A 60,948-nucleotide genomic window follows, 5' to 3' on the forward strand; every position below is an offset into this window, starting at 1 on the left:
TAATCAAGGGGGAAGCGCTAAACCCGGAGGATTATACAGCGCCTGGGGGGGGGGGATGTGGAAGGCATTCAGGCTTAATTCGGGGAACTGGAGCACAGATCCAATTCCCTAAATCAAGAGCCCCTCACCAACATCAAGGAACCTTCCTTGAGGGGAGAAAACTTAGAGAAGTCATAGGGATACTAGGAAGTTTTTTCAGTCCCGGGTCGTTAGGATGTGGAACAAACTGGAGAGTAAAGTAGTAGAGACGGGATGCATACATTGCTGTAAGAAGAGGTACGATAAGGTTCTTGGAGCCGGGAGAGAGTGAACCTAGTAGCGATTTAGCGAAGAAGCGGGGCCAGGAGCTGTGAATCGACCCCTACAACCACATATAGGCGAGCACTTAGGCAACAGATTCGAGGAACACTGTACCAAGATCAATACAGAATCATACATGGATAAAAATTTTACCATTGCTTAAACTTACAAACATAATCAACAGTATTACGTTAAGGTTTACTTCGTGTAACTATGATATTACACTAGATAACGCTTATCACTAACACGTATCCTGTTCGTGGTACTGGTGTTGATAAGCAAGGTTGCTGTTGCCTGATGCGGCCATGTACGAGGCTGCTGCGTCAGCTGTCTCCAAGCTGAGTCATGGCCGCCGTCACCATCACCACCACCATTACCATCATTCCACCAGCTTCTAGAAGCTCTTTTGTTTATATTTTCCGTGAATATGTGAACCGTAGAACGTTTTTCTTTCATTTATTTTACTCTCAAACTTCATATATATGGCTTACTTCGGCATTCACTATTATTGTTACTCCAAACTTGCACAAAATCTCAAATTGTCATAAATAATAAAGAAAAAAGATTGCCATCCGTAACTTTCAAGTAAACTAACAAAAATATAAAATTGTTCGGTAGTTATACGTTAATTTTAAGATTACATACAATGCTTAGCATAACCAGGGGGCTTTATATAGTGGTTTATTATTATTATTATTATTATTATTATTATTATTATTATTATTATAAAAAGGAAGCGCTAAACCACAAGGGTTATACAACGAATATATATATATATATATATATATATATATATATATATATATATATATATATATATATATATATATATATATATATATATATATATATATATATATATATATATATATATATATATAGTGGTTTAAACATGTCAATTGCATAATGTACTTTATAAAAACAAAGTTGTTATCGTTACTCATGGGCCGCTCAAGGGAGGTTCCTTGACGCTGGTGAGGGGCTCTTGATCTAGGGAATTGGATCTGTGCTCCAGCTCCTAGCCTGAATACCTTCCATTCCCCCCTCCACAGGCGCTGTATAATCGTACGGGTTTAGCGCTCCCCATGATTATAATAATGTTACTCATTTTTATGAGTATTGGAAGCCATACTTGATGCTTTTACGTCATTCATAGCCTTGCTTCTTAAAGATAAATCTGAAAGATGTTACTTCTTATGACGTCTGGTTGCCAGATTTCTCCACACACTTGCTTTATCCGGCTAATTTAGGCTAAATCCGTAACTGGGATATTGGTTTCCATGTGGTAACTGGAAATAAGTCACTCTGTCTGACTTTTTTGGGTTATCCCAGGTTCTTTACACATATGCTGCTATGTATGATAATTCTATGTAACTGTGTGTATATCTGAATAAACTTACTTACTTACTTACACTTCAAAGACGTCATTACGTCACTTCTGGTGTAGCGTCTTTTTGACGTCTGGCTGTGTAATCCTTTGTGCCAAGTTCCTTTCACACACTGGCTTTATTCAGCTCAATTGCGATGTTGAATTCTGTGCGATAACTGGAGAATACCTCTACTGATCAGCTTTATTTATTTATTTATTTATTTATTTATTTATTTATTACAATTTGTGCACACATACAGAGCTTCAAACCTTCAGTGTTCATGCACGTTGCTTAGGTTCTCATTACAGTTCCTGATCATCTTAAGGTGTTGAACTAAATCTCCTGGTCCTCTTCAAGGTGTTATTATTATTGAAAAAGCCTGAAGTTACACATCAGCTCCACTAATGGGAGGCAATCACGTTCGATCTAAGGGAAGAGAAGACAGGTCTAATTCCTTGGATCATGAACCCTCCCCTTCACCAGCATCAAGGTCAATTATGCACTGACCTATTTTATTCAATACCAACATCTGAACTTTGCAGATATATTGTTATTCCAAGACATAAATGGCGTTTTTAAAATCTGAATACTATGGAGTCATTCCTTTATTGGTTAGCAGTTTCTACTCAGTTATTTCCTCTTATAAAACGCCTGATTATTATTATTATTATTATTATTATTATTATTATTATTATTATTATTATTATTATTATTATTATTATTATTATAACTAAACACTAAACCCATAAGGGTCATGCAGGGCTGCAACGAAACGCCTGAAATATGCCAGATTGTGGTAGGAATATAATTGTAGTCAGGTACAGTACTTGTATTACATACTAACTTAAATTAAACACTTGTAACACTCATGCTGCGGGAAGCAATGATCACAGTATTAGTTATTTCTTAATAACTAGTAACTTGGTCTTCTCGGACCTCCTAAACTGAAAAGGAAATATTGCAGGAATAAAAAAAACTACTACGGTACGTAATGGGAGAGTAAAGAAACTATGGTTGGAATAATTCACAAATAACCCACACTTAGGGAGGAAACTCTACGTTATGGTTTTTCCTGTGCCATTATAAAGTCAGTGGACATAGGGACATTTTATTTTGAAAACTTAGTTTTATATGTTTATTTTGGGCCCCATAGCCATCCTGTGGGCAGTAGTCAAAGGGTAGGTGCTAGGACCTACTGTATGTACGGTGCGTGAGAAACAGTTTTATACGGGTAAGATACATGTTAGGTCAGGTAAGCTGAACTACATCGAATGTGATCTTCACAAGCAGTCATTGTGTTGCGACACTTGGCAAACAAGCAACACAAAAATGATGGTAAAGAAAAGCCACATTGCAGAACAAAGGACAACATTTCGCTCTATGTAGAGCTTTATCATAACTTGATAAAACTCTATACAGCGAAGTGTTGTCCCAGTTTAAAAGCTTGCTCTACAACACTTGTCTTTTCTTCACTATTATCAACAGTACGCCATATAAATCCACAAAAAACTACAATATACTATATTCGTCTTTAATGCTTTCCATATTTTCCGTCTTGCGTATACAAAGCAACAAACACCTTTTTCTGGTCTAGTTCCTGTCTCAGTAACTACTTCCGTCCTGAGTGAAACTCAGAGGGAATTTCTCGTTTTGTTATATTTCGTTCGACGGTCTTGGCATTTTCTATTTTTATCAGATGCGCATCTTTTAAATATTTTGTACGAAGAATGAGGTTCAATGCCAGAGTTGGGAGCATCCTCCTGGCTGAAGACATTAAAAATAGCCGGCAGGAATTTACTAGTCGAAATATTTTGTTAGTTTTTAGGCAAGTACCAACAGCCTGGTTGGGCAGAAATTAAAATGCGAACGGAGGATCGATCTTCCACTAATCATTGTATCGAATAACCCACGCGGGTTTAATGATCACATACCTGTACGTTACCAGTAGCCGGCTTCGGGAGGTCAATGTACCAGCGGCCCTGTCCTATACCAAGCCTCCCGGTTGCTAGTCTGATCAACCAGGCTGTTGGTGCAATCCGCACGCAGACCATGCTAAAATATAATATAAATTATAATTTTGCTAGATTTAAGGCTTATCGACTGCTTGAGGGCCATTTAAGGCTATACTTAACCTAGAAACTAATATCATTGATACTTTAATCCTCAAGGACCCAATGGAAATAATTCAAGGACTAATATAAATAATTCAAGAATTATTGGAAATAATTCAAGGACTTTAATGGAAATACATACTTTGACTTTTTTGGGGATTATCCTAGGTAATCTACACATATGTTACCATTTATGATAAATGTGGACCTGTACCTAAATAAACTTGCTAAAGTAAATTATAAACATTTCTTAGTGTTGTCAGGAACTGGAACAATCTGGAGAATGATGTAGTGGAGGCAGGATCCATGCATAGCCTCAAGAAGAGAAACGATAAAACTCATGGAGCAGGGAGTGGACCTAGTAGCGACCAGCGAATAGGCTGGGCCAGAATCTGTGACTCGACCCCTGCAACCATAAATGAGTAGAAATAGGTGTGCACAACCTGGAAACCTCTGCCACGTACAGGCGAGGGACTGCCAACTTTCTTATGTTGGATGTTTGCTGAATTTATTGAGTTTTTAGTGGGGAAATCGATTAAGCTTTCACTTGTGCACAAACTGAGAACGCTGGAGACAACAGTATGGAGGGCTGTTGGGATATCATTGTTGACTGTCTTGATGGTATTGATGGCAACTGTCGTTGTGGTGGCTGGTATGTTGCTCGTGTATTGGCTGACACCAGGGAACAAGAGATAGGAGAAAAGGAAACGGTCGAGAGAAAAAGTGGGTTAAGGGGGAGAGAGGAGGATGTGGGAGAATGAAAGGGAGATAAGTAAGAGGAGGATGTGGGAAAGGTGAAAGAAAAAGCGTTAGCGGAAGTAAGTTTTTATCCAGGAAGAGGGTGAAAGGCATGAACAAACTACAGAAAGGGATGAACGGAGTGAAACACTAGCGAAAAGGAGTGAACCGAAGAGGATCTAATGAGTAAATCACTCTTCCTCCCTCACCCATCCTCTTCTACGTCCTAAAAACTAATACACCACACCAGTAATATCAACAGTATAAAAATACATTAATATAAAAAAAAATAAAGCACATTTGGTATATATTCAAGAGACAAAGCGACTGCATGAGGCTTCTCCCTTCCTGGCATGGGCTCAGCCTGCTAGCAAGTGTTCCTTTGTTCTGTTCTGGGTGACGTACGCTCTTCAACCGGAAAGTACAAAGAACAAGTACCATTGTATCTCAGGGAGGTACAGGGGTGGAGTTGCCAAGGCGTAAATCCTTGGGAATGTAAGACACATGTGCAGAGGCAACGGTTTTTATCATATATCGTAGTGTAGACTTGCAGGTGCCGCGCAGCTATAGTTCAACACCTCCACTTTAGTTTTCCTTTATTTAAGTAAGAATTAAGTTAAATCCAAATGGCGTACTGCTGACGTTATTGAGGAAAAGATACACGTTGCGAGAAAACATTAAATGGGACAAATTCATTACCTGCTGAAGCTCTAATAATGAAGCATGACTTGATAAAGCTCCACAGAGCGAATATGATTTGATAAAGCTACGTATAAAGCGAAACATAAGTAGATAAATATAAACACATGAGAAAACTTCACTTCTTGGTATATATGACGTGTGAGAGGTGGAGGTTGGCTGGTTGATGGCGTTCAAAGCCTACCGACTACACGAGGGTCATTTGTCATTTAAAGGTGGAGTAACCTTTTCACCACTGTTCAAGAATACTTGAATTCCTAAAATAGGGATTAAAATAAAGTCTCAGTATATACACACTGAGAGAAATACATCTGTCAGTGTACATATCCTTTAAGAGGTGTAAACCGTATGCAGCAAACCCCCCAATAAATTATTTTATTTTTAATGCAACTCACGGCTGTGGTTCTCCAAAATAAGATAAGAGTTGTTGGGATATTTAAGCCGGAGAAGAGTTATCTATCCAGGATAGATTCCAGGTAGATAAATAACCCAAGAAAGTCAGTGCGTCATCTAGGACTATCTGTCTTATTTCCATCGGGATCCTTTAATCTTGTCCCCCAGGTTGTGACCAACACTACTCCACTAACACCCAGGTACCTACTTACTGCTAGGTGAACAGGGACAACAGGTGTAAGGAAACATGCCCATCATCTCCACCCATGCCGGTGACTGAACCACGAGCACTCGCTGTAAAGGGAGTGCATCACTAACTGAGCCACTGGACACATGCTAATACATATAATTTTTAACCTTTATAAATTTAAAACTTAAGTAATTTTAATTTTCTGAAATTGGAGTGTATAGGGCATTCGTCTCTCAGCCCTTGAGTAGAGAGGACGTGCGCTGCTGCTACCCCCTGGTGTTGATTAGTGGCAGTTATATTTTCACAGCATGGCGCAGGCAAGCCGGAGACGCATAAACACAGTCTGTGTTGAGCTTATCCGTGGGGCTGGGACAGGAACTTCTATGGACCTGATACTACCTGCAATCATACGAGATACATATGGTATTGCTGACGAGGAGATATATGGAGTAGCGCTGAATGGCACGACGAGGATCTTTGTCAAGTTTAATTTGGCAAGTGTGTATGAGGCGGTAGTCGACAAGTACCAGGAGGTTACTTTGACAGTTAACTCCGCTGTGACCGTGCGACTTCACGACGTTTCTCGCCATTACACATGGGTTAAGATTAGAAATGTGCCATTCGAGGCGGATGATTCTGACATCCGTCTTGCGATGGGCAAATATGGTACAGTACATATGGCCACTGTTGGGAAGTGGGCCACTGGGCCATACGCAGGGAAACTCGAAGGAACGTATTCTGTGAAGATGACGTTACGTTACCCTATTCCGTCGTACGTAGTGCTGCCAGAATTTCGTACCCAGGTGTTTGTGACATACGCTGGGCAACGCCGGACCTGTCGGTTATGTGGGTCATATGATCACCTAGCGGCTCTGTGTGAAAGGAGGCGTGGCAACATGGAACAAAGGCAACGACATACAGCAATAGAGAAGAGTGAGGATTTGCCTTATGTGACTCTGCCTACACAAGGTGGGTCCTGGAGTGAGGAGGTCGAGAGAGCGGAGGAGATGGAGTCAGCAGGTGTGACGAGGGGGGGGGACACCCCTTCATTGAACGCAGCTCAGGTGTTGGAAGAGGACACCCCGACTGCGAGTGCTAGCGATGTGGAAGACTCATTAGCCATGGCTTTAAATGTGTTATTGGCTGACAAGAGTCTTGGGAAGGTTGGGAGTCCAGATCTAGTTCTTGGGTCTGTTGTGGATCCGGGCGTGGAACAGGATCTGAGGTCTGCGCAGTGTGATAAGAATCTTTTGATGCAAGCTGTGGAGGTGGAGGTCCACCGGGACAATGTATCAGACGACATGATGGAAGCAGAGGGAGCATCACGGAAGCGCGCTGCTGCACTATCTGACTCCGAGGACGTGATCACGCCTGCTCAGCGCACTGGCAAAAAGTCCTGGGCGGATGTTACGCAGAGAGGAAACAGCGGCCCTACGGGGCAGGAGTTGGTTAAGAGCGTTTCTAAAGGGGGGGAGAGGGACCGAGGTGTCACGAAACGATCTGGTGGCAAGACAGTACCAGGGTCAAGAAGGAAAACCACTCTGTAAGCTTCAAGTGCATGACATTGAACATTAATGGATTGAGATCAGAGAGAAAGTGTGTATGGTTTAGTGAATATTTGGTGCGTAATAGTGTTGACGTGGTGTTCGTGCAGGAACACAACTACAGACCAGGTTATGAGTTGAAGGTAAATGGGTATAATGTGTATGTGGAGCATGCGATAAGGTTGAAAGGAGGAGTTGCCATCCTGGTAAGGGAAACTAGCCCGTTCGTAGTGAGGCATTGTGAGGGGGGGGAGGGGAGGGTGATTCGTGTAGATGGGTGGTGGGGTAGGGTACAGATGAGTTTGGTGTGTGTGTATGGTCCAGCAGAGGGAGATGTGCGTATTAAGAATAAATTTGTGAAGGATGTCTTAGTATATTATTTGCGTGCTTTGCCGGGTGTAGCTGTAATTGGTGGTGATTGGAATTGTGTGATAAGGCGTAAGGATGTGGAACCTAGAGGGGCAGGGTATTGTTTGGGGATTTTGGGGGAATTATTAAATGGAGTGGGGTTAATGGACGTTGGACGGGGTGGGGTTGTAGAACATACTTTTGTTAGACGTGGATATGCAGCAAGACTGGATCGATTGTATGTGCCCCGAACAGTAATAGTGAGCAGAGTGCGTGTGGTGGACGCGGTTTTTTCGGATCACAGAGGAGTAATGGTGGACCTAGAATGGGAGGGATTGCCTAGAAGGGGTCAAGGTTATTGGAAGTTAAATGTGAGGCTTTTGCAGGGTGAGGAATGTTGTCAGTCTTTTGCGCAATTGTGGGAACGGTTGGTGGATGAGGCGCCGGGGGATGATGAACTGGTAAATTGGTGGGATTCGGTGGCTAAAAATCGTATCAGAGAATATTATATTTGTCGTGGGAGGGAAGATAATCGGTTAAAGTATGGGTTTCAAAGATATCTTGAAGGGCAGCTGCGGGACTGTTATGCAAGAGGAGGAGCAAGCTATCCAGTGCAGGACATTGAGGGTTTAAAGGAGAGTATTAGGGTATTGCAAAACGAGCGTTTTGATGGTGTGCGAATTATGGGAGGATTGGAAGAAGTGCTATGGGGTGACCGGCCGTCGGCTTGCGTGTTAAGAGGCCAGAGAAAGAGGAGAGTGACGATGGAGATGATGGGGTTAAACGTACATGTAGGGATGGAAGGGTATAGAGCGGGTCAAGCATTGGTAACGACAGAGGGTATGAGTGGATATGTAGACGCTTGGTTTAAGTCATATACGCAAAGTGTGGGCTTCCGTGAGGTGGCATTGAGGGAAATGGGAGAGTATGTGCAGTGTGAGCTTGATGGTCAAGATCGGGTGACATTAGGTGGGCCGATTACGGAGTGTGAGATTTGGCAGGCGTTGTCAGGAGTAAGTTTGGGAAAAGCGCCGGGTATAGACGGACTGCCAAATGATTTCTACGTAAAGAATTGGGGGGTTCTGAGGTTTTTTTTAGTAAGGCTGTTTAACATACTTAAGGCGGCTGAGGTAATGGGAGAGCAGCAACGGACGGCCGTTGTGGTGTTGGTGCCGAAAGGGGAGCAGTCAACGGTAATGGATTATCGGGCACTTTCGCTTATGTGTGGAGATTATAAGTTGTTTGCGAGAATATTAGGGAACAGAATCAAGAGGGTAATAGGCAAGGTAATTGATAAGGGGCAATATGGGGTGCCAGGAAGGTCGATGTATGAAGGGCATGGCATGATTCGAGAATTTATAGAGAAACAGGGGGAGTTGGGTGATGGAGGTGTATTGGCGTTAGATTGGAAGGCTGCTTATGATAGTGTAGAAAGGGAAGCGTTATGGAGGTTTATGCGTTGGCAAGGTTTTGGGGAAGAAATAATATCTTGGGCAAAATTATTGTATCAGGGGGCATCGATGAGGGTGCAGGTTAATGGGAGGCTGGGAGTTAAAATACAGATGCGACGGGGACTGCGCCAAGGCTGCCCACTATCACAAATATTGTTTGCGTGTATACAGGATCCATTTTATAGGGCCATTCGGAGGTGTGTTGCGGGAGGTGGGGAGGGTACTGACCGGGGGGAGGGGGGGCTGGTATCGTAGGTTATGTGGATGACACGACTGTTTTGGTGAGAGGTAATGGGGATTTGCTTAGGGTGGGTAAGGTGGTGGATGTGTTTGGGGAGGCTTCAGGTATGAAAATTAATGTTGAGAAGACTAAGTTTCTAGACTTAAGGGATAGTACAAATGGGGATGAGGTGGTAGGGGGTGGGTGGAAGGTGGTGGATCAACTAATGATATGTGGGATAATTTATGTGAGAAATACACGGGTGGCTCAAGAGGTGAATTCGGTGAGAATAGTGAATGGAGTATTGAAAAGACTTGGTGGTTTGAGGGCGGCGCAACTAACGCTGCATCAAAGAGTAATAGTGACGAACGTGCTATTGTACAGCAAGATATGGCATGTCGTTGTCATGTACCCGCTGATGAGACGTGAGGTGAAGCGTTTACAACATGGGGTTTTTAGGTTTATATGGGGATCGGGCTGCGAATGGTTAAGTAGAGCGGTGTTAACACTTCCGGTCAGTCGAGGAGGGCTGGGACTTTTACCTCTGGAAAAAAGGATGATGAGCGTGTACCTAAAACGAAGTTATATAAGGGAGGGGTGCGGGAGGGGAGGTGGACTTGTGCGAGTACGTAAGGATATGCAACGGTGGTGGGGGGGTAGGGATTTAATAGTTGGTGAGGCCATGTTGAGGTTATTAATGACAGTGAGGGATCCGTCGTGTGTTAAATTGCGGGTCCTCGAAGGAGTGGAAGGTAGGTCAGTGGTGGCTGCTGTTGAAGGGGCATACCCTATGTATGCGTGGAACGAAATATGGACGCGTCTAAAACAATTACGTGTAAAACCGGGTGTTCGGGAGGTAATGTTTAGATTTTTACATGGGATTTTGCCGTCTGGGGTTGTCCTATTCAATAGGAGGATAAGGGAGGGAGGGGAATGTAGAGCGTGTGGAAGCATGGAGACAATTTTGCATGCGGTATATTTTTGTGACTGTATAGAAGTGGTGCGGGTCTGGTTAGGAAAGGTGTTCAGGTTAGTGGGTGGGGGAGGATTGCAGGTGTTGCGGGCTTTAAGTTTGGATATAGGAGGGGTGAGTAAGATGGTGGAGAATGCAGTGGCGTATTTGGTCACGGATTTTATATATACGTCATGGGCCATGAGGGAGGTGGGCGTGGATGAGAGGATAAAGGTGTTAGCTGCGACATTTTACAGAACTAAGTGTCGTAATAGGGAAATTTATGTAGGGAATTGGGAGAATGCGTTTACTGAGGGCTATCGGAGTTTTAGGTTGAGGGATTTATGGGATTTAAGTGCAATGTAAGGGGTCGCGGCGGGCTGGCTTCCCGATGAGGACAGTGTGAAAGGGTTTAGTGCGGAAGAGAATGAATATAGTACTGAGACATAAGTGCCTTTGACTGTATGATGAGCGGGTTGTGTGTTGTGAACGATACACGTTCTACAATTTAATTATTAATTATGCTAATGACAAAGGACGACAGACGTCGTAATGTGATGGAATATTATATATCTGCAACGAAATTATTGGTATGTGTGTAATGAAATGACAAAATGGGTGCACTGTGTGAATGCGAAATATATATATACACATGAAGTATTGCGTGTGGTAGGAAGCTTCAGTATTTATCGACGTGTGAAGGTGATGCACTGTTATGTTTTGTGATAACAGACTTACATCTTAGTAGTGGTTTTAATGATATGGGTGAAATATTTTTAGAAAGCTTGACTTATCCTGTTTTCTTAATACATATTGTTTTTTCATGGGAGCTCAATAGAGCCCGTAGGTTTAGGTTACCATTGAATTGATATATATTATAGGGTAATTGATGGATGACATAGGATTAGGTATTTGTGTTTTCACTGGTTGTGTTGTAAAGTGTATGTAACATATGTATATATTTATACCTTCCTGGAGAAGGTGATATGTTTGGGTGTTTAGTAGATATACGTTGTACATGAATCATGTAGAATTGAATTTTATATTATCTCAATACATTGAGTGATACTGAACGTATCATGTTGTTCAATATGGAATAATGAAAGTATTTCATACAATATACAGTTACATATAAAGATTGTTACGTGTCAGGTGGCTTGACACGCAAGAAGGGGGGGGGGGTAGTGTTTTCAGAATGTAAGGTGTACATTCCGTGGCAGGATGTACAATCAGGAATTAGATGTACTTGCCAAGGAGTCTTTAGGTTAGATTTAGTGTTCCAGACATAATGTCATTACTTCAAGGATTGGAATGGTCATTGTTTACTGTACAGATTTGTCTTTCAGATGTAATATGTTAATTGGAAAGTACATGTACTATGCAGAATTTTTCATCACTGTTTTCACTATGTAATTTGTCGTTTATTTTTATGTACTATGTATGTCTTTTCAATAAAATATAAAAAAAAAAAAATTTTTAACCTTTATAAATTTAAAACTTAAGTAATTTTAATTTTCTGAAATTGGAGTGTATGGTAAAAATTAACATATATCAGCCAAAAGAAACTGTATAAACAATATAATGTAGGCTGTACGACGTTCAGTTTACGGTGTGTCTACACGTTACATTGGTAGTGGGAGGAAGCAGCAAACTGAGTATGATTCTGGCAATCCTGTTACATCAGCCCGGAGTCATGTGTTTCAACAAGGTCATACGGGATATATTTGTGCTGGATCACATGAGCATTGTGTGACGTCATAGCTCTTACATTCAGCCATCGGTCATTGAAGGCTGACATTATATGTTTAGTTTTCTTTCTGTTTTTTAACACACACACACACACACACATATATATATATATATATATATATATAGTTATATATATATATATATATATATATATATATATATATATATATATATATATATATATATATATATATATATATATATATATATATATATATATATATATATATATATAAGGGGTCACAACTTGAAGCTGAAAACTCAGATGAGTCACAGGGATGTTAGGAAGTATTTCTTCAGTCACAGAGTTATCAGAAAGTAGAATAGTCTGGAGAGTGATGTAGTGGAGGCAGGATCCATACATAGCTTTAAGAAGGGATACGATAAAGCTCATGAGCAGGGAGAAAGTAGACCTAGTAGCGACCAGCGAAGAGGCGGGGCCAGGAGCTATGGATCGACCCCTTCAATCACAAATAGGTGAGTACACACTGTACACACTCACACAGTTGTGGATGGAGAGGCGACTAGAGACAGAATACAACTTAAAAGGCAAGAAACGACAGATATCATTCAAGTGAACATCACACCCAACATATCGCCAGAGATGGATATTTATCAAATAGCATATGTAGCATATGCGAGGAGAGCTAATTTCACAACTGCCTTCACAAACCTCAAATAAGACTACACGATATAATAAGCCCCTTATGGAGTATGCAGCACCAGCATGGAGCCCTCACCTGATCAAACATGTACGAATACTAGAAAAGGTCTAAAGGTTTGTAAAACGACTAGTCCCAGAGCTGAGGGGCAATAGAGTTATGAAGACTAAAAAAAGTGAACCTAACGACTTTGAAAGAAAGAAGGACTAAGGAAAATATGATTATGACATACAAGACACTCAGAGGCATGACATACCAGACAGAAACAGACTTTCTTGTAATGAGAGGTATAGGCGAGGGCATAGCTGGAAACTAAAGGCACAGGGATGTTAGAAAATAATTGTTCAGTCTCAGGGCAGTAAATAAATGGAAAGAGATAGACGATGAAATGGTAAAGGCAAACTCAATACATAGTTTCAAGAGTAGGTATGATAGGGCCAATGAGGCCAGGAACTAATAATGCCAGTGATTATGGTTTAAGAGGCGGGGCCAGGAGCTGAGAATCGACCCCAGCATACACAACTCGACTAGTACAACTGGGTGAGTACGCAGCACTGTCCAGGAGGTTCGCTGAAAACCCACTGTTCCAGAAAAACTGGACGAGTTTGGGAGGGTGTGTAAAATTAGAAACTAAAATGACCAGAAAAAAGAGCAAAGCAATAAGACACACAAAAAATAGCCAATGAAAAACTAGATATCAGATAGGAAGGAGGAAGTATACCTGGGGGGGGGGGGGAGAAGAAGGTTTCCCATAGATCGGTTGGCAGCGCACTCAGCTTACACATTGAAGGCCGTGGTTCGATCCCCGGTGCGGGCGGAAACATTAGGACGTATTTCCTTAAGACACCTGCTATCCCAGTTCATCTAGCAGTAAAATAGGTACCTGGGTGCTAGCCGAGTCGTGTGGGTCGCATCCTGGGGGCAAAATTGACCTAATTTGCCCGAAATGCTATACATAACTAGAGGCTTTTTATATAGTAGTATGTCATTCAAGTAAGGTGTACACGTACTTGAAAAAATAAAGATTATTATTATAAGAGAATGTATTGAAACATTTAGGAGTGGGCGTCTCGGCACATTGGTGGGTACTGTTAAGACAATGTGAACCATAGAATAGATGAAGAAGGAAGGTAAACGGGGTGTTGAGGTGTCTGTGGAAAGAAAGAAGTCTATGGAAGCAAGAATATTACAGAGGTCCTAGATGCACTAGAAGACAAAAAGAATGCAGATGTAGTATATACAGACTTTGGAAAAGCCTTCGACAAGTGTAACCATGGCGTAATAGCGCACAAAATGCGTGCTAAAGGAATAACAGGAAAAGTTGGTAGATGGATCTATAATTTTCTCACAAACAGAACACAAAGAGTAGCAGTCAAGAGTAAAGTCTGAGGCGGCTACGGTGAAAAGCTCTGTTCCACAAGGCACAGTACTCGCTCAAATCTTATTTCTCATCCTCATATCTGACATAGACAAGGATGTCAGCCACAGCACCGTGTCTTCCTTTGCAGATGACACCCGAATCTGCATGACAGTGTCTTCCATTGCACACACTGCAAGGCTCCAGGCGGACATCAACCAAATCTTTCAATGGGCTGCAGAAAACAATATGAAGTTCAACGATGAGAAATTTCAATTACTCCGATATGGTAAACATGAGGAAATTAAAACTTCATCAGAGTACAAAACAAATTCCTTCCACAAAATAGAGCGAAAAACCAACGCCAAAGACCTGGGAGCGATCATGTCGGAGGATCTCACCTTCAAGGGCCATAACATTGTATCAATCGCATCTGCTAGAAAAATGACAGGATGGATAATGAGAACCTTCAAAACTAGGGATGCCAAGCCCATGATGACACTCTTCAGGTCGCTTGTTCTATCTAGGCTGGAATATTGCTGCACACTAACAGCACCTTTCAAGGCAGGTGAAATTGCCGACCTAGAAAATGTACAGAGAACCTTCACGGCGCGCATAACGGAGATAAAACACCTCAACTACTGGGAGTGCTTGAGGTTCCTGAACCTGTATTCCCTGGAACGCAGGCGGGAGAGATACATGATTATATACACCTGGAAAATCCTAGAGGGACTAGTACCGAACTTGCACACGAAAATCACTAACAACGAAAGCAAAAGACTCGGCAGACGATGCAATATCCCCCAATGAAAAGCAGGGGTGTCACTAGCACGTTAAGAGACAATACAATAAGTGTCAGGGGCCCGAGACTGTTCAACTGCCTCCCAGCATACATAAGGGGGATTACCAGTAGACCCCTGGCTGTCTTCAAGCAGGCACTGGACAAGCACCTAAAGTCGGTACCTGACCAGCCGGGCTGTGGCTCGTACGTTGGATTGCGTGCAGCCAGCAGTAACAGCCTGGTTGATCAGGCTCTGATCCACCAGGAGGCCTGGTCACAGACCGGGCCGCGGGGGCGTTGAACCCCGGAACTCTCTCCAGGTAAACTCCAGGTATACCATGGGCGGGGATAGAAACCGTGATCAGACTCTCTGATCGCGGGTTCTATCCCCACCCGTGGTATGGTTTGTTTGCAATAGTGTCATTACGATTTCGCGAGTCATTACAGAGTATAGTGGTACTAACTTTTTTATATAGGCGTGAGGCATGAGGTATAAACGTTGTAGCGAGGAGGAGACCGGTGGAAATAGAAATTTTGCTTGAGAGCAACATTAATGGAGGGATTCAAGGAAATCAGACAGACTTGAGTCCTGGTGGTGAAGACTGGCTTCACTCTGGAGGGGCGAGGCTGTTACAATTTGCAGGATCATTTAAATTCAGATGTCTTCCCAAGCTACAGGTGTAGCATGAATAATGATGAATATTTTTTTGTTTTGAATCAGCCTACCTTACTGGGAAACGGCACTGTATACAAATAAAAAAATAGACACGTGTGCAATATCTGGGTATCTTGATTTGTAGACGTTTTGCCGACCAGTGACTTTATCAATACAATAGATCCCTCAGCCTTGGGCTGAGAGACTGATCACATCTGTATATAGTTCTACATTCTTCACATTATGTCCTTGTATTGATGAAGCCACTGGTTGGCGAAACGTCTACAAATCAAGATACCCAGATGTTGCACATGTGTCAGCCTGGGCTAAATCTGAGGACGAGAGGCATAGCAACTATACAGTTAAAGGTCAGGGGAGCACCATATTGATCTGTAGGTAGTTTCGTTGGCACTCAGCCAGGAAGGGAGTGCCATGTCACCACCAAGTAGCCAATATGTGAGTGCCACGTCACCCCAAGGTAGCCAATACGCGGGTGCCACGTCACAAAGAGGCAGCCAGTATGCATGAAATGTCGTGTGCCGACAAGTTGCAGAACTAGCTTGTATTGGTACGATTCGCTCTTGAGCAGAGCTTTCTTGAGCTAAATACAACTAGAGTGAAATGTCCCAATAAAAACTAGTCTTGCACTGTTTTCATCGTTATTCTGGTAGCCAATAAGAGAGTGACACGTCACCACTTAGCATCAAATAAATAATTGAGCCAATAAGCCATTGCCACGTCACTACCAGGAAGAAACATGAGAAATGCGCATTACCCGGGCGTCGCCATCTACACTAGTCAATATGTCATCCTTCTCGCAGTTACCCCTCTCCCCACCCTATGTTACTCACTTATGAAGAAATGTTTAAATTAAAAAAGTCACATGGAATAAAATGTTTCTCATAAAACATATATTATGTGCACTTAATCTAGCTTCCCAGGATGGAAATACGTCACTGACCTTTTTTGGGTTATTCTAGTTAATTTACTATGTATGATAATTGTACTGATGTGTACTTGTATCAAAATAAACTTTATTTGACTTTCTTTAGGGTTTTCCTAGGTAATTTACACATATGTACTAAGTATGATAATAGTATTAATGTGTACCTGAACCTAAATCAACTTACTAATCTCCTCTTTCAACTTCAACACAGTCTGAAATAAAAAAAAAAGAAAGCTAGTCGCTTTGTGGCCCTTGGTACTTTTTTTGACTAATGGTTTCACAGGGTATGATGATACCAACAAGATGTGGGAAAACAAACATATGTACAGTTATGACACTTATAATATGAAATATTTCGCCACGAGTGGCTTTTCAAGGTTGACGAAACCACTCGAATCGAGACGTTTCCTTTAATAAATGTCACAACTGTATGTATGTGTCTCCTTCCTTTCCCCTGACAAGTTTATTCCTTAACCTTAATGTGCATTTTCTTTAAGGGTCTCAAGATCCTTTAATATAAGGGTCTCAAGATCCTTTAATATAAGGGTCTCAAGATCCTTTAATATAAGGGCCTCAAGATCCTTTAATATAAGGGTCTCAAGATCCTTTAATATAAGGGTCTCAAGATCCTTTAATATAAGTCTCAAGATCCTTTTGAAACGAAGCTGTAACTTGCTGCCAGGTATTTGTGGGTCTTCTGTGCTTCCCTGAAGCTACTGGCCCCAACTTAATTTTTAAAAAATCCTAATAGTTATAGTCACAACCAGAATTTTGAGAGGGGTGGAGGGGTAAGCCAGCGGAAGGCCTTGATCAGATGACTAAAAGCTCCAGTTGCGGGTCCTACGACTAAGACCAGAGTCAAGAAACACTTGTCCTGTTTCCTGACAAGCCTTACCCAGAGTTTAGTACAATTATCATACTTAGTAACATACGTGTAAATTACCTAGAATAACTAAAAAAAATCAGAAAAAGTTATATATGGGGTGTTAACTCCGTTGTAACCTTTGTTACTGTACAATATTTTCTCTGCTCTGTGTCATTATGTATGAAAATTTAAACATACAGGGGTGAGCTGATGGGAAGAACCATCAGTGTACATATGTTGGGATTAGATTAGATTTAGATTTTGCCACCGAAGTGGCTAGTTTATTGTGCACCCCATATCCATCCTGTGGACGGTAGCGCGAGAGCATATGGATACACAAAAGGCCTAGGAACTAGGCCCCAAAGGGTTAACAGGAATACATATGGATTTATATCTACATATCTATAGTTCACTTATCTGTTACAAGCAAATTTAGGAAATTTGCTTAGTATATCTGGTATCTTATTTTCATTAATAAGATATCTTGACATGTCACATAGGTTATTATACTGTCTGTCTCTGTATTCCTCAATGAGTGGACAATTAAGCACATAGTGTTCAAGAGTGACCATATGCCTGTTCACATAATTTACATTTAGTTTGATCATCATCTGTGTGTCTCCCAAACTGCCAGAAGTACTTGTAACCAAGCCTAAGCCTGGCCACTACAACATCAGTCAGTCTGTTCACATTGCAAGTTGCTCCATAAACATACTTATCTACGTTCATGTTATCATAGTGGGTTATAGATCTACTCAGGCTTCTAACTGCATTCCTATAACAATCATTTTCATTATTTACTTCTCTCCTAATATTATTCCTAATGCTAGACACAGTTATACCAAAGTTATATTCTACATTCTCTTTCTGGGTACTCTTCTTGGCTAACATATCAACTTTATCATGAAGGAGTAATCCAATGTGTGATGGGATCCATAGCAATTGTACATTAATTCCTTTGTCCCTAATTTTTGAGTATCTATACCTGGCTTCCCCAATGAGCATGTTGTTGGAGTCATTATATGAGTCAAGAGCCTTCAATGATGACATAGAATCAGTAATGATGACAGAGTCAAGCTCAGTGTCATAGGTTAGCTTTAGCGCCATTAGGATTGCAAACAATTCAGTTTGCAGTGTAGACGCCCAGTTGTTAATTCTTATGCCTAACTCAACAAATTTATTATCGTTCTTAACTAGGGAGGTGGCAACAAGAGCAGATGCAGCCCTGCCAGAAGACTCCTGTTTAGATCCATCAGTGTATATAACTTGTGATAACTTATTACTACCAGCTAGGTGAGAAATTTCTTCTTGAGCAGTTGCTCTAACAAGAGATTTAAGGAAGGGATTACTAGCAATGAGCTTCTTGGGAGGGACTTGTAGGTATGTGATATTAAATGAACACATCTTCCATGGAGGGGTGAAATGCTCTTGTTGCCTACAGTGATACAGTTCATGCAGGTTATAAAACTTAATGCAATTGCACGTTTTCACAATCCATTTAGATCTGTGTGTATTTACCTCTAGACACTTGGTAAGATTCACTGTGACAGTGTCTGGTTCGTTTCTCAACTTTCTAATACCGAGTACAGTGTTAATTTCAACAATCCTATCACTGATACTAGAAATACCAAGCTCCTTCCTCATGTTAAGAACTTTTGTAGATCTGGGACAGCCAAGAATAATCCTGAGAGCTTCATTTTGCATTAACTCCAAGGGTCGGAGAGAACTTTCTCTAGCTAATATCAACATGGGAGCAGCATAATCAATTAAGGACCTAACATAGGCTATGTACATCATTCTCACGATTCTCACATTAGCACCATAGTTGGGATTGTAGCCAGCAACAGCTTTGAGAGCATTTAGCCTAGCTTTACATTTCTTGTTTAGTTGTGGTATAGTGGATTTGTTAAAGGGTACATCTACACCAAGATATCTGTAAGTTTTAACGTAGCTAATGATTTCACCCTGCAAATAGATGGGTGGGGGATGTCGTTTGCTTGTTAATATCTTTGTTTTAGAGGAAGATATTATGAGGCCTAGTCGATTACAAATTGCTTGAACTTCATTAAGAATGGTATTCATCTTTTTATGCCCTGTTGTATGGATCATGATATCATCAGCATAGCTTATAGCTATATGTTTAGGTGAGGCAGGTAGAGCATTTAGGAGAGCATTAATCAGAATATTAAATAGCATGGGACTAAGAACTCCTCCCTGCGGTGTACCTAAAGACATTTCTTTAGAATCACTTCTGAAGCCTTGGTAAAGGACAGAGGATACTCTATTTGACAGGTATCCTATTATCCAGCAGAGTAAGCTACCACCAATATTCATTTTGGCTAGTTCATGTAGTATAACGGTTCTGTTCGCAATATCAAATGCAGATTTTAGATCAAGAAAAGTGGTAAAACTAGTAGAGGTGTGTGCAGTGAGAAAGGTGGAAATACAGTTCTGCACACTTTTACCTTTCATGAACCCATAGAGGTAGGGGGAAAGTTGATGTCTGATTCTGTAGTACAGTCTGTTAAGCATCATTCTTTCAAAAGTTTTACAAAGACAACTAGTTAAGGAGATCGGCCTAAATGTATCAGGCTGTTGGGGCTTAGGGATAGGCACAATGAGACTATTGGTCCAGGAAGTATGAAGAACGCCCTCAATGTAACTGAGATTATACAGTGCCAACAGAGGGTTATCAGGCACGTGCCTTAGAGTTCTGAGAATATCATAGGTTATACCATCCTCTCCAGGAGCAGTTGATCGACCTTTGATTAATGCATTATCTAATTCATACTCGGTAAAGAGGCAATCACTCTCATCAATATTTTGGCTCATAAAATTAATCAGTTTCAACATTTCTTCAGAAGTACTAACCAGAACACAGAGACAACTTTATTAACCACTTGGATCAATGGTATAAGAATTACGAGCCCATTGGCACACAAAAATTTAATGATGATTTAATTACCACTATTGAGAGTGTTCTCACAGATCAAGTGGGCAGGAATAGGAAACAAAGACCCTCCACTATAAATAACAATAAAAACCAATGTAAATACTATAATGATCCACAGCTGCGCAATCTAACACATGCAGCTAGGAGGATTGGTAAAGCATACCGTGAATGTAGAACCCCAGACCTGCTCAGAACGTTCCAAGCTGCACTAACAAATGCAAGGAATAGAAAGGAAGAACTTAGGCAACAGGAATGGGAACAGTTTGTTAGTGGATTAAATAGGTCCACCCCTTTGAGTTTGGCTTGGAAAGGTATAAACATATGTTGGGAGAGAGAATGCTTTGTGACTAAAGTATTTTTTTTTTTTTTTTTTATCTCTTATACATTTATTAGAGCATTAAGGATATCATTGACAACATGTATAAACACAATCCAGCCATCTAAAAGGCTGACTATAATACAAGAAAAGTCTGAACATGATGGCACACATCCACCAAAGAAACCAACCCACACCCTAACCCTCATATACCCCATGATAACAATCAATATCGTGCACGGTGGTGGATTTAAAACACTACCGCTGACTCTTCACCCCCCCCCCACACGCCTAGTAACTGTGTCTGCCGTCACCACTCATAACCTCCATCAGTCATTAAATTTAATAAAACATTAAGGTACAATAACAAAGGAATATGAGAACCCCTTATCGTCTCCGCCACAGAAAAATAAAAATGTTACATTTTCTAATTACATACTGCTGATTCATCTTTGTGCTTACAAAATATCCCCTATCCCCTATGCTTTTTATCTCTTTACTCCATAGCTAAAAACCAGATTATACATTTCATCAATCAAATTATATTACAATAAGCATAATAATATCAAAACTTATCATCCGACTAATAGGTGTACATTATTATCATCCTGAGTTCCATGAAATTTACATAAGAATTAATACATATATTGACAATCCTCACAATCCTTCCCGTCTTCTAAATACAGTGTACATATATCCAATGACATTTCGTTATGATCTAATCATATTTACTTTACACTTCCCCTTTTCCCTAGTGCAAGATAAAAGCCACTTGCACTAGTCACAACACCTTACATTTGTTCACTTAAAACGTATAAAAAAGAACTAACATAAATGAATTATAACAATATATAGATAGTAATTATTTGACAAAGTGAAGAATACCAACTAATATGGTTAACAGTACACTAGAAATTGTAACTCACTCACTAATACATATTCCCATTTTTTATGTAGTATGTTCAACAAGATATATATATTTATTAACAATGTTCCAGAGCAATATCAGACTTACTCTGTCATAGGATGGCTTTAGCGGCATCTTCTGGCTTCTGGTACTCCACAATGCCGAAGCCAAAGGAATATCCAGTCTTTAAGTCCTTCATAATGCGGCAGTTTTTTATGGGTCCTACTACAACAAATATCTTGTAAAACTCTTGGTCCGTAAGTGTCTGTGGAAGGTAATTAATGATGAGATTTGTCCGTGTCTCCCCATCAGGAAGCGCTGAACTGGTAGAGGTCTCGTAACTCATTGTGCACTTTCTTATTTTTTCAAGCCTAACCTAAATAAACAAAAACATTGAGCTGTCTGGGTGGTGGGATGCCGGGTAGACGCGCGTGGGGCACACGCGACTCAAGTATTTACACAAATTTCAGCATCTAGTGGTACACTCTGTAATTATTATTTTACTACATGTAAACCAAATTCTGTAAACTCAGCATTGTAATCCTTATAGAGAATAAACTTTGAATTGAATAGACTATTAGGTGCATTGGAGGGTTGGTTGTGTGTACCCAAATAAAGTTACAGGAAAAACAGCCACAGAAAGAAAAATTAGGTTAGATTAAGTTAGGTTAAATTAGGTTTGGATAGGCTAAGTTGGGTTTGCCGACGCTGTATGTAACTACAAGCAAATGTGTGTTTTTTTTCAGTATACGTTCTTGTGCAACACTTGGCTATCTTTGCTTGAAGACGATTCGCCAAACAGTTAATTTTTCTGTTTAACAGAGATGTTATACGGAAACAGAAGATGAGGTAACCAGTCCTTCAATCCTGTAGAACTATATACTATATATATATATATATATATATATATATATATATATATATATATATATATATATATATATATATATATATATACACATACATACAAAAAGGTAGGCAATCAGTCCCTCAGTCTAGAAACTGGTGTTCATTATCTTTTTTCATCTACTGTCTTCGTATATCATCTCAATATCATATCTTTGTAGATGAATGGTCCAGAGAACCGACATGTTGACAAATTAGACACATGTGCAACTCTTGGGTATCTTTATTGAGGAAACGTTTCGCCACACAGTGGCTTCATCAGTCCTTACAAAGGAGAATCTTGAAGAACAGGAGGAGAATGAGGTAATCAGTCCCTCAACTTTGAGTCGATTGATGGACTGACCACATCGACTCAAGGTTGAGGGACTGATTACCTCATTCTCCTTCTGTTCTTCAAGATTCTCCTTTTTATGGACTGATGAAGCCACTGTGTGGCGAAACGTTTCCTTAATAAAGATACCCAAGAGTTGCACATGTGTCTAATTTATCAATATTGAACTTAAAAAGTCACTCATTGGCGAATCATTTTCATTAGACACCTAGGTGTTGCACACGTGTCTAATTCCTAATCTTCTTGGTATTATATACCATTTTTGTAACGAGGGGCAGTTTCCTCCGGAAGCAACTCCAGGTATCACTATACACAGGGAGAAAATGCTGTGCGACTAAAGTATCTACATAATTTAAGCCTGATGACTGCTGTCAAGACTAAATTTGGAATGTGAACTGACAAGTTTCCTTGGACAAGGGAGGCACAAGAGGGCAGTGGTTTAGAAATGAATAATTTTCCATGGTGCAGGAAATTTTGCTGTTGCTTAGTTTGGTAATGCTCTTTTACATTATTCATTTATACGTCAGGTTCAATTTTTACAGGAACATCAAGTTTTTACCGCATGTTAAATATATTGGTGTATGTGAGCTTCCTAGGATGATTCTTTTCGATTCGTTCAGCATTTTTATTAATTCTTTAAGCATTCTCTCAGAATTCTGAGCAGGTACTAGTGCCCCCTTCAAAATTTTTATTTCTTTGGATGTCATAGTGTGTAGTTTACATGTGATAAAATATTGTGAATAAAAAGCCACTAGCATGCATGAGCATTTCGGGCAGACAAGTAGCGATCTAATTTAGTATGCAAGATAAATAATAATAATCTTTATAAATCTGACATTTTCACCATACTAAGGTGAAACCTTACCACAACCTTAAGTTATCCTTGTAATGCCGAGTATTTGATTACAATAAATTCAAGGAGAGAGCCATCAAGACCAAGATTACACAATTGTGCCAAGACTCAACGTGCAATTACGATTAGAAGACAAAATGGTGACAGGTACAATAATACAAGACACTTAGAGGAAAACAAACTTCAGTGACGCTACTGGTAGATGGTAGTTTGTTCATTTGTCCAACCAGTGCTTCCCTATATTGCTTCTAATTCTAAATCTAACTTGAATCCGTTACTGTGAGTCTTATCCTGGTCAGATATTTTCAGCATATTAATTACGTTTTTTTCTGCTTGTATACTTCAGTCCTATCCTTCCTCTAATTCTACGCTGTTCCAAAAATTAAATGCTTTCAGTGTACCTGGAAAGCAATAGTGAAGGTATCTTATTTACTGAATTAACTATGTCAACTTGGCGTTTTTCGTGACATTTATATTTATTGTGTAATATGGAGACCAAAACTGAGTTGCATAATCAAAATAAGGTTTTGTAGTATTTACAGTTTTTGTTATTAAGCCAAGACGCCTATTAGTTTTATTGCAAACATTATACCTCAAGTTTACCTGGAGAGAGTTCCGGGGGTCAACGCCCCCGCGGCCCGGTCTGTGATCAGGCCTCCTGGTGGATCAGAGCCTGATCAACCAGGCTGTTACTGCTGGCTGCACGCAATCCAACGTACGAGCCACAGCTCTGCTGGTAAGGTTATAGCTTTAGACTTTGTTAAATAAAACTCCAGATCTTTTTCACATTTGGTTTGATTAAGATGTATATTATTTAGTTTGTAGGTGTCCTGGTATTTTCATTTCCAAGGATTAGACTCTGACAGTTAACATTAAATTGTACCTGCCGCTTTTCCGACCACAACATGTAAGTTTATTCAGGTATACATAAATAGTTACATAGATTATCATACATAGCAGCATGTGTGGAGAACCTGGGATAACCCAAAAAAAGTCAGTGACTTATTTCCATTGGGGTCCTTTTAATACTTTATTATACTAGAAAGGAGATAATATCTTATTATTTTACTATAAAGGAGATATACTAGGAATAAGGTAAAATGAGTTATTTATATTTACATGTGTGTTAGCTAAAGAAATAAAAAATCATTCTCTTCCCTTTCTGTCGCTACATTCATTAGGTACCTTGAGTATTTCCAGATCAGCCTGTCGTCCTCATATATGATTAAAGCTCCTGTCATATGCTTCTCCCTGACTTAAATTAGCAAAAAGACAAGACCAAACTTCTTGCTTCCTCTCATTTTCTTTATCTCTCAACTTCATAATGGCTGAGGACTGACCAAAATCTTTAGCTTCAATTTCCAGTTTGTGAATTATTTATAAATTGTTACAACCGTGGCATATTTTACTTTTATTTTTAAGGTTTAACTGAAGAACATGATTATCTACTTTTATACTTGTTCTGCTAACAAGATGTGAAATATAAGAGCCACTGGTAACAAAAAACAGCCAATAATTTAGACATTACACAACCAAGAAGTATGGAGAATTTGGAAAAGCGTGAAGATATAAGTAATGGCGCCTCGTAAATATTTTGTTCTCATTTTTTTGGTAATCTTACTTCCTGAATGTCTCACGAAATGCTTAAACTAAAGAAGGAGAAGGAGATGCAAAAGGCAAAGAATAGGAAGTTTGAGGAATCTATTAATCAACTGGAGAAGAGATACCTAGCTACCTTGAAGACCTTCAGGAGCCTTACTGTGAGTTGGTTACATTTTATAAAACCTCTCAAGGGAGGGTTCTTGATGCTGGTGAGGGGCTCTTGATCTAGGGAATTGGATGTGCTCTGGTTCCCTGAATTGAGCCTGAGTGCCTTCCACCCCCTCCCCCACGCGCTATATAATCCTACGGGTTTAGCTCTCCCCCATAATAATACATTTTATAATAATAATAACAATGAAATTGTTCACCTTCGTGTCCGAACCAAAATGCGGAATATTTGTGGTTAATATGGACATGTCCTTTATAGATATCACGGATTTTTTATTTTATAGAATCATGGTATCTATAACCAGGCACGAACTGTTATTTCCTACAATATTACCAAAAATAATACATTTATTTGGGACATGCAGCATGTCAGGTGCCAATCAATGGTTAGTATTTCAGCCCCACGTTAACTATATTATGGCACTTGTAACAATAGTCAAATGATGACTGTTGATGGAGTCTTGAATAGTTTAAATTTGACTTTTACATGAGCCATGTGCTGTGGCTGCCAGTTTTCTATGCGCGCGGAACCTTTTCTTTTATCGTGAATCACGAAATATTAACATGAAAGCCTGAGCTTGCTACCATCTGCAGCTCATAAGACTGCCATCCCCACGAGCCCCTTTGAGGCGGGGAATGTGGCTAGGCCTGGGGACACTTGGTCCCAAAGATGAGGAGGTACTGTACCTCCTCCCATGGGAGACTTTAGTCTCGAGACACTCCCCAGATAGGGAGCGAAGGCCGGGTCACCACTACTTGGAAAAGACCCGGGCCGGGAGAATACCGGCGAATAAAAAAAAAAAAAATTAACATGAGTTATTTAGTTTAATATGTTTATTATCATGATTGAAAGCAAATCACAGAACAGGTGAGTGCTAAAACTCACAGGCCAGCTGGTACAGTGGTCAGTATAGTTGCCTCTGGAGTTTCACCACTCGCCTGCCATGGATTCCAGCCCCAACCGTTATATATATTTTTTATCGTTTTTTATCTTATATTTATGGTTCTAACATTGTGACCCAATCCAACCAGAAACAGGCTGCAAACCCTATGTGAAAGTGTGAAAGCAGAGCACAAATTAGATTTGGATCCATCGTCCCTAGGTATAATTGGACCCAGCCTCTGCCCTTCACCTTTCACCAAATACCTAAATAGTGGGTAAGAGTTGGTCATCTGTAGTGGTTTGCAACTTAGAAGAGAGGACACAAAGATCCCAGGGGAAACAAGCTACTTTTTTTTTTTTTAGGATATCCAGGGATTTTAACCGTTTGGGGCTAACAGTCCAATAGTGTTCTCTAACAGAAATTGGATGCTCTTAATCATTTACTGTATGCACTTTCATTAAATTGTCCACTTGTGGCATAAATCACTTGGTTTTTTGGGGTTATCGTAGGTAATTTACACTGTATAATAATTATACTTACATGTACCTCTGCCTAAATAAACTTACTTAGTTTAAGTAATTCCCTCCCTGCAGTTTGTGTCATTTTAGTTTATAAACTCATAAATATTCCTTCACAGGACCAGGTGCAACTTAGGGAAAAGCATCACAGGTCTTCACCAAAAGATGTTTCTCTTCCCAAAAGACTGCCTAAGACAGTAAGTTTAATTACATGTACTTTGTTTTGCTGATCACAACCTGTCATAAATGTTATGGAAGATTTGTATCAAACTTAATACAGTACAGTAACTATTTCTACCTCGTTACCTTACATAATAACCAGAGAAAAATTCTGTACACCATGTATACTGCTTGCTTACCTTGATTGAATACCTTGCCCGGTGGCCTGGTGGCTAAAGCTCCTGCTTCACACACTGAGGGCCCGGGTTCGATTCCCGGCGGGTGGAAACATTTCGACACATTTCCTTACACCTGTTGTCCTGTTCACCTAGCAGCAAATAGGTACCTGGGTGTTGGTCGACTGGTGTGGGTCGCATCCTGGGGGACAAGATTAAGGACCCCAATGGAAATAAGTTAGACAGTCCTCGATGACGCACTGACTTTCTTGGGTTATCCTGGGTGGCTAACCCCCCGGGGTTAAAAATCCGAACGAAATCTTATCTTATCTCTGTGGTCCTAAGTGGCTAAAAGTGAATATGTCACACCTCATTTACATCAGTACCACAAAATGTAGCTTTTAAATTTCATACAGTCCACATTTTATTAAGGTCTTCCAACATCTTGTCAAATCATGTGCCTCATGTCTCTCCTAGATAAAAAAAAAATCCTGGCTCATGTGGTATCTATTTACCCATGTTTCATTAAAGTAATGCTTCTCTTCATGTATCACCTTTGCCAATAAAAAAAATAAGTGTTAAATGCAAGTTGCCACATGCTATAACTGAGGACATAATACAGTGGAATCCCGGTTTTTTTCTTTAATCCATTCCAGAAGGTCGACCGAAAACTGATTGGTACGAATATTGAAGTAATATTTCCCATAAGAAATAATGTAAATCCAATTAATCCGTTCCATACACCCAAAAATATTAACAAAAAATACATTTTATAGAGAATAACTATAGTTTTACATACAGAAATCGATAAATGAACATTTAAATCACTTTTACCTTTATTGAAGACTCTTGTTGGCATATGGAAGATGACGAGGAGGGGAGAGAGAGGAGAGGTTATCTCTACCGCCATCACTACCACCCTCTACCACAATCACGACCATCCTCTACCACCATCACAACCACTACCACCTTTTCCCACCATAACAACCACCCTGTACCACCATCACTACCACCTTCTACCACCATAGCTACCACCCTCTACCACCATAGCTACCACCCTCTACCACCATAGCTACCACCCTCTACCACCATAGCTACCACCCTCTACCACCATAGCTACCACCCTCTACCACCATAGCTACCACCCTCTACCACCATAGCTACCACCCTCTACCACCATAGCTACAACCCTCTACCACCATAGCTACCACCCTCTACCACCATAGCTACCACCCTCTACCACCATAGCTACAACCCTCTACCACCATAGCTACCACCCTCTACCACCATAGCTACCACCCTCTACCACCATCACTACCAACCTCTACCACCATCACTACCAACCTCTACCACCATCACTACCAACCTCTACCACCATCATTACCACCCTCTACCACCATCACAACCACTACCACCCTCTACGAGTAACAAAGGCAGACTGAGTCACGAACATATGAGCTGCTGCGTCCTGTGAGCAGGCGGACGTGTCTGGTACGGACGATTTCCGAGTGGATGTACGAAAATGGGGGGAAAATTTTGCCAAAAAAAAGTGGTCGAAAACTGAATTGTATGTTAACCAGACCAGACGAAAACTGGGGTTCCACTGTACTCAAATTATTGCCAGATCTATTAGAAGCACAAAAATAATACTATACATTTGTTACAAAATTTGGTGACATGTATTACAAACTTTGTGGAAAGCTCCTGTTTATGCAGAACAGAAAGTGCATCAAATACAGTAGAAAACTCTTGTAGACAGTATAGAAGTTTAGACTTCAGGAAATAAATTATGTAAATACAGTAAGTTTATAGAAACATAGGAGTGTTGTGTTTTTTTTCCACCAGGCACTAAGATACAATTTGTTAACATTCAATATGTCATAAAAAGGTAAGTTTTATTTATGTTTCAGTTGTCTCTTGGTTTCTGTTTTCAGTTTTTATTGTTCTTCAGTCCTGTAAAAAAATGCTTAAAAGCACAGAAGGAAGCCACTAATTATGCAATGTATTATGGAGAACAAAGCCAACCTAACAAAGCCACTGATATCAGACTGGTTTATTTCCTTTTGGTCGTTTAATCCTCTCCCTAGGATGCAACTGCACAACAGTTGGCTAACAGAAAGATACTGTCAGCTTAATTTTGGGTGAACAGGGGCAATAGGTGTAAAGAAGCATGCCTGGTAGTTCCACTCTTCTGGAGACCAACCCCCACTCCCTCGGTTGTGAGCTGAGACCTGGAGTATACTTGGAGGGTGTTCTGGGGGTCAGCACCCTTGTACCCTAGTCCATGACCAGGTCTTGCGGTGGATCAGGGCCTGACCACAACCAGTTGAGCCATGGGCATAATGTCACTGATACCTTATATAACCCCCATGGCCAGTTGAAGGCTCTCTTATAGAATATGGCAAACAACTCTTCATGTTATCTTGGCATTTATATCAGCAAAGTACAAGAGGGCCCGGCTTTACAGCGCTTTGCTTTGCAGAGCTTCACTTTACAGCATTTTGCTAGTGGAGTGGTTTTTTAGTTATAGCCATTCTTCATTAATTCAGTAATCGTAATGACACGATTGCAAACAAACCATACCCCCGGCCGGGATTGAACCCGCGGTCATAGAGTCTCAAAACTTGGTGGGAAATGGCCGATGTGTTAATAAAAAATAAATATAGTGCCTTTCCTTTTTTCCTATGTTTTTATATCATTTCCCTCCCCCCTTTCTTTCTTTTTACTTAATCACTGGAACATCTGTTCTGCATTTTTTAGTTTCTCAGCAAAAACAATTACAGTACAGACAGGCCCCGCTTATACAGCACCTTAGATTCCAGGCTACTGCTGTAAAGTGAAAATTGCTGTAAAATGAAGCATAGCCTTTTTTTCACTTTCAAATGAATATAAAAAGCCTGATAACATGTTTGCACTATCATATACTAAGTAAGCAATAGAGTTAGGCCTAAAAAATGCACATACGTACAGTACACATATTACTTAAAATATTTTCATCCTTAGCTTATAGTGAGTGGTGAATATATTTCTTGAAAGAAGTCTGAATTAATGAACCATACCCCCGGCCGGGATTGAACCCGCGGTCATAGTCTCAAAACTCCAGCCCGTCGCGTTAGCCACTAGACCAGCTAGCCACAATAAGATTCATCCAACTAGGTATATTTCTACACCATAGGAAGGTTAGCACAGGCACCACTGTGACCACAAATGCAAGTTTTTACAGACGAATCTCCACGGCCACGCTAGCTGGAGATTTGTCTGTAAAAACTTGCATTTGTGGTCACAGTGGTGCCTGTGCTAACCTTCCTATGGTGTAGAAATATACCTAGTTGGATGAATCTTATTGTGGCTAGCTGGTCTAGTGGCTAACGCGACGGGCTGGAGTTTTGAGACTATGACCGCGGGTTCAATCCCGGCCGGGGGTATGGTTCATTAATTCAGACTTCTTTCAAGAAATATATTCACCACTCACTATAAGCTAAGGATGAAAATATTTTAAGTAATATGTGTACTGTACGTATGTGCATTTTTTAGGCCTAACTCTATTGCTTACTTAGTATTTGATAGTGCAAACATGTTATCAGGCTTTTTATATTCATTTGAAAGTGAAAAAAAGGCTATGCTTCATTTTACAGCAATTTTCACTTTACAGCAGTAGCCTGGAATCTAAGGTGCTGTATAAGCGGGGCCTGTCTGTACTGTAATTGCTTTTGCTGAGAAACTAAAAAATGCAGAACAGATGTTCCAGTGATTAAGTAAAAAGAAAGAAAGGGGGGAGGGAAATGATATAAAAACATAGGAAAAAAGGAAAGGCACTATATTTATTTTTTATTAACACATCGGCCATTTCCCACCAAGGCAAGGTGATCAAAAAAAGAAGAAATGCTTTCACCATCATTCATTGCATCACTGTCTTGCTAGAGGAATGCCAACACTACAGTTAAAAAAAAAACTGCAACATATCACCCCTCCTTCAGATTGCAGGCACTGTACTTCCCGAATCCAGGACTTAAGTCTGGCTCTCCGGCTTCCCTGAATCCCTTCATAAAATTATTTATTTATTATTAGTTATCTTTCAACAGCAGTGAATTTCTGCACGAGCCTTATTTTGTCTTTTTTGAGCATGGTGTATGTAGTACAGTGACAGGGCTAGTACTAAAATTAGTCAGAATACTGTTTCTGGAGCTGTGGTACAGTATTTGCAATTAATTAACTGCAAATTGCAAGTGAAACTTGTAAATTAACAAGAATTAAAGATGGACCAAAACACATCCAGCTTCCATGATTCTTTTAGTGTAATGTGTTTGTGTAAAAGTGCTTACAGAACTATATGTACCAATTGTTTCAGCATGATCTGTGCAAGAGAAGTGACATCACTGCTGCTCAGTCATCCAGTAATGATGAGTATATATATATATATATATATATTTTTTTTTTTTTTCAAGTTGGCCGTCTCCCACCGAGGCAGGGTGACCCAAAAAAAGAAAGAAAATCCCCAAAAAGAAAATACTTTCATCATCATTCAACACTTTCACCACACTCGCACATTATCACTGTTTTTGCAGAGGTGCTCAGAATACAACAGTCTAGAAGCATACACATATAAAGATACACAACATATCCCTCCAAACTGCCAATATCCCAAACCCCTCCTTTAAAGTGCAGGCATTGTATTTCCCATTTCCAGGACTCAAGTCCGACTATATGAAAATAACTGGTTTCCCTGAATCCCTTCACTAAATATTACCCTGCTCACACTCCAACAGATCGTCAGGTCCCAAGTACCATTCATCTCCATTCACTCCTATCTAACACGCTCACGCACGCTTGCTGGAAGTCCAAGCCCCTTACCCACAAAACCTCCTTTACCCCCTCTCTCCAACCCTTTCGAGGACGACCCCTACCCCGCCTTCCTTCCCCTATAGATTTATATGCTTTCCATGTCATTCTACTTTGATCCATTCTCTCTAAATGACCAAACCACCTCAACAACCCCTCTTCTGCCCTCTGACTAATACTTTTATTAACTCCACACCTTTTCCTAATTTCCACACTCCGAATTTTCTGCATAATATTTACACCACACATTGCCCTTAAACAGGACATCTCCACTGCCTCCAACCGTCTCCTCGCTGCTGCATTTACCACCCAAGCTTCACACCCATATAAGAGTGTTGGTACTACTATACTTTCATACATTCCCTTCTTTGCCTCCATAGATAACGTTTTTTGACTCCACATATACCTCAACGCACCACTCACCTTTTTTCCCTCATCAATTCTATGATTAACCTCATCCTTCATAAATCCATCCGCCGACACGTCAACTCCCAAGTATCTGAAAACATTCACTTCTTCCATACTCCTCCTCCCCAATTTGATATCCAATTTTTCTTTAACTAAATCATTTGACACCCTCATCACCTTACTCTTTTCTATGTTCACTTTCAACTTTCTACCTTTACACACATTCCCAAACTCATCCACTAACCTTTGCAATTTTTCTTTAGAATCTCCCATAAGCACAGTATCATCAGCAAAAAGTAACTGTGTCAATTCCCATTTTGAATTTGATTCCCCATAATTTAATCCCACCCCTCTCCCAAACACCCTAGCATTTACTTCCTTTACAACCCCATCTATAAATATATTAAACAACCATGGTGACATTACACATCCCTGTCTAAGACCTACTTTTACCGGGAAGTAGTCTCCCTATCTTCTACACACCCTAACCTGAGCCTCACTATCCTCATAAAAACTCTTTACAGCATTTAATAACTTACCACCTATTCCATATACTTGCAACATCTGCCACATTGCTCCTCTATCCACTCTATCATATGCCTTTTCTAAATCCATAAATGCAATAAAAACTTCCCTATCTTTATCTAAATACTGTTCACATATATGCTTCAATGTAAACACCTGATCTACACATCCCCTACCCACTCTAAAACCTCCTTGCTCATCCGCAATCCTACATTCTGTCTTACCTCTAATTCTTTCAATTATAACCCTACCGTACACTTTTCCTGGTATACTCAGTAAGCTTATTCCTCTATAATTTTTACAGTCTCTTTTTGTCCCCTTTCCCTTTATATAAAGGGACTATACATGCTCTCTGCCAATCCCTAGGTACCTTCCCCTCTTTCATACATTTATTAAACAAAAGTACCAACCACTCCAACACTATATCCCCCCCTGCTTTTAACATTTCTGTCATGATCCCATCAGTTCCAGCTGCTTTACCCCCTTTCATTTTACGTAATGCCTCACGTACCTCCCCCACACTTACATTCTGCTCTTCTTCACTCCTAAAAGATGGTATACCTCCCTGACCAGTGCATGAAATTACTGCCTCTGTTTCTTCCTTAACATTTAAAAGTTCCTCAAAATATTCTCGCCATCTACCCAATACCTCCATCTCCCCATCTACTAACTCCCCTACTCTGTTTTTAACTGACAAATCCATATTTTCCCTAGGCTTTCTTAACTTGTTTAACTCACTCCAAAATTTTTTCTTATTTTCATTAAAATTTCTTGACAGTGCCTCTCCCACTCTATCATCTGCTCTCCTTTTGCACTCTCTCACCACTCTCTTTACCTTTCTTTTACTCTCCATATACTCTGCTCTTCTTATAACACTTCTGCTTTGTAAAAACCTCTCATAAGCTACCTTTTTCTCTTTTATCACACCCTTTACTTCATCATTCCACCAATCACTCCTCTTTCCTCCTGCCCCCACCCTCCTATAACCACAAACTTCTGCCCCACATTCTAATACTGCATTTTTAAAACTATTCCATCCCTCTTCAACCCCCCCACTACTCATCTTTGCACTAGCCCACCTTTCTGCCAATAGTCGCTTATATCTCACCCGAACTTCCTCCTCCCTTAGTTTATACACTTTCACCTCCCTCTTACTTGTTGTTGCCACCTTCCTCTTTTCCCATCTACCTCTTACTCTAACTGTAGCTACAACTAAATAATGATCCGATATATCAGTTGCCCCTCTATAAACATGTACATCCTGGAGCCTACCCATCAACCTTTTATCCACCAATACATAATCTAATAAACTACTTTCATTACGTGCTACATCATACCTTGTATATTTATTTATCCTCTTTTTCATAAAATATGTATTACTTATTACCAAATTTCTTTCTACACATAGCTCAATTAAAGGCTCCCCATTTACATTTACCCCTGGCACCCCAAATTTACCTACTACTCCTTCCATAACATTTTTACCCACTTTAGCATTGAAATCCCCAACCACCATTACTCTCACACTTGATTCAAAACTCCCCACGCATTCACTCAACATTTCCCAAAATCTCTCTCTCTCCTCTACACTTCTCTCTTCTCCAGGTGCATACACGCTTATTATAACCCACTTTTCACATCCAATCTTTATTTTACTCCACATAATCCTTGAATTAATACATTTATAGTCCCTCTTTTCCTGCCATAGCTTATCCTTCAACATTATTGCTACTCCTTCTTTAGCTCTAACTCTATTTGAAACCCCTGACCTAATCCCATTTATTCCTCTCCACTGAAACTCTCCCACCCCCTTCAGCTTTGTTTCACTTAAAGCCAGGACATCCAGCTTCTTCTCATTCATAACATCCACAATCATCTCTTTCTTATCATCTGCACAACATCCACGCACATTCAGACTTCCCACTTTGACAATTTTCTTCTTCTTATCTTTTTAGTAATCTTTACAGGAAAAGGGGTTACTAGCCCATTGTTCCCGGCATTTCAGTTGACTTTTACAACACGCATGGCTTACGGAGGAAAGATTCTTATTCCACTTCCCCATGGATATAAAAGGAAAATTAATAAGACCAAGAACTATTAAGATAAAATCAAAGAAAACTCAGATGAGTGTGTATAAATAAATGTGTACATGTATTTGTAGTGTGACCTAAGTGTAAGTAGAAGTAGCAAGACATGCCTGTAATCTTGCATATTTATGAGACAGACAAAAGACATCAGCAATCCTACCATCATGTAAAACAATCACAGGCTTCGTTTTACACTCACTTGGCAGGACGGTAGTACCTCCCTGGGTGGTTGCTGTCTACCAACCTACTACCATAATATATATATATATATACATGTATATATATATATATATATTTACATATATATATATATATATATATATATATAATATATATATATATATGAATCATAGAATTGATGAGGGAAAAAGAGTGAGTGGTGCACTTAGGAGTCTGTGGAGACAAAGAACTTTGTCCTTGGAGGCAAAGAGGGGAATGTATGAGAGTATAGTTTTACCAACGCTCTTATATGGGTGTGAAGCGTGGGTGATGAATGTTGCAGCGAGGAGAAGGCTGGAGTCAGTGGAGATGTCATGTCTGAGGGCAATGTGTGGTGTGAATATAATGCAGAGAATTCGTAGTTTGGAAGTTAGGAGGAGGTGCGGGATTACCAAAACTGTTGTCCAGAGGGCTGAGGAAGGGTTGTTGAGGTGGTTCGGACATGTAGAGAGAATGGAGCGAAACAGAATGACTTCAAGAGTGTATCAGTCTGTAGTGGAAGGAAGGCGGGGTAGGGGTCGGCCTAGGAAGGGTTGGAGGGAGGGGGTAAAGGAGGTTTTGTGTGCGAGGGGCTTGGACTTCCAGCAGGCATGCTTGAGCGTGTTTGATAGGAGTGAATGGAGACAAATGGTTTTTAATACTTGACGTGCTGTTGGAGTGTGAGCAAAGTAACATTTATGAAGGGATTCAGGGAAACCGGCAGGCCGGACTTGAGTCCTGGAGATGGGAAGTACAGTGCCTGCACTCTGAAGGAGGGGTGTTAATGTTGCAGTTTAAAAACTGTAGTGTAAAGCACCCTTCTGGCAAGACAGTGATGGAGTGAATGATGGTGAAAGTTTTTCTTTTTCGGGCCACCCTGCCTTGGTGGGAATCGGCCAGTGTGATAATAACAAAAAAAAAAAAATAAAAAAAAAAAAAAAAAAAATATATAATATATATATATATATATATATATATATTTTATATATATATATATATATATATATATATATATATATATATATATATATATATATATATATATATATATATATATATATATATATATATATATATATATATATATATATATATATATATATATATATATATATATATATATATATATAATATATATATATATATATATATATATATATATATATATATATATATATATATATATATATATATATATATATATATATATATATATATATATATATATATATATATATATATATATATATATATATATATATATATATATATATATATATATATATATATATATATATATATATATATATATATATATATATATATATATATATATATATATATATATATATATATATATATATATATATGTAGGGGAGTTAGTAGATGGGGAGATGGAGGTATTGGGTAGATGGCGAGAATATTTTGAGGAACTTTTAAATGTTAAGGAAGAAACAGAGGCAGTAATTTCATGCACTGGTCAGGGAGGTATACCATCTTTTAGGAGTGAAGAAGAGCAGAATGTAAGTGTGGGGGAGGTACGTGAGGCATTACGTAAAGTGAAAGGGGGTAAAGCAGCTGGAACTGATGGGATCATGACAGAAATGTTAAAAGCAGGGGGGGATATAGTGTTGGAGTGGTTGGTACTTTTGTTTAATAAATGTATGAAAGAGGGGAAGGTACCTAGGGATTGGCAGAGAGCATGTATAGTCCCTTTATATAAAGGGAAAGGGGACAAAAGAGACTGTAAAAATTATAGAGGAATAAGCTTACTGAGTATACCAGGAAAAGTGTACGGTAGGGTTATAATTGAAAGAATTAGAGGTAAGACAGAATGTAGGATTGCGGATGAGCAAGGAGGTTTTAGAGTGGGTAGGGGATGTGTAGATCAGGTGTTTACATTGAAGCATATATGTGAACAGTATTTAGATAAAGATAGGGAAGTTTTTATTGCATTTATGGATTTAGAAAAGGCATATGATAGAGTGGATAGAGGAGCAATGTGGCAGATGTTGCAAGTATATGGAATAGGTGGTAAGTTATTAAATGCTGTAAAGAGTTTTTATGAGGATAGTGAGGCTCAGGTTAGGGTGTGTAGAAGAGAGGGAGACTACTTCCCGGTAAAAGTAGGTCTTAGACAGGGATGTGTAATGTCACCATGGTTGTTTAATATATTTATAGATGGGGTTGTAAAGGAAGTAAATGCTAGGGTGTTTGGGAGAGGGGTGGGATTAAATTATGGGGAATCAAATTCAAAATGGGAATTGACACAGTTACTTTTTGCTGATGATACTGTGCTTATGGGAGATTCTAAAGAAAAATTGCAAAGGTTAGTGGATGAGTTTGGGAATGTGTGTAAAGGTAGAAAGTTGAAAGTGAACATAGAAAAGAGTAAGGTGATGAGGGTGTCAAATGATTTAGATAAAGAAAAATTGGATATCAAATTGGGGAGGAGGAGTATGGAAGAAGTGAATGTTTTCAGATACTTGGGAGTTGACGTGTCGGCGGATGGATTTATGAAGGATGAGGTTAATCATAGAATTGATGAGGGAAAAAAGGTGAGTGGTGCGTTGAGGTATATGTGGAGTCAAAAAACGTTATCTATGGAGGCAAAGAAGGGAATGTATGAAAGTATAGTAGTACCAACACTCTTATATGGGTGTGAAGCTTGGGTGGTAAATGCAGCAGCGAGGAGACGGTTGGAGGCAGCGGAGATGTCCTGTTTAAGGGCAATGTGTGGTGTAAATATTATGCAGAAAATTCGGAGTGTGGAAATTAGGAGAAGGTGTGGAGTTAATAAAAGTATTAGTCAGAGGGCAGAAGAGGGGTTGTTGAGGTGGTTTGGTCATTTAGAGAGAATGGATCACAGTAGAATGACATGGAAAGCATATAAATCTATAGGGGAAGGAAGGCGGGGTAGGGGTCGTCCTCAAAAGGGTTGGAGAGAGGGGGTAAAGGAGGTTTTGTGGGTAAGGGGCTTGGACTTCCAGCAAGCGTGCGTGAGCGTGTTAGATAGGAGTGAATGGAGACGAATGGTACTTGGGACCTGACGATCTGTTGGAGTGTGAGCAGGGTAATATTTAGTGAAGGGATTCGGGGAAACCGGTTATTTTCATATAGTCGGACTTGAGTCCTGGAAATGGGAAGTACAATGCCTGCACTTTAAAGGAGGGGTTTGGGATATTGGCAGTTTGGAGGGATATGTTGTGTATCTTTATATGTTTATGCTTCTAGACTGTTGTATTCTGAGCACCTCTGCAAAAACAGTGATAATGTGCGAGTGTGGTGAAAGTGTTGAATGATGATGAAAGTATTTTCTTTTTGGGGATTTTCTTTCTTTTTTGGGTCACCCTGCCTCGGTGGGAGACGGCCGACTTGTTGAAAAAAAAAAAAAAAAAAAAAAAAAAAAATATATATATATATATTATATATATATATACATTATATATATATATTATATATATATATACAATATATATACAATATATACAGTAAGTGTCAGGGGCCCGAGACTGTTCAACTGCCTCCCAGCACACATAAGGGGGATTACCAACAGACCCCTGGCAGTCTTCAAGCTGGCACTGGACAAGCACCTAAAGTCAGTTCCTGATCAGCCGGGCTGTGGCTCGTACGTTGGTTTGCGTGCAGCCAGCAGCAACAGCCTGGTTGATCAGGCGCTGATCCACCAGGAGGCCTGGTCACAGACCGGGCCGCGGGGGCATTGACCCCCGAAACTCTCTCCAGGTAAACTCCAGGTAATATATATATATATATATATATATATATATATATATATATATATATATATATATATATTATTTAGTAAATGTATGGAAGAGGGTAAGGTACTTAGGGATTGGCAGAGAGTATGCATAGTTCCTTTGTATAAAGGCAAAGGGGACAAAAGAGAGTGCAAAAATTATGGGGGGATAAGTCTGTTGAGTATACCTGGTAAAGTGTATGGTAGAGTTATTATTGAAAGAATTAAGAGTAAGACGGAGAATAGGATAGCAGATGAACAAGGAGGCTTTAGGAAAGGTAGGGGGTGTGTGGACCAGGTGTTTACAGTGAAACATATAAGTGAACAGTATTTTAGATAAGGCTAAAGAGGTCTTTGTGGCATTTATGGATTTGGAAAAGGCGTATGACAGGGTGGATAGGGGGGCAATGTGGCAGATGTTGCAGGTGTATGGTGTAGGAGATAGGTTACTGAAAGCAGTGAAGAGTTTTTACGAGGATAGTGAGGTTCAAGTTAGAGTATGTAGGAAAGAGGGAAATTATTTCCCAGTAAAAGTAGGCCTTAGACAAGGATGTGTGATGTCACTGTGGTTGTTTAATATATTTATAGATGGGGTTGTAAGAGAAGTAAATGTGAGGGTCTTGGCAAGAGGCGTGGAGTTAAAAGATAAAGAATCACACATAAAGTGGGAGTTGTCACAGTTGCTCATTGCTGATGACACTGTGCTCTTGGGAGATTCTGAAGAGAAGTTGCAGAGATTGGTGGATGAATTTGGTAGGGTGTGCAAAAGAAGAAAATTAAAAGTGAATACAGGAAAGAGTAAGGTTATGAGGATAACAAAAAGATTAGGTGATGAAAGATTGGATATCAGATTGGAGGGAGAGTATGGAGGAGGTGAATGTATTCAGATATTTGGGAGTGGACGTGTCAGCGGATGGGTCTGTGAAAGATGAGGTGAATCGTGGAATTGATGAAGGGAAAAGGGTGAGTGGTGCACTTAGGAGTCTGTGGAGACAAAGAACTTTGTCCTTGGAGGCAAAGAGGGGAATGTATGAGAGTATAGTTTTACCAACGCTCTTATATGGGTGTGAAGCATGGGTAATTAATGTTGCAGCGAGGAGAAGGCTGGAGGCAGTGGAGATGTCATGTCTGAGGGCAATGTGTGGTATGAATATAATGCAGAGAATTCATAGTTTGGAAGTTAGGAGGAGGTGCGGGATTACCAAAACTGTTTTCCAGAGGGCTGAGGAAGGGTTGTTGAGGTGGTTCGGACATGTAGAGAGAATGGAGCGAAACAGAGTGACTTCAAGAGTGTATCAGTCTGTAGTGGAAGGAAGGCGGGGTAGGGGTCGGCCTAGGAAAGGTTGGAGGGAGGGGGTGAAGGAGGTTTTGTGTGCGAGGGGCTTGGACTTCCAGCAGGCATGCGTGAGCATGTTTGATAGGAGTGAATGGAGACAAATGGTTTTTAATACTTGACGTGCTGTTGGAGTGTGAGCAAAGTAACATTTATGAAGGGGTTCAGGGAAACCGGCAGGCCGAACTTGAGTCCTGGAGATGGGAAGTACAGTGCCTGCACTCTGAAGGAGGGGTGTTAATGTTGCAGTTTAAAAACTGTAGTGTAAAGCACCCTTCTGGCAAGACAGTGATGGAGTGAATAATGGTGAAAGGTTTTCTTTTTCAGGCCACCCTGCCTTGGTGGAAATCGGCCAGTGTGATAATAATAATAATAATAAAAAAAATGCATACATAGACATTCATGTGCTTGCATATACATGTACATACATATATTTGCAACATACTCACTTCTTGAGTTTCCTCATAGGTCCCTTATTGAATATGATAAGTTCCTGGAGAAACTGGACCTGGATGCTTTGAAGATAAGGCAGGATGCTAGTCATATTCAGCTTGTTCACCAACAGAAGGCTGACCTACTTGAAAAGCTGGAAGCTGTGAACAGTAGCATCAAGCAGCTGGAAGAAGATAAAGAAAAGTCTTTGCAGCAGGCAAAAAAGTCCAAGGAGAAGGAAATGAAAAGCAAAGAAAAGCTCAATGCTAGAAGGAAAAAAGTGAGCATGTATTGGTACAGTATAGAAATTCTCACTATTCATGGATTGTATCAGTAAATCTCCCTGTTTGTAATTCACTAGATTTCATTGTAAAATATTTTTTACTTAGTTGCATTTCATGAATAGCTTCATTTAATTATTTGTGATTTTTTTTGGAGGGAAAGGAGTAAGTTCATCCTAGGTAGTAGGTTGTTAGAGAGCAACCACCCAGGGAGGTACTACCATCCTGCCAAGTGAGTGTAAAACGAAAGCCTGTAATTGTTTTACATGATGGTAGGATTGCTTATGTCTTTTGTCTGTCTCATAAATACGCAAGATTACAGGTATGTCTTGCTACTTCTACTTGGACTTAGGTCACACTACACATACGTGTACAAGCATATATATACACACCCCTCTGGGTATTCTTCTATTTTCTTTCTAGTTCTTGTTCTTGTTTATTTCCTCTTATCTCCATGGGGAAGTGGAACAGAATTTTTCCTCTGTAAGCCATGCGTGTTGTAAGAGGCGATTAAAATGCCGGGAGCAAGGGGCTAGTAACCCCTTCTCCCATATAAATTACTAAATTTAAAAGAGAAACTTTCGTTTTTCTTTTTGGGCCACCCTGCCTTGGTGGGATATGGCCGGTGTGTTGAAAGAAGAAGAAAGACACACACACACACACACACACACACACACACACACACACACACACACACACACACACACACACACACACACACACACACACACACACACACACACACACACACACACACACACACACACACACACACACACACACACACACACACACACACACACACACACACACACACACACACACACACACACACACACACACACACACACACACACACACACACACACACACACACACACACACACACACACACACACACACACACACACACACACACACACACACACACACACACACACACACACACACACACACACACACACACACACACACACACACACACACACACACACACACACACACACACACACACACACCTACCTACCTACCTACCTACCTACCTCTACCTACCTACCTACCTACCTCTACCTACCTACCTCTACCTACCTCTACCTACCTACCTCTACCTACCTACCTACCTACCTACCTCTACCTACCTACCTACCTACCTACCTACCTCTACCTACCTACCTACCTACCTACCTCTGGGTTTTCTTCTGTTTTCTTACTAGTTATTGTTCTTGTTATTTCCTCTTATATCCATTTATTTATCCATTTATTGCATTTATGGATTTAGAAAAGGCATATGATAGAGGGGATAGAGTAAGTAAGTAAGTAAGTAAGTTTATTCAGGTATACACAAATACAGTTACATAGAATTATCATACATAGCAGCATATGTGTAGAGAACCTAGGATAACCCAAAAAAGTCAGACAGAGTGACTTATTTCCATGTGGCAGATGTTGCAAGTATATGGATTAGGTGGTAAGTTATTAAATGCTGTAAAGAGTTTTTACGAGGATAGTGAGGCTCAGATTAGGGTGTGTAGAAGAGAGGGAGACTACTTCCCGGTAAAAGTAGGTCTTAGACAGGGATGTGTAATGTCACCATGGTTGTTTAATATATTTATAGATGGGGTTGTAAAGGAAGTAAATGCTAGGGTGTTCGGGAGAGGGGTGGGATTAAATTTTGGGGAATCAAATTCAAAATGGGAATTGACACAGTTACTTTTTGCTGATGATACTGTGCTTATGGGAGATTCTAAAGAAAAATTGTGAAGGTTAGTGGATGAGTTTGGGAATGTGTGTAAAGGTAGAAAGTTGAAAGTGAACATAGAAAAGAGTAAGGTGATGAGGGTATCAAATGATTTAGATAAAGAAAAATTGGATATCAAATTGGGGAGGAGAAGTATGGAAGAAGTGAATGTTTTCAGATACTTGGGAGTTGACGTGTCGGCTGATGGATTTATGAAGGATGAGGTTAATCATAGAATTGATGAGGGGGAAAAAGGTGAGTGGTGCGTTGAGGTATATGTGGAGTCAAAAAACGTTATCTATGGAGGCAAAGAAGGGAATGTATGAAAGTATAGTAGTACCAACACTCTTATATGGGTGTGAAGCTTTGGTGGTAAATGTAGCAGCGAGGAGATGGTTGGAGGCAGTGGAGATGTCATGTTTAAGGGCAATGTGTGGTGTAAATATTATGCAGGAAATTCGGAGTGTGGAAATTAGGAAAAGGTGTGGAGTTAATAAAAGTATTAGTCAGAGGGCAGAAGAGGGGTTGTTGAGGTGGTTTGGTCATTTAGAGAGAATGGATCAAAGTAGAATGACATGGAAAGCATATAAATCTATAGGGGAAGGAAGGTGGGGTAGGGGTCATCCTCGAAAGGGTTGGAGAGAGGGGGTAAAGGAGGTTTTGTGGGTAAGGGGCTTGGACTTCCAGCAAGCGTGCGTGAGCGTGTTAGATAGGAGTGAATGGAGACGAATGGTACTTGGGACCTGACGATCTGTTGGAGTGTAAGCAGGGTAATATTTAGTGAAGGGATTCAGGGAAACCGGTTGTTTTCATATAGTCGGACTTGAGTCCTGGAAATGGGAAATACAATGCCTGCACAGGAGGGGTTTGGGATATTGGCAGTTTGGAGGGATATGTTGTGTATCTTTATATGTGTATGCTTCTAAACTGTTGTATTCTGAGCACCTCTGCAAAAACAGTGATAATGTGTGAGTGTGGTGAAAGTGTTGAATGATGATGAAAGTATTTTCTTTTTGGGGATTTTCTTTCTTTTTTGGGTCACCCTGCCTTGGTGGGAGACGGCCGACTTGTTGAAAAAAAAAAAAAATCCATGGGAAAGTGGAACAGAATTCTTCCTCTGTAAGCCATGCGTGTTGTAAGAAGCGACTAAACTGCCAGGAGCAGGGGGATAGTAACCCCTTCTCCTGTGTATATTACTAAATGTAAAAGGAGAAACTTTTTTCTTTTGGGCCACCCCGACTCAGTAGGATACAGTCAGTGTGTTAAGAGAAGAAAGAGTAAGTTCATGAGCCAGAATTTCATTAAAAATTTACTGAGTTTGCAACACACAAATCTCAAACAAACTAGTGTACTCCATCAGTATAAAGTGGGTACCTGGGTGTAGGTTGATTGGTGTGGGTCGCATCCTGGGACAAAACTGACCTAATTTGCCCGAAATCCGCAGCATAACAAGCAGCTTTCTATATGGTAGTATGTCATTGATGTCAGCTAGGCCTGTATACCATGTACATATACTTGTAGTAAATAAAGATATTAATATACTGTATTATTATTATGTATATTTGTATAGCAAATATTGGTTCATGCAGGTGATGGGGGGGTTGGGGGTTGGTGGCAGATGGATAGATGATAGAGAAGGACTTGTGTGTATAACCAGTACCCAATGCATACCTCTTTTCTCCCCTTCACTCTCACATTAATCATAAGAGAGAGAAGGCAGAAAAGTGAACAAGAGAAAGCAAAGAAAAAATGGTCCCCCACACTGCTCCAGCAGGTTCCCATATTTCTTTAAATATATCCACACTCCTCTGCCATACATTCACACTATTCTAGTGCACATCTATCATGTTGAATAAACAGAATCATTGATATAGGCTAATAAAGTCAGTTGCACTGCTGAATAAACCGAGTAAAATTTTATTTAAGCAGTAACTGCAGGAATTATTACCCACTGAGGTAGGGTATACCTGGAGAGAGTTTCAGGGGTCAATGCCCAAGTCTGAGACTAGGTCTCGTGGTGGATCAGGGTCTGATCAACCAGGTTGTTACTACTGGCCACACGCAAACTGACGTATGAACCACAACCCGGCTCGTCAGGTACTGACTTTAGGTGCCTGTCCAGTGCCTTCTTGAAGACAGCCAGGGGTCTATTGGTAATCCCCCTTATGTATGCTGGGAGGCAGTTGAATAGTCTTGGGCCCCTGATACTTATTGTGTTGTCTCTGTGTACTTGTGCCACCCCTGCTTTTCATTGGGGAAATGTTGCATCTCCTGCCAAGTCTTGCTTTCATAGGGAGTGATTTTCGTGTGCAAGGTTGGTACTAATCCCTCTAGGAATTTCCAAGTGTATATTATCATGCACCTCTCTTGCCTGCATTCCAGGGAATACAAATCAAGGGGCTTCAACCGTTCCCAGTAATTTAGGTGCTTTATCATACTTACGTGTGCTGTGAAAATTCTTTGTACACTCTCCAAGTCAGCAATTTTGCCTGCCTTGAAGGGGGCAGTTAACGTACAGCAGTATTCCAGCCTTGGGAAAACAAATGATTTGAAGAGAATCATCATGGGCTTGGGGTCCCTAGTTTTGAAGGTTCTCATTATCCATCTTATCATTTTTCTAGCAGATGCAGGATGGGTGATGTGACAAAGAAGACACTTTGTCACTCAATCATTGTCTTACTAGAAGGGTACTAATGTCAGTTTAGGATGATCCTCCAAACTACATATCCCTACCCCTCCTCCAAGGTGTAGGCACTGTACTTCGCACCTCCAAGACTCAAGTCTGGCTATCCAATTTCCCCTGAATCCCTTCGTAAATGTTACCTTGCTCACACTCCAACAACATGCCGACTCATGAAAAACATTTTCCTCCATTCACTTCTGTCTAACATGCTCTCACAAGCCTCTTGATGCCCAGACCTAGAGCACTCAAAATTTCTCTTACCCCTTCCCTTCAACCGTTCCTGGGACCACCCCTAGCCTTCCTTTGCTCCATCTCAGTTATCTAGTTATCTGATTTTGCTGCATCTTTGAGTGTCCAAACTACCTTAACAACCCCATCTCTACCCTTTGAATGATACTTTTGATAACCCTACACCTATTTTCCATACTCCGAATTTTCCACATTAAATTCACGCCACAGTCTGTTCCCAAGCATGACATCTCCACTGCCTCCAGCCTCCTTGCCGTGACATTTAAAACCCATGGCTTAGTTGGTATTGCCCTCAGCTTACACACTGAGGAGTCTGGGATCGATCTCCTGCACGGGTGAAATGTGGGGTATGTTTTCTTGCACCTGCTGCTCCTCTTCACCTAGTAGTAAGTAGGTACCTATTGTGAGTTGTATCCTGGGAAAGAAGATTGTCTTAGGCTGCTTGAAATTCTCTGCATAATCAGGGGCTTTCTGTAATATGTACCATTGATGTTAACTAGGTCAATATCAATTGTATCATGTACTTGTAGAAATTATTATTATTATTATTCCTCATTATTATTATTATTATTATTATTATTATTATTATTATTATTATTTAACACACCAGCTATCTCTCACTGAGAATGGGTGACCTGAAAGAGAAGAAACACTTTCATAAAGTTTTTCTTCGGTTATATTTAGTAATGTATACAGGAGAAGATAAGATAAGATTTCGTTCGGATTTTTAACCCCGGAGGGTTAGCCACCCAGGATAACCCAAGAAAGTCAGTGCGTCATCGAGGACTGTCTAACTTATTTCCATTGGGGTCCTTAATCTTGTCCCCCAGGATGCGACCCACACCAGTCGACTAACACCCAGTATTTTATTTGTCTCTTATGGCACACACCGCTGATGGAGGAAGGATTCTTTTCCACTTCCCCATGGAGATAAAAGGAAATAAACAAGAAACAAGAACTATTAAGAAAAAAGAAGGAAACTAAGTTGGGTGTGTATACATGTTTACATGCATGTGTAGTGTGACCAAAGTGTGAGTAGAAGAAGCAAGATGTACCTGATATCTAAAAGGCCTATTTTAAATATTTGATAATATACACTTGGAAAATCCTAGAGGGACTAGTCCCAGATTTGCATGTGAAAATCATTCCCTACGAAAGCAAAAGACTTGGCAGGCGATGCAACATCCCCCAATGAAAAGCAGGGGTGTCAAGAGTATGTTAAGAGACAACACAGTAAGTGTCAGGGGCCCAAGACTGTTCATCTGTCTCCCAGCATACATAAGGGGGATTACCAATAGACCCCTGGCTGTCTTCAAGAAGGTGTTGGACAGGCACCTAAAGTCAGTACCTGACTAGCCGGGCTGTAGTTCATACGTCAGCTTGCATGCAGCCAGAGGTAACAGCCTAGTTGATCAGGTCCTGATCCACCATGAGGCTCTGTTACAGACCGGGCCGCAGGAGGCATTGACCCCCGAAACCCTTTCCAAGTATACTTCAGGTATACAAAAGACATAGTGTCTTCACTCTGAAGGAGGGGTGTTAATGTTGCAGTTTTATAAACTGTAGTGTAAAACACCCCTATGGCAAGACAGTGATGGAGTGAATGATGAAAGTTTTTCCTTTTTGAGCCACCCTGCCTTGGTGGGAATCGGCCGATGTGTTAATAAAAAAATAATAAAATAGATTGTGTAAATTGATCGAATGTATATGAAGGAGATAAAAAATCACGAAACATGGTAAAAAGAACACTTAGATTATACAATATTAAAATTATTCATTTAATTCAAAATAAAAATAATATTAAAATTTACATTAGGAGAGAAACTAATAAGCTGAATTAATAAAAATGACGAGATAGTCTTTTAGTATTTGTGTAAAGACATTAATGATGTTCACACTAAAATAAATTCAGTGAGAATGACTCAGATGTATATGTAGCAGATAAGATCATAGCAATATACACGAGAATAAGAATGCATAGTTTATCATATATTTTAGTAATTCAGTACAAAGTTCCAATAAAAATTACAAGGATGAATTGATACAAAAGAAAAAAATAAGCATATGCCTATCTAGTAATAAATGAGAGTCTAAGGAAAGGTGAAACAAGAACAGGGACAATGTTGGATGAAAGACAGGGTTTCAGACATAAAAAATTGCCAGGATCACATTAGGGTAAGTATTTAAGTGATAGGCAGATAAGGAGTGTGTATAATCAGGTAAAGAGTTACAGATTTTTGGTCATTTTATGCACATTGAGTTTTTTACACTGGTTGAGTCAGACACAGGGAATATCATAGACACTTGTGTCTAGTATTATTCCTGTTGGGGATGGGGATGTTGTAGTTTGGAGTGTCATCTGAACTGATATCAGCATCCTTCTGGCAAGGCTGATTGAATGAATGACAATGAAAATGTTTTCTTCTTTGTTGGGTCACCCTACCTCATTAGGAGACAGCTGGTATGTTAAATAAATATTCACCTGGGGTAGCTGTCACACATTTGCAGTATGAAATAGCTAAATAGATAAAGTTTTATGGTCCTGAAATGTGTAGATATTTGTACATGTCCTAGGTAGTAGGTTGGTAGACAGCAGCCACCCAGGGAGGTACTACCAGCCTGTCAAGTGAACGTGAAATGGAAACCTGTAATTATTATACATGATGGTAGGATTGCTGATGTCTTTTTTGTCTTATAAACACATGGGATACCAGGTATATCTTGCTACTTCTCCTTATTGACCTAAGAAAAGCTTTTGACACAGTAGACCATGGCATCCTACTCCACAAACATGACCATTATGGTATAAGAGGCCATGCGCTTGCATATCTCAAATCTTACCTTACTAATAGGTATCAGTATGTCACCATTAAAGACACAGCATCAACAACACGGCCACTTGATACTGGAGTTCCGCAGGGAAGTGTCCTTGGTCCCCTGCTCTTCCTCATATACATCAATGATCTTCCAAACGTATCCCAACACCTGAACCCCATTCTCTTTGCTGACGACACTACTTATGTCATCTCTCACCCTAATCTTGCCACCCTCAACACCATTGTTAATGAGGAGCTGATCAAAATATCGACTTGGATGACAGCCAATAAGCTTACGCTTAACACTGACAAAACCTACTATATTATGTTTAGTAGCAGAGCAGGACTTGCGTAAATTAACATTGAGATCGACAACACTCTAATTGCCAGACATAATGAGGGCAAATTCCTAGGCCTATACCTCGACAACAACCTGAATTTCAGCACCCATATCCAACACATAACCAAAAAAGTATCCAAAACGGTTGGGATCCTCTCCAAGATACGATACTACGTGCCGCAAAATGCCCTTCTCACACTATACCATTTTTTTTTATTTTTTTTTTTTTTATTTTTTTTTTTATTTTTTTTTTTTTTTTTTTTTATTATCACACCGGCCGATTCCCACCAAGGCAGGGTGGCCCGAAAAAGAAAAACTTTCACCATCATTCACTCCATCACTGTCTTGCCAGAAGGGTGCTTTACACTACAGTTTTTAAACTGCAACATTAACACCCCTCCTTCAGAGTGCAGGCACTGTACTTCCCATCTCCAGGACTCAAGTCCGGCCTGCCGGTTTCCCTGAATCCCTTCATAAATGTTACTTTGCTCACACTCCAACAGCACGTCAAGTATTAAAAAACCATTTGTCTCCATTCACTCCTATCAAACACGCTCACGCATGCCTGCTGGAAGTCCAAGCCCCTCGCACACAAAACCTCCTTTACCCCCTCCCTCCAACCCTTCCTAGGCCGACCCCTACCCCGCCTTCCTTCCACTACAGACTGATACACTCTTGAAGTCATTCTGTTTCGCTCCATTCTCTCTACATGTCCGAACCACCTCAACAACCCTTCCTCAGCCCTCTGGACAACAGTTTTGGTAATCCCGCACCTCCTCCTAACTTCCAAACTACGAATTCTCTGCATTATATTCACACCACACATTGCCCTCAGACATGACATCTCCACTGCCTCCAGCCTTCTCCTCGCTGCAACATTCATCACCCACGCTTCACACCCATATAAGAGCGTTGGTAAAACTATACTCTCATACATTCCCCTCTTTGCCTCCAAGGACAAAGTTCTTTGTCTCCACAGACTCCTAAGTGCACCACTCACTCTTTTTCCCTCATCAATTCTATGATTCACCTCATCTTTCATAGACCCATCCGCTGACACGTCCACTCCCAAATATCTGAATACGTTCACCTCCTCCATACTCTCTCCCTCCAATCTGATATTCAATCTTTCATCACCTAATCTTTTTGTTATCCTCATAACCTTACTCTTTCCTGTATTCACCTTTAATTTTCTTCTTTTGCACACCCTACCAAATTCATCCACCAATCTCTGCAACTTCTCTTCAGAATCTCCCAAGAGCACAGTGTCATCAGCAAAGAGCAGCTGTGACAACTCCCACTTTGTGTGTGATTCTTTATCTTTTAACTCCACGCCTCTTGCCAAGACCCTCGCATTTACTTCTCTTACAACCCCATCTATAAATATATTAAACAACCACGGTGACATCACACATCCTTGTCTAAGGCCTACTTTTACTGGGAAAAAATTTCCCTCTTTCCTACATACTCTAACTTGAGCCTCACTATCCTCGTAAAAACTCTTCACTGCTTTCAGTAACCTACCTCCTACACCATACACTTGCAACATCTGCCACATTGCCCCCCTATCCACCCTGTCATACGCCTTTTCCAAATCCATAAATGCCACAAAGACCTCTTTAGCCTTATCTAAATACTGTTCACTTATATGTTTCACTGTAAACACCTGGTCCACACACCCCCTACCTTTCCTAAAGCCTCCTTGTTCATCTGCTATCCTATTCTCCGTCTTACTCTTAATTCTTTCAATTATAACTCTACCATACACTTTACCAGGTACACTCAACAGACTTATCCCCCTATAATTTTTGCACTCTCTTTTATCCCCTTTGCCTTTATACAAAGGAACTATGCATGCTCTCTGCCAATCCCTAGGTACCTTACCCTCTTCCATACATTTATTAAATAATTGCACCAACCACTCCAAAACTATATCCCCACCTGCTTTTAACATTTCTATCTTTATCCCATCAATCCCGGCTGCCTTACCCCCTTTCATTTTACCTACTGCCTCACGAACTTCCCCCACACTCACAACTGGCTCTTCCTCACTCCTACAAGATGTTATTCCTCCTTGCCCTATACACGAAATCACAGCTTCCCTATCTTCATCAACATTTAACAATTCCTCAAAATATTCCTTCCATCTTCCCAATACCTCTAACTCTCCATTTAATAACTCTCCTCTCCTATTTTTAACTGACAAATCCATTTGTTCTCTAGGCTTTCTTAACTTGTTAATCTCACTCCAAAAACTTTTTCTTATTTTCAACACTATACCACTCACTTATTTATCCATACCTCACCTATGCTATTTGTGCTTGGGGATCAACTGCAGCAACACACCTAAAGCCAATAATAACCCAACAAAAAGCCGCAGTAAGAATAATCACTAAATCCCATCCCTGGCAACACACCCCCTCCACTCTTCACAGATCTAAACTTACTCCCTGTTCAGTACATCCACACTTACTACTCTGCAATCTACATCTACAGGACCTTAAATTCCAATATTAACCTTGACCTAAAATGCTTTCTTGATAGTTGACAGAACCCACAGGCATAACACCAGACACAAACATCTTTATGACATTCCCCGTGTCCGACTAAACCTTTACAAAAATTCAATGTATGTCAAAGGCCCTAAAATCTGGAACACCCTACCTGAAAACTCTAGAACTGCAAACACATTCATCACCTTTAAAACTACCATTAGAAAACATCTTATCTCCCTGATATACCCCGTCAACTAATTACACGAATACCACCTGGTGGTTCACACTTACACTCACTCACCCATTTGACCATAAACAGAAATATCAATCTCAATCTTAAAATAATGATTCCTAACTAGTCATAAGTTGGCCTGTGATACTCCAATACTGAAACTATGTATTGTGCCAAAACAAAAGCATTCACATTGCTAAACTCACAAACTAGTATTTAGTCACTTAGCCATAATACCAACTTACCTCATAATTTGTAATATTTTAAATTTAAGAATTAATCTAAGTCTGCCCGAAATGCCTAGCCATTTATTTATTTATTTATTTATTTATTTATTTATAATTTGAGCACACTTACAGAGGTACAAAAAAAATACAGATAAGAGCAGCATGCCAAAGCCACTTATACTATGCATAGCATTACGGGCTGGCTTAAAATTAACTTAAGATTAACTAAGCAATGATGAAATCAGTGAAAAACATTAATGTAAACTGATTACTATAAAGCACAAGTGAGTATTACAAAGACAGGTCATATGGTTGCATGCATTGTTGTAAATTCAGTAGAATGGAGTATTCTGTTAGGTAGTGAATTTAAAAAATAATAAAGTTAGATTGGGTTTTAGGTTTAACATTTATGTGATATAATTGTGAGAAACATTTAAGATATACAATTTATAAGGTTCAGTTATTCAGTATTTATTTGGTTTTGGGTGAGTAAGTGATCTTTGAGAAGAGACTTGAATTTATAAACAGGTAGTGTTTCTTTTATATTTACAGGTAATGAATTCCAGATTTTAGGGCCTTTTATGTGCATTGAGTTTTTGCATAGCGTGAGATGGACACGAGGAATATCAAAGAGTGATCTGTGCCTTGTGTTATGGTCATGTGTTCTGTTGAGGTTGGCAAGGAGATGTTTGAGGGGAGGGTTAATATCAGAGTTGAGTGTTCTATGTATGTAATAGGTGCAGTAATAAGTATGGATGTTTTGTATGGTGAGTAGGTTGAGTGTATTGAATATTGGTGGAGTGTGCTGCCTGTAGTGAGAATTTGTTATCATTCTAACTGCAGCCTTTTGTTGGGTAATTAGTGGTCTGAGATGGTTACTTGTTGTTGAGCCCCATGCACAAATTCCATAGGTGAGATAGGGGTAAATAAGAGAGTGATATAGGGCCAGGAGGGCTGACTGTGGAGCATAGTACCGTATCTTCGATAGTATGCCTACAGTCTTGGAAATTTTCTTAGAAATTTGTTGTATATGTGTATGAAATTTGAGTCTATTATCAAGGTGGATTCCTAAGAATTTTCCCTCTGTTAGCTTTGTGATAGGTGATCCGTTTATCATTATGTTAAGAGGGACATCTGTAGCTCTGTTACCAAACTGAATGAAGTAGGTTTTGTCAATGTTTAGTGTAAGTTTGTTAGTACTCATCCAGGTAGATATTTTCTGTAATTCGGTATTTACAGTATTGGCTAGCGTGACTGGGCTCGGGTGGGAGAAGACGTATGTTGTGTCATCAGCAAATAGTGTGGGTTTGAGTAATTGAGAAGCATTTGGTAGGCCATGCTAGGTGTTCTAGTGGCACCCTCTGTAATTCGTACTCTACTACATGTAAACCACACAATAACCAAATTCTGTAAACTCAGCATTGTAATCCTTATAGAGAATAAACTTTGAATTTGAATTTGAATTATACTTAGGTCACACTACACATGCATGTACATGCACATGCATACATACCCCTCTGTGTTTTCTATTTTCTTAATAGTTCTTGTTTATTTCCTCTGGCCTGGTGGCCAGAGGAGGAAATAAGCCCAGACCCTCACACAGTGAGGGTCCGGGTTTGATTCCCGGCAAAGGGGTGGAAACACTGGGCGTGTTTCCTTACACCTGTTGTCCATGTTCACCCATCAGTAATAATGGGTACCTGGGAGTTAGTCGGCTGGTGTGGGTCACATCCTGGGACAAAACTGATCTAATTTCCTCAGAATGCTCTGCATAACAAGTGGCTTCCTATATAGTATGTCATTGATATTAGCTAGACCTGTATACCTTGCACATGTACTTGTAGAAATAAAGATATTATTATCCGTGGGTAAGTGAACAGAATTCTTCGTCCGTAAGCCATGATTAGCGTAAGAGGCCTGGAGCAAGGGGCTAGTAACCCCTTCTGTATACATTACTAATTTTAAAAAGAGAAACTTGTTTTTATTTTTAGGTCACCCTGCCATGGTGGAATACGGTTGGTTTGTTGCTAAAAAAAAATTGTGTGTAATTGCATGTACCTCTTTGTAATAATTTTTTTTTTTTTCAACAAGTCAGCCGTCTCCCACCGAGGCACGTTGACCCAAAGAGAAAGAAAATCCCCAAAAAGAAAATACTTTCATCATCATTCAACACTTTCACCTCACTCACACATAATCACTGTTTTTGCACAGGTGCCCAGAATACAACAGCTTAGAAGTATATATGTATAAAAATACACAATATATCCCTCCAAACTGCCAGTATCCCAAACCCCTCCTTTAGAGTGCAGGCATTGTGCTTTCCATTTCCAGGACTCAAGTCCGGTTATATAAAATAACCGGTTTCCCTGAATCCTTTCACTAAATATTACCCTGCTCACACATGTATTTGTAAGTACCTATTTGTACTTGCAGAAGCAGAGCTATGCTCATGGTTTCTTGTCCTCACTAATTTCTTGTCATGCAATTTCTTAAAAAATTCTAAGTCATTGGCACCTCTCTTTCAATTTCATCTTTCATGTAATGAAGAAATCTAGCATCTTTAGCAAATTTATTTTTATATTTCAGTTTCTTGCAGTGAGGAGGGCAAACTTGGAAAAGTTTGATGGTATGTATGAAAAGCTCTGGTCGAAAGTTCATGACAGCCTTAGCTTTAGTGATAAAATCATGGAAGTGACCAAGCCAGAGACTGAGGTCCAAAAACAGGAATTTCCACTGATAATTGAATATATTCAACCACCAGATGATGCCTTGATTCCAGCAGTTGAATTAATCAAAACATGTCAGTCCAAGAGCCTCCAAGTCAACTCAGAGCTTCCTCTTGGCCAGATTGACCATACTCTGCAAACCAATGATCTAAGACTAACTTCACCAACTACTAGCCAGATAAACCTTAGTTCATTAACCACTTTTCAAGGTGACAGTGCTTCACTATCCCCTGGCCAAATAGGTCTTACTTCATCCTCCACAGGTCAAGGAGACCTTACTTCACTAACCACTGGTCAGGGAGACCTTACTACTGCTCTACCCATAGACCAGGGAAAGACTTCACCCTCTTGTATGAGGGATCTTGTACTACCAACCACTAAACAGAGAAAGACTTCTTCAGCCTCTTTTATAAGGGGACCTACCCTTCTCACCATTGACCAGAGAAAGATTACTTCACCAGTCACTGATCCAAAGGGACTTACTTTTCACACTTCTAACCAGAAAGAGAGTATTCCTCCAGTCAATGACCCAAGGGGACCTACTCTTCACACTACTAGCCAGAAAGAGATGACTCCACCAGTCAGTGACCCAAGGGGACCTACCCTACCAACCACTAACTAGGAGATTACTCCACCAGTCACTAAACCAAAGAGGGTATCCAACTAGTCGCTGAGCAAAGAGGGTCATCGACTAGTCTCTGATCCAATTGGATCTACATTTCATGACCCTGACTGGAGAGGGATTACTCCAGTCACTGATCCAGGGAGATCTACTCTTTCAACCACTGACCAGAGATCCTTCTCCATCAGCTTCTTGTCACGGAGACCTTCTTTCAGTCATTGCCCAGAAAAATACTTCTTCCACTACAAGGCAGAGAAACCTTTCTCAGCCACCAGTCACAAAGATCCTCTTTCATCCTTTGGTCTCTCACATACTACCAGTCACTGATCCAAGTGTCCCATCTTCACCAGGGATGCTAACTAGGGAGACTTACCCACACCACTGGACCGAGAGAGTAATCCTTCAATATTTGTCTGCAGAAACCTCAAATGCATCAACCATTGGCCATTGAGAAAACGCTTCACTAGATGAACTCAGATTTATCAACCAGTGAAATGATTGTCATCAATACCTCGGAATATCTTGTCACAACTTTTCATCGCCATTTCATTATTGAAATATCCTAAGTGTGAGGGATGAAAGCCTGTATGAAATTTTTTGAAAACCATAAGTTGCTCAGGAACATGAAGTCAAATACGTGAATCTTAATCTATGATTTTCTTAATAAAAATGTAATTTTGTTTGGAAGGTTTTGAAGATAGTAAAGCCATTTATTTTTATAAAATGAGAATGATTGTAATTATGTTGCAAAGTTTTGATCAAGTTTTCTAATAGAACTTTATAATTTTTTTCCTGTGCTTAAGTTCATACTTTTTGTTGAAATGAATGTACCAGTGTTATAGATTCTCAGGTGTCAAATTGTAAAAAGCTGTGTACCATCATATGAAAGTTTTGTGCTGCTGTACTGAATACATTTGGTGTTTAAGTTAAGGTTGCATTCTGTGCTGACTTAGTCTGCAATTACATGGGAAGAATCATATTGAGTTAAATTTGTATAATTTATTATTTACAGGCATTTCTTATACGTACATTTTATTGCATAATATTTCTGTGTGTTATTGTAAAGAATACATATTTTGTTTACAGTTGTGATTTTTTTTTTCATGAAAATATTGTAGTTGCAATTATCTATTATTAAAATAAAATTTTGATATTTTCATTTGGGAATGTTTTGCATGCTTAATATAGAAATATAATTCATAAACTTAACTTGAGTTGTGTTTATATATCCAGGCGAGTTGTGTTTATAAATCTAAATGAAACTGTTTTTGGTCAATTTCCTTCCAAAGCTGTCAGCTGTGAGAAACGGTTCTCACAAACCTGTACACCAGTCTTATGCCTCACACGTGGACATCTCATGAAGATATGCCTACGTCTTTCTTTGACATGCTGTGTTTTATTGATAGTTTGTTATCTTTTGACTGATTGTCCTGCTTATCACAGGCTAGTAAGGTTCATATTCATCTCCCCCCCCCTCCCTTTTTTTTATTGACACCTGTAGGTCCTCACTGACTGTTCATCTCTGATTACTGTGATTTCTTAGCTGAAACTGGTCTATTGTGTCAGATTTCAATTCTTTTTACATTTTCCTTCCTGTCTAAATTCCCAGGCACAGTAAAGCTGCTGTGAGTTTAGTGCTTCCCCATGAATGTGAAAATAAGCTTCTTGAGGGAGGTTTCTTGATGATGATGATGGGCTCTTGGTCTGGGAAATTAGAAGAGTCCTCCCTTTAGATTGAACCTTAATGCTTTTCATTTCCCAGGTACATTATGACTCCTTCCCAAGGAATGGGATGCCTTTCTTTGGATTGAACCTGAATGCCTCCTATTACCCCAAACACTGTATGACCTCCCCTGTGTTTACTTTTCCCCCCAGGAATGTAGTTATGCATGATCTCCACTGGTTTAGTGTTTCCTCCTAATAATAATAATAACAAAAATAAAGATGGATTGTTTTGATGAATCCATATGACTGAGAAATTATATTTTCTTTTCTACTGAGAGATATACATATGTAACTCAAGTCCTGCTGGAAGACATTCCATGCAAAAACAATGCTGCTGGAAATTTCTTGTAAGAAAATAGAGGTGGCTTGTGGCTCAGTAGTATATACTGTATAGCACCTTCAGCTTACAACCTGGGCAGTGAGACTTGGGCAAATCTGCTCTCCAAGAAATAGTGCTGTATGGCTCCTATAGGTTTGGAACCCTTCTGGGTTTAGCACTTTGTTTTGATTTTAAATAAATAAATAAATAAATAAATTGTAATAATATGGGTTTACCTGGAGTTTACCTGGAGAGGGTTTCGGGGATCAATGCCCCCGCTGCCCGATCTGAGACCAGGCCTCATGGTGGATGAGGGTCTGATCAACCAGGCTGTTACTGCTGGCCGCACGCAAGCTGACGTACGAACCACAGCCTGGTTGGTCAGGTACTGACTTTAGGTGCCTGTCCAGTGCCTTCTTGAAGACACCCAGGGGTCTATCGGTAATCCCCCTTATGTATGCTGGGAGGCAATTGAACAGTCTTGGGCCCTGGACACTTATTGTGTTGTCTCTCAGTGTACTCGTGGCACCCCTGCTTTTCATCGGGGGAATGTTGCATCTCCTGCCGAGTCTTTTGCTAAATATAATAATCACCTAGCAGTAAAAGTGTGTTTTAGTGGACTGTCGTGGGTCACATCCTGAGCTGGGCAAGTTGTATGGGCAGTCTGCATAAAACTACTGCCTCTGTTCATCTAACAGTAAATGGATACCTTGGTGTTGGTCAACTGTTGTGGGTCATATCCTAGATAGGCTGAGAATAAGACACATATACACGTGCTACACCTAGGTATCTTTATTGAGATGTTTCACCCGTAAGGTTAATCAATCTAACATAGAGGTATGGGAATGGAGTCCTTATACCTGGAGGGTGTTCCGAGGGTGAATGCCCATGCAGTCCAGTCCATGACGAGGCCTTGTGGTGGATCAGGGCCTGATCAACCAGGCAGTTACTGTTGGCTGCATGCCAGCACTAGTATAAGTGATTATATGTAGGTGGGGCCCACTAGTGGATTCCTGCAGGAAGCGAGAGGTTAATGTAGTACTGGAGGTAGTGGAAGAAGTAGTGATGAAGCAGTAGTAGACTTGGTCACATATGGGTGGGGTCCACTAGTGAAAGTAGGTCATGCCCATAACAGTGCTTCAGAGATTTAGTAATCGAGTTGTAGCATCTTGTATTTTCTGTACCAAGATTCCATGGTGTTGCTGTGTTGGAAATACACATACAACATCTGTGTATTTTTAATGAGAGATTTTGCCAACCAGGGCCTTTTATATTCTAATACAGAGATGTGAGAACTATGTATATGTAAGTTTATTTAGGCACAGGCCTCTGGTGGTTTACTTCATAGTTTTGATTATAATAATTAGGCACAGGTACACAAGTATAATTATTATACATAATGTAAATTACCTAGGATAACCCCAAAAAAAGTCAGTGACTTGTTTCCATTGAGGTCCTTGATGTGAGCAAGAGTGACTTGTGTAAATAAATTTTTAAATAAAATAATAAAAGTTTGTTAGGTAAAAGGACACAAATGCAACTAATGTGACATTTTATTGTGGCAACGTTTCGCTCTCCAGGAGCTTTATCAAGTCGTTAGGCTTGATAAAGCGAAATGTTGCCGCAATAAAATTTCACATTAGTTGCACTTGTGTCCTTTTACCTAACATTTTGTCAATAATTCTACCAACATTAATACAATAAAAGTTTGGCTGACAAATATTTTGGGAAAACTCATTAGTAAAAAAATCAATAAAACACTAGAAGAGTAAAAATGTCCCTATTAATGTGTAATCCAGCTTTTGGTCTGAAAAAGTATGTATATCAGAGCTATTAAGCTACATGTATAATCTTAGTCACCCCCACAAGGCTCTTAAGTTTATTTAGGTACTGGTATGCATAAGTTCTTATTCTTTTTAGTAATCTTTACAGGAAAAGGGGTTACTAGCCCATTGTTCCTGGCATTTTAGTTGACTTTTACAACACGCATGGCTTACGGAGGAAAAATTCTTATTCCAGTTCCCCATGGATATAAAAAGGAAAAGTAATAAGACCAAGAACTATTGAGATAAAATCAAAGAAAACTCAGATGAGTGTGTATAAATAAACTTGTACATGTATGTGTAGTGTGACCTAAGTGTAAGTAGAAGTAGCAAGACATGCCTGTAATCTTGCATATTTATGAGACAGACAAAAGACACCAGCAATCCTACCATCATGTAAAACAATTACAGGCTTTCGTTTTACATTCACTTGGCAGGACGGTAGTACCTCCCTGGGTGGTTGCTGTCTACCAACCTACTACCTACTTCCAGCAAGCGTGCGTGAGCGTGTTAGATAGGAGTGAATGGAGACGAATGGTACTTGGGACCTGACGATCTGTTGGAGTGTGAGCAGGGTAATATTTAGTGAAGGGATTCAGGGAAACCGGTTATTTTCATATAGTCGGACTTGAGTCCTGGAAATGGGAAGTACAATGCCTGCACTTTAAAGGAGGGGTTTGGGGTATTGGCAGTTTGGAGGGATATGTTGTATATCTTTATACGTATATGCTTCTAAACTGTTGTATTCTGAGCACCTCTGCAAAAACAGTGATAATGTGTGAGTGTGGTGAAAGTGTTGAATGATGATGAAAGTATTTTCTTTTTGGGGATTTTCTTTCTTTTTTTTGGGTCACCCTGCCTCGGTGGGAGACGGCCTACTTGTTGAAAAAAAAAAAATGCATAAGTGCAATTATGATAGTGTAAATTACCTAGGATAACTAAAAAAATGAACAAAATGACTATTTCCATTGGGGTCGTTGATCTAAACAATTTTGCTTTCCTCCAGTAAGTTTATTCAGGTACAGGTATACATAAATAGTTACATAAATTGTCTTATATAGCAGAATGTGTTGGTTACCTAGGATAACCCCCCCAAAAATATCAAAGTGACTTTGAATCTGAATATATCCCATCTCCCAAGGTGCTGTATGACCCTTAGTAAGTTTATTCAGGTATACACAGTTACACTGATTATCCTACATAGCAGGATATGTGTAATGAGCCTAGGATAACCCAAAAAAGTCAGACAGTTAGTTAGTTTAATATGTTTATTATGCACCCCATACCCATCCTGTGGGCGGTAGTCAAAATATTACAGAGGTACATAATTGGTCCAGGGACTGGACTCCAAAGTTTTGATAGCTGAGCAAGTTACAATGGTAATGAACTAGATCTGGTCATAATCATGACCAAGTTACAAAGGTAATGAGCTCCAGGTAGAGCTGGTCACACTCATGAATAATTGCAAAGGTAATGAATCATAAACACATTAATCATGAGAATTTACAAAGGTAATGAGCTCCAGGTAGAGCTGGTCAAAATCATGACAAGTTTCAAAGGTAATGAATGATAAACACGTTATCACATGATTACAATCATAGACAAATTACAGAGTAATGAGCAGTTAACAAACATAGCAGGGAATTCATGACATAGTGACTTATTTCTATTGGAGTCCTTGTGATAATTATAATTTATATTTAAGAGTTAAAAATAGTTAAGTATCTTAACTGTGTAAAAGCAGTTACAATAAAAAGATATTACCTGGAGTTTACCTGGAGAGAGTTTCGGGGGTCAACGCCCCCGCGGCCCGGTCTGTGACCAGGCCTCCTGGTGGATCAGCGCCTGATCAACCAGGCTGTTGCTGCTGGCTGCACGCAAACCAACGTACGAGCCACAGCCCGGCTGATCAGGAACTGACTTTAGGTGCTTGTCCAGTGCCAGCTTGAAGACTGCCAGGGGTCTGTTGGTAATCCCCCTTATGTG

The 60,948-nt window shown here is 40.0% G+C and overlaps 2 protein-coding genes across 2 annotated transcripts; both read left to right on the plus strand.

Moving 5' to 3' along the window:
- Window positions 1-25,121: 25,121 nt before the first annotated feature.
- Window positions 25,122-40,615, plus strand: LOC128703563 (uncharacterized). The gene is made up of 4 exons (XM_070101114.1): window positions 25,122-25,357; window positions 26,889-26,966; window positions 31,453-31,508; window positions 40,582-40,615. The coding sequence occupies exons 1-4, from the start codon at window positions 25,226-25,228 to the stop codon at window positions 40,613-40,615; spliced, it is 300 nt and encodes a 99-aa protein (XP_069957215.1). The 5' UTR covers window positions 25,122-25,225.
- Window positions 40,616-40,657: 42 nt separating this feature from the next.
- On the plus strand, window positions 40,658-56,147 carry LOC138854966 (uncharacterized). The gene is made up of 2 exons (XM_070101250.1): window positions 40,658-40,966; window positions 54,334-56,147. Exons 1-2 carry the CDS (start codon window positions 40,673-40,675, stop codon window positions 55,093-55,095), a joined length of 1,056 nt encoding a protein of 351 aa, XP_069957351.1. The 5' UTR covers window positions 40,658-40,672; the 3' UTR covers window positions 55,096-56,147.
- Window positions 56,148-60,948: the final 4,801 nt, after the last annotated feature.

The sequence above is a fragment of the Cherax quadricarinatus genome, chromosome 76 (genome assembly GCF_038502225.1).
Source record: "Cherax quadricarinatus isolate ZL_2023a chromosome 76, ASM3850222v1, whole genome shotgun sequence".
NCBI lineage: Eukaryota > Metazoa > Arthropoda > Malacostraca > Decapoda > Parastacidae > Cherax > Cherax quadricarinatus.

Excerpts from the sequence above, each read along its gene's own strand:
- LOC128703563 (XM_070101114.1), top strand. The coding sequence starts at position 25,226 with ATGTCTCACGAAATGCTTAAACTAAAGAAGGAGAAGGAGATGCAAAAG. Across the intron at positions 26,967-31,452 it reads CCAAAAGACTGCCTAAGACA|CATGATCTGTGCAAGAGAAG; the intron begins GTAAGTTTAATT and ends CAATTGTTTCAG. Across the intron at positions 31,509-40,581 it reads CAGTCATCCAGTAATGATGA|GCCACCCTGCCTTGGTGGAA; the intron begins GTATATATATAT and ends TTTCTTTTTCAG.
- LOC138854966 (XM_070101250.1), top strand. The coding sequence starts at position 40,673 with ATGTACATACATATATTTGCAACATACTCACTTCTTGAGTTTCCTCAT. Across the intron at positions 40,967-54,333 it reads TCAATGCTAGAAGGAAAAAA|TTTCTTGCAGTGAGGAGGGC; the intron begins GTGAGCATGTAT and ends TTTATATTTCAG.